Source organism: Hevea brasiliensis, chromosome 7 (assembly GCF_030052815.1).
Source record: "Hevea brasiliensis isolate MT/VB/25A 57/8 chromosome 7, ASM3005281v1, whole genome shotgun sequence".
Taxonomy (NCBI): domain Eukaryota; kingdom Viridiplantae; phylum Streptophyta; class Magnoliopsida; order Malpighiales; family Euphorbiaceae; genus Hevea; species Hevea brasiliensis.
In genome coordinates this window covers 98,224,130-98,296,218 of record NC_079499.1, presented here as the reverse complement: position 1 = coordinate 98,296,218, position 72,089 = coordinate 98,224,130, and the positions used below count along the sequence as shown (strand labels likewise).

The window sequence follows — 72,089 nt, the reverse complement described above, 5'->3', positions numbered from 1 at the left end:
TCATTTCATTATTATTGCATTGGTTATTTTTCGATCTCTAATGTGTTCATCCGATCCGATTTCTAACTGAATAGCCCTTAGCTGATCTGTAATTCTAAACATCTAACTTAATCCGCCGATCTTTAACCAGCCGATCTTCCCTTATTTAATTATGGAGCTTCTGGAAATTTTGTGGGACGTGTTAGAAAAGCTAGCGAATCCCACTAACCGATGCGCCGCTTGGGACACTGTGAGCATTAAATGCTCAGATGGGTATAAATAGGGGATGGGTCAATCAGTTGCTCCCTTATGTCATTTTCAGCATCTCGCGAGCGATTCCAAAATTCTCTCATTTTTTAAGTTCTTCCGACACCGATCATACTCCGGTAAGGGTTTTGATCTTTCTTTTAGTTTAAATTTTCTCTTTTCTTTGAAAATGAGTGGCGCTGAGGGTCAGAGAGTGGCGAGCCCCCCTTCATTTCATGTCTCGTGGTCGTCAGACGAAGTCAAAGTGGTCGGACCGAGCAGGTGATCTGGACCTCCTACGACCTCTGTTTCAGCCAGGGGTCAAGTGGCACCCTTAAGGCAAACGCATACTTCAGGGAGAGAAAACCTTTCCATGGACGAACTGCCGTCAATCCTTCAAGAAACTGATCTGCAGTCGTTTAGCCAAGAATATAACCTTCGGACTGATTCATACGAACTTATCAGGTGTCATGGCGATCTCCGAGCTGATCACTTCTTCCAAGAAAATGATATGATCATGGTATACGAAGAGCAATTAAAAGTCGGGCTGCGGTTACCTCTTAATGACTTCTTCAAGGAAGTTCTGAAATTCCACCAAGTATGCATAGCCCAAGTACACCCAAACTCATGGCGGATCCTAGTAGCCTTCAGAGGCCTCTGTCGAGCTAAGGGACTCAGTCCTACAGCGAAGGTGTTCGCCGAGCTATATAGGCTAACTCATTGAAAGGACGATGAGTACTGGTTCTTTCAGGCGAAACCGCATTGTGGGCTCTTTACCGACCTACCCTCCTCCCTGAAGAATTGGAAGAATCGCTTCTTTATTCTGAGGAGCAAGATTCCGAATGATTTTGAGGGTTTCCCACGTAGCTGGCTGCATCTGGGCCCCTCACTTCTGAAGCGCATCACCTTGAATAGGGAAGAGGGCATAATGGTGATGGAGCTGAAAGATCAGGCAGCCACTCAGAAGTTCTCCTGTTTAGATGCAGTGACGGCTGAACTGCATCGTTGGACAATGTAGCTGATTACCGGCGAAGAACGCGGGCTTCAGCTCTCTGACCTCGGCCTCGGTACTTTCTATATCTCTGATCTCTGGGCCTTAGCAAACTCACTAACTTTTCCTTTGTACAGGTATGGAGAGCGGCGAGGCTTCCAAGGAGAGCCGAAAGCGAAAGAGAGAGGTCTCCAGAAAGGTGCGGGAGATGAAACGCGCTGAGGCTTCTCAGATGCCCAGGCATGATTCAGTGGAGATGCAAGGAGGCTCGTCTCGGCCCTCAGGACAGCCGGTTCTTGAAATAGAAGTGGTTCGGTCTCCTCCTCGACATGAAGAGCCGCCACCACCTCCACCAGTTGCTTCAAATGCGGAAGGGGGTCCTTCCCAACCTCTTGTGAGGACCCTTTCCCGCGGCGCTCAAGTCCTGATCCACTCCATGGAGAAGAACTGCACTGTTCGAGAGAATCCGGGCTTGGCTAAGGTTTTGGGGGCCTCCATCTGCCTTCAGGAGGATCGGGATAGGCTGCCCCCGAACAGTCTCGATGATATCCTAACACGGACTATGAGCCTGAGCATGGAGAGCTTGGTGAACCAACACATCATCCGGGAAAAGGCTCACCATTTGAGGCAAGAGATCCAGAAGGTGGGTCAGGAAGTGGCTTCAGCCCGAGCCCAACTTTCATCCGCCTAAAACTACAAAGCTGAAATTGAGGGGTGGATGAAGTTCTAAGAGGATAAATTGGCCGAGCAAGCTCATGTTCTTGAAGAAGCTCGGGCACTCCGAGCCGCTGATGTCGCACGCCTCACTGAAGAGCTCAGAGTAAAAGAAGAAGAGGCAGTGACGAGGAAGGCCGGTGCTTATGTGAACGCCCATAGGGATCTTTTGGCCGAGCTCAAGAAGCGTTATCCCAAGGAGGACTTTTCCTGGATGGTGGATCAGGCTCCCCAAGACGAAGAGGATAGCGAGGAGGAGGCTGAGGGTGATAGAGAGGGTGAGCAAAATGTAGAACAGGCTGGGGGTGATCCTCCAGCCGAATGACTTGTATATATTCTTACTTTGAAATGAAGTTCTTTCTTTTGTTCAATGACTTGATGAGATCGGAAAGTATCTAAGTTGCATAAGCTCCTGATTATCTGAACATATTAGAACAACTTGAAAGCAATTATTAATCTATGTAAGAGAGATCGGTAAAACATTATAAACATCAGATCGGCCTAAACCGAGAACAAACACTGAACGGAACTTAAGATTATTAAAATTGAAAACCTGATTTGAACACTTAAGATCGGAAGCACCATTAAGCCGAATTAAAACCTTAACTTTATTGAACAACTATCTACAATATTTATGAAAGGGGGATCGGATGGCATGAAGACCTAATGTTGGTTCGATTTCACTTGACAAGAGATCAGAAATGTGATTGACTAGCTAGGAAACTTGGTAATTGATTTGAGAGATCGGTAAGGATTTAAATGATATGGAGACTTAGCATTGGTTCGATTCCTTTTGAAGAGAGATCGAAAATGTGATTGACTGGCAAAGAGAGATTGGAAATGAATTGAACGACATGGAGACTTGGTGTTGGGGATCGACTTCAAAGTCTATTGATTTTCGCGCCGGGGGGGGGGGGGGGGGTGTCGGCCAAAATATGGTGTCGACAATCGCTATTAAATTCAACACTTCCAACATATGCTGTTGCACCTCCTTCATAGATTATGCTCGTGTCACGGGTGTCGAAGCGTGTTTTTTGAAAGGAGATTGAAGAAGCAGGAGGAAGAATTATAACAAGGAGGTGGAGTACAAGCTTTGCAAGTTCCAGAAAGAGGCCATGGTGAGTGTATCTCTACAAAGAGACAGGATCAATTAACAGAGGTAAAGCACCAAAAATGTTATATAATGGTGCCAGAATTAATCATTTCCAGGATTGTGAAGTTACAAGTTCCAATCCTAATCAAAATTCAATAAAAAATAAAATAAAAAATTAAAGGGTGCCAGAATTAGTAAAAAAACTTGACGCTTACTTTTCAACTACCGATTACCTAGTGTATGTTTGACAGAAGCACCATTGAAAGGGATCTAAATGCTATAAAAATTAAAAAAAGGATATTTAATTAGCATAGGGAAGTAGAAAAGGGAAGGAGAGGAAGCAGAGAGGTAAACGTTGTCTCTGTACATGGTAGAAAGAAGTAATCATACTGACACTCAGAGATTGAGAGGAAATTGAATCACAAAAAAAGACGCATGAAGCGGAAGAAGCGGTTGATCATGCAACATTGGTCATTCATCTTTTTAAATCTATCGAAGCATAACAGGATATAATTCCAATATCCCTCGATATTAACCATAGAATTCACCGTTTCTAATCTGTCATTATCACCAATACATCCACATGAGAAATGGAAGATACATTCGTTCCCTTACAAACTACGCCAAATTGCTGCTAGTGCTATGTTTCAGCAATAACTTGCCAAAAAAAAAGGACAAATAATCCATTGATAGCCCATCTGGCTTGACAATATAACGCCATCATCTTGCTTGACTTGATAATTTGTGAAGAAAACTAGGACTGAGCAATAAGTAGTTATTTTAAATAGTTTAATTCCATACCTACATATATCTCACTTGATAAACCCATATTCAACTGAGTTCTTATTTTATATATATATATATATTTCCATTAGTTGGGCAAAACTGGGGAACAACAAGCCTTTCACAATGCCACAGACAATTGTAGTCCTAAAAATATTTGATAAACAATATATATTTTTAAACGGATTCGTTGCAGTATCCATAATTTTTTTTGTTGTTGCTTCGCAATTGACATAAATTCCTATGTTGAATCATTGTTTTTTCAAAAAAATAATAATAAATCAAATAAAAAAGAGATCCATAATAAGAAGTGAATAAACCTAAGGTGACAACTCAAATTAATATTTGATAAATAATTAAGTTCGTTAATTTCAATAATTAGATTTTTAGGTTCAATAACACAAAAATCATATGGCAAAAATAAAAAGATGAAAAATACATAACGGCCAACCTTAACCGTTACTTCCGTCTGTAATTCTTCCCAATAAAAAAAATGCATTTTTGGTCCATTAAAACGTGGGTCTAACCCATTCAAATTGTTCATATATGAAGTAAAAGTTTCCCTCAAAGCCCATTTAATATCAAGGGGCCCAATCGAAAATCGACCAGTAGATAGATGATTTGCACTCGTATTTGTAAAATCAGCAAATTATTGAATACAACAAAAGTATTAAAATAATATTTTTTTAACTATAAAAAATTAATTATTCTTAAAATGAGACTCATGTTTTTCAGAGAAAGGTGTATATGCACCTAATGATCTCCTCTTAAAGTGTAAATAACGTATGTAACACAACACTCCTCTTTGATACTGACACAAGCACTCAGCAAATTATACAATGTATTGATATGCTGATTATTGAAAGAAAATAATTGCTCCTTAAATTTAAAAATGTAAGATTGATAACTTTATAAATTAAGATGCATAAGTACAAGCAACGTATAATAATTTATCCACTGCACATTAGTTCTGCAATGTGTAAAAAATTAATTTTACAAAAATTACATAATATTGATATTATAAAGGTGAATTGTAATATTTTACTATATATTTTGCATTTAAATTTACGGTTGAATGAGGCTTTGACAAAAGATTTTGGCATGACAATTTTATTAATCCATACTTCCATAAGCACATAGAAAAATCATTTAATCACCCTATTTTGTACAGTTATTATTAAACTAATTTTCTTATATTGCTTTATATATGCTCAACGCGTTTTAGATCATAGGTAAGTTGGACCTAATTTCCTCAATTGTTGGCAGACAATTTGTTGTGGTCCTTTATTAGTAGAGTCATCTTGAACCTAAAGTATCAACTAAATATATTGATGATGACAACGATTTATATTTTGATTTGGTAGCAATAAGTTACATCTCCAACCGTTTTAAAGGAACTCGTCTCAGAAAGACAATAAAATGTGCCCCACCAGCAGCAAATTGATAATTAATTTAACATTGAAATGGAATATATATATATTAAAGACCAATTACGTTGTTGAAGGCTTCACATGATGACATCTGAAATTATTGGAAACATTAATTGCTCTATTGTTCTCTTCTATCCATGACAGGAACACTGTGAAAGACAAACTGGGGTTGTAGCGACACCCTGAGAAACTGAAACATGTTTAATTGAGTTGGTTTGCTAGAGACTACAGAAGCCATAAATGTTCAGGGATCCAATCCTAGGCTGGAATCAGTTAGGAAGTGATCACCTGAGCTCACAGATGGGGACGGTGCACGAAACATAGGCACAGGCATCTTAGCAGGTAGATTTGGGAGTGGAGCCTCGAAATTCAAAACTTGAATTGCTTGTCTCATTGATGGCCTTAAATTCTGATCGGGGCGAGCAAACCATAATCCAACAATTATCAAACACTCCACCTGTTTCTCTTCATAATCCATGTGAAGTTTCTTGTCAGCAGCCAAATGAAGCTTCCCATGTCCATAAAGTTCCCCAATCCACTCTACCGAATTCATTTCGTTCTCTTGTTCAGTATGATCAATTGCCCTTCTTCCACTGGCAATCTCTAACGCAACCACTCCAAAGCTGTACACATCAGATTCCTTGCTAGCTCTTCTTGTGCTTTTATATTCTGGAGCTAAGTAACCTAGAGTTCCTCCTAATCCAGTTGTTTGGGGACCAATTTCATGGTCTGTGAACCGAGCTAACCCAAAGTCACCCAGCTTAGCATTAAAATTAGAGTCTAGCATTACATTGCTGGATTTGACATCTCGGTGAACCACACACTGCTCCCACTCTTCATGAAGGTAGAGCAATGTTGAGGCCAACCCAAGAGATATCTTGTATCTCACAGGCCATTTAAGAGGAGTCCTCTTGCCAAAGAGGTGAAAAACTAGACTACCATTTGTCATGAATTCATAAACAAGTAGAAACTCACCTCTATCATGGCACCAACCCAAGAGTTGAGCCAGATTCCGGTGTCTCAATTGGCCAATGGTTTTCACCTCACTAATATGCTCCTTTTTACCTTGTCTAGATTCTCTTGAAACTTTCTTCACAGCAATTGCCAAATCCATATCAATTAAGTATCCCTTGGAAACAGCACCCTCCTTTCCCCAGCATCCTTTCTTCCGAGAAGTTATTGGTAGCTGAAACGAGATCTTCATAAGAAAACCTTCTTGGTCCAGCTCTTCTTTCAAGGTCTTCATTGATTGACGTCAAGTTCCTTTCCTCCCCTTTTTTCCTTGCCATCATCTGTTTCTTCCTCCGACTCCTGAAAGAAATCAAAATTCCTACGATCGTCCCACCAACTAGAACACATGCTGAAACTCCAACACCAACTATTATTCTGGTCCTCTTTGAACTGTTTCCATTTTTTCCCTGGAAATTCAAACTAGAATTGATTTCCCAGGATTGAAGTTGGTGTGTTCTCCGTATTGACCTGTAGCAGCTGAAAACCCAATATTAACCCATTCCGGCAAAACCTCCTTCAGATCAATTATGTAAAACAAACTAGTATTCTCCTGAGGATTGGAGGTTTTCTTATAAGTCCAAAATACGCTCATTTTTAGTTGTTGCATTGTAAGTAACCCATACATCAGCGGTATCTCCACTGTGAAAGCTTGCGTTTCCAGGCAGTATGCACAGCTGAAGCAAGAGAGTTGTTGTTGATCCCTACATGCTCAACCAGAGGCTTGGGATCCTATTCTTCATTTCCAAATGAATCGAGCTCCACTATAACGATTTGGTTCTGAGACGAATCCATAGTGGAGGTGTTAAACAAGTGATGTGTCCCAACCGCAAGTTCACGAGGAGGGTCGTCAAGTAGTATAGAAAAAGATATCGTTCCCATGGAGAGTTGTGTTTTCAATTGAATTTTTGATGTAAAATAAAATATGTAAAAATTGTATTTTAATCAAATTAATAAAAGAAATTTAGGAATTTGAAGCATAAGGTATGAAAATGAAAAAAACTAAATTCAAACAATAACTAATTTAATAATTTGCAAAATAAAGAAATTGATAATATTAATAATGAAAATTAATAAAATGAGATTAAACTAAATACTCAAAAGTAAAATTCCAAGCAATAATTGATAAAAGACAATTCTAGAATTAAGGGTTCATATTTAAGTCATTTTGGGATTTTCCCTAGCTATCCCAATCTATGAAATTTATGGGTTTAAAGGAGATTAATTCTAAAATTCTTTGAAAACTCTTTCGAGTGAGACAAAGAGTGTCTTAATTAACTTAATCCTACTTTCGTGTAATTAAAATTAACCAAGACTCATTAGGCTCTTTAATCAATATATTAAAACCCTCTTAACCCTTAGTCTATTTCTATATCTAAGTTAATTAAATCCAATTGCTTGATTAACTATCACTTGGTTTTCTCCTTTCGGTGCTTCAACCAAAGATTAATAACATAACTTAATGGGGCCCTTCATTAAGCATGTGAATAAGCACACAAGAAATGAATTAAACCTCATAAATTTCATTAAATTGGGACTAACCCAGTTCAAATCCACAAAAATAACTAAAATATTACATCCCTTATTCCAGAATCAAAGAAAACTACTCACAATCCATGTTTAACACAAGAAATTCTAAGTAAAAGAGGAAATAAATCATAAAAATAAACTAAAACTAAAGAAACCCGATAGGAGAAATGTAGAAAATGGTGAAGAAGAGAAGAAGAAGCTGGATTCTTCTCCCCAAGAATGGAAGTCGACTGCTCCTCTGTTTTTCTGTCCCTTTTTCTGTCTTTCTCCCCTTCTTAAATGAGAATAAGGGCCTATTTATATCTTTTTCTGACAAGTAGCCCTAAAATGGTGTGTTTGAGGTGTGTTTTTCATGTAGGAATCTTCTGCCAGCTCATTATGAAGGCTCTATAAAACTGCATAAGTGGACTGCATAAGTTATGCAGTTTTCGGCAGGTTTCTGGGCCCTCTGTGTGAAGCTGCATAAGCAGGGTGTGAGACTGCATAAGTTATACAGTTTTCCGTGAAGTTGCATAAGCAGGGCATGAATCTGCATAAGTTATGCGGCAACTTATGCAGATTTCGGCAGGTTTGGAAAATTGCTTCTTCTCCCTGTGCAAAACTGCACAACTTATGCGGCAAGTTATACGCAATTTGGTTAATGCATACTTCAACTTTGAAACTTGTTTTTGACATCTTTGGCTGTAGAAATCACTCCTCATTGGTAAAATTTCTTTTTTAGTCCCTCAAAAATACCATTTTTCCTACAAAACAAAGTAAAATTACAAATTAATCCAAAAATTGACAATCATGAAAAACTATCTAAATAACTAATAAAATTGGCTAAAAGTGACTAACAATTAAATAAAATGGCCATGAAATTAAACCTAAATGACTATGCAAAATACATGTATCAAATACCCCCAAACTCAAGTCTTTGCTTGTCCTCAAGCAAAATTTAAAATATAATGCAATTTTTAGGGGTGCCTTGTCCAAAGAGCTATGAAAATCACCTATTAAAGTAACTTAACATACCTTTAGCCATACCAACAATCCATATACCTATCCTTCAAGATGCAAAGAATTTAATGCTTATCCAAGCTTTCACCGCTTAGCCATCAAGTCAAATATCGTCCAAAATTCCCAAACCAACCAATCAAAAGAGAGAGTCATGCTCAAAAAGAATTCTAGATCAATCAATAGCCAAAGTGTCTCTATATAGAATGATGAAATTTAATGAATGAATTTCCAATCCCATAGGCAAACTCCCTACTCCTATCTCCACCAATGTAGCAAGTATTATCAAGAGATCAAAGGTCTTTTTAGGGATGTAATAGGGTTATGGGGTTCAAAATGAGGCTAAGAAGAAAAAGGGTAAAAAGGATTCAAAGCATGAGAATATTTTCAATATTGAAAACATATGGTACACGTCTTATTACCCTTTTTTTTCTCTCTTTTTTTCTTTTTTTTCTCTTTTTTTTATATAATTTTTCTTTTTCTTTCTTTTTTCTTTCTTTCCTTTTTTTATATATAAAGAGGAGAGAAATACACAATGAGAATTTTCAATTGCTAGCATATTTAACAAAATACATAAAATGGAGAGACACTTTGATACTTTAAGCTTGTATCTTGTATCTTCTCTTGATGATTCTCCCTAAAAATACCACCCGTAAACTCATTTCCTTTAATTACTTTGGGTGTATTTCTTTTAATTTGAATGATAATAATGAAAAGTACATACATACTAGCATTTTTACATCATGATAAGCATTTCTTCTCCCTTTTATTATTTTTTTTCTTTTTTTTTATAGTGTACCTAATATTATAAATAATTATTCTCATGAAAAGGGTTGGAGTGTTTGGTTCATTGGCTAGGTAGCAACAAGGGTTTCAAGAAAAATTAGGAATATAAAGGCTCAAAAGGGTTTGCAAGGGTTAATTTTAATTAGGAAAAAGGCCAAAGGTTTAAAATGAGAAGGTTTAAATCAAAGAATGCCTAATCATCTCTCTTTTCAAGTACAAGCTGGTATTTCGCCTCGAAAGGTTTAGAAAATTTATTCTAGGATTGGTGAGACATCACTTGACTACCTTTTATCCTATAGCTCTCTCTAAACACTTTCATCTCCAAATGACTAGTTGGGTAGCTTTTTGGCTAAGAAGATATAGGCAAACGACAAACACTTCAAAACTTTGTACCTCTTAGGAAACTTTCAATCCACAAACCCAACTAAAGATAGGTCAAATCACTCTCATAAGCAACTTCCTATAACTCAAAGGACTTGGCAAAAATTTTATTTTATAAATGCATGATTCCTTAAAAAAAAAAATTGAGCAATACATTAACTAAATAAAACAAATCTATTTGTAATATCTATATGGTATGATTCCTAGATAATGTGTAATGTATGTATATATGTACAACATAATGTATGCAATCTATTTACAATGTATATGTATGCTAATGAAATGGAATGAAATGTTTTTTTTTTTTTTTACTATTTCCTATATTAAAATGTGAAAACTTTTTGCAAAAATCAAAATTAAAACATTAATGCATACCCCCAAACTCAAAATTGGACATTGTCCTCAATGTCTAAGGTAGTGCATGGTGAAATTCAAGTTAAAAATGAATAACCAGGTATTAGTGAAATGAAAAGAAAATGTGAAAGGTTACCTGGCACAGGACAGTGATTTAGTAGCTTAAAGTGCATAATGCATGTTGCATAAGCAGATTGCATAAATTATGAAATAAGAGTGTTCTGTAAAATAAGTGCATAAGTAGGCTGCACAAGTTATGCAGCATACAAAACCTTGAAATGAGTTGCATAAACAACTGCACAAGTTGTGCAGCGAACTAAAAACTGCAGCAGAATTATATAATAGAAAAAATGAAAAGAATTGTGGGTCAAGAAGGAATATACACTAGTATGCAAAATTGGAGCTCACAATCGTAAAGCAACAATGAAAAGCCAAAGTTACCATCCATTCAATTTGTTCAGCAAACTAAATCAAAGCAAGTTAAATGTGTTCCAGCAACTATAAAAATGTAAACACTGTATATAAAGGGAAACTACTAGAAGCTAAACAAGAATAGATCAAGAATCAATCTATTTTTATGGCTTTGCCCTTGTCTAAAGAGTCTGCTGTTGAACTAGATGGGGGTGCTACTGTTGAGGTGGTGACTAGGATGGAGGTGATGGTGCACAAGTTATGCAGGTCCTTATGCAAGTTTCGGTAAAAATGAAATAACAGGAAGTTTGGTTATGCAAAAGTGCATAAGCTGTGCACTTGGTCTTGCAGATTTCGGCAGAAATGAAATGCAGGATTTGAAGTTATGCAAGAGTGCATAAGTTATGCACATACTTATGCAAGTTTCGGCAAAAATTGAAAATTGACAAAAAAGTGGCAGTGCAGAATTGCATAAGTTATGCACACCCTTATGCAGATTTCGGTAAGAAATGAAATGGCAAAAATTTGGTTATGCAGGATTGCATAAGTTATGCAAGAGCTTATGCAGGTTTTGGCAGAAAAGAAAAATGGCAAAAAATGAGACCTGAAAGCTGCATAAGTTATGCAGTTACTTATGCACATTTCAACAAGATTCAGATTACAATAAAAATGCTTTGCAAGTTTGAAAAATACACAAGAATGAAGAAATGTAACCCTGTGAAGTATAAATCATGAGAAATTATCATCAAAAACACATTAATGTATGCAGAATCCATCACAATTGCACCATGCAAGCTTGTAGAAGAAAGTTCTGCATAAGAGACATATGTGAGTTATGCCATTTCAACTCAAACCTGCAAATTAACATTCTAGCACATTAAAGCTCAATAAAAATCTGCACAAAATTGCACTTATCCATAAAAGAAAATAGACTGTCCAAGTTATGCCAAGAAAATGCAGCATGTGCACATTGAATCACATAACCCAATTAAGTTCAGAACTACTAAAATGACCCACTTACCATCATATTAACATGATAAGCACAAATACATAAAAGATATACACCCAACCTCAATAAAGAAGCAGATAGCATATGCTGCAGACCTTTTTGCTGAAAAATTTTTTTCTGCATAAGCCAAAAGAATTTGCAACAAAGGCAACTAAAACAAATCAGTTTTGGGGAAGTAAACAATTAAAACATCAAGTAAGAATAACTTCCCAATAGTGCAATAGCCTCTAGTCCTTCAAAATGCATCTACAAAAGAAAAAATTCAACAATGAAAATTGAATTTGAGGGATATTTAAAATAAAACAAAAATAATGCAACTAGAATAAACTTAATAAAAACATAATAAAGAAACTTTGGGTGCCTCCCAAGAGCGCTAATTTATGGTCCTTAGCTTGACCCTTGTCATGTTTCATGGTGGCTGGAATTGGAATTTATTGCCTCTATTTTCAATAGGTGCTTCAATGAATCTATACTTCATTTTCTTTCCATCACATGAGAAGATCCTTGTTGCTTTGTCTAAAAATCCAACCATTTCTTTCTTGACGACCTTTGGTGCATCTTTTCTTTGAGAGATGATTGCTTGACCTCACTTTTCTCCACTTGCTCAAGTTGAAAGATTGGTGCCATATAACAAGGTGGATTACTCTTCAAATATTGTGCAAATACAGCCTCTTTTGGATTTTCATCATTGATAGTCCCTTCATGGGCAAGACAACTTTCAAGAGAATCCTTTGGATAGCTCTTTCTAAAGTGCTCTTTTGCTAACTCATCAACTATATCAATTCTCAAACAAGAGTCTACATCTTCATGTTGCTTCTTCTTGTCATTGCCAATGTTGAAGACTAACTGATCCTCTCCGACTCTAAGAGTAAGCTTTTCACCTTTTACGTCAATCAAAGCACCAGCTGTAGCCAAGAAAGGCCTCCCCAAAATGATTGGCATATGAGAATCCTCTTCCATGTCCAAAATGACAAAGTCAACTGGGATGTAAAATTTTCTAACCTTCAGTGGTATATTTTCTAAGATCCCTTCTGGATACTTAATTGATCTGTCTGCCAACTAAAGAGAAATATAGGTTGGCTTAAGATCTCCCATGTTAAGCTTCTCATAGATGGAGAGGGGCATAAGGCTTACACTAGCCCTTAAATCACATAAAGCTTTTATAGAACATGATTCCCCAATGTGGCATGGAATTTAAAAACTCCCTGGATCCTTGAGCTTTGGAGGAAGTTTCCTTTGAAGGATAGCACTGCATTCCTCAGTTAAGGCTGCAGTCTCATAATCTTCAAGTCTTCTTTTGTTTGAGAGAATTTCTTTCAAAAACTTAGCATAAGAAGGCATTTGGGAAAGAGCATCAATAAAAGGCACATTTATATATAGCTTATTCAAAACCTCTAAGAACTTTCCAAATTGCTTATCAAGCTTGGCTTTTTGAAATCTCTGTGGAAAGGGAAGCTGTGGCTTGTAAGGCTCTTGAGGTATGTATTTCTCTTCTTTCTCTCCAACCTCCTCTTTACCTTTTCTTGCACTCCCTTTTTCACTCTTTTGTTTTTCATCTCTCTCAACATCTTTCTCATTTTCTCTCTTTCTCAACTTTTTCACTCTTCTCAGTATGCACTATTTTACCACTTCTCAGTGTGATGGCATGACATTGCTCCCTTGGATTTTCTATCTGACTAGAAAGTCTTCCCATTGATTTGGTACCTGAAGAGCTTGCTTGTTGTGCAATCTGATTTTCCAGCATCCTATTGTGTGTTTGCATTTGTTCCAGTCTTGCTTTCATCTCTCTCATCTCTTCATCATGGTTAGTTTGATTGGTAAGAATTTGTTGTAATAAAGCCTTTGTGGTAGAACTTTGTTCTTGCTGTTTTGATAGAGGTGCAGGATTTGCATTCTTTTGCTGAAAACTAGGTGGTGGTTGCCTAGGTTGTTGGTATTGATGCCCTTGCTGTTGTGGTGGAAAGTTCTGAGTTGAAGCTTGATTTTGCTGATTCTCCCATGAAAAATTAGGATGATTCCTCCAAGCATATGAAGGATAATCTACTCCACAGCTCATTGTTCCTTCTGCACAAGTAACTTGTTGAGAACTTCCAGAGCATGATGATGAACTGACTAGCATACTTAAATCCTCCATTTTCTTAGTAAGGACATTAGTGAGTGCATCAAATTTGGCATTGATCATGTTGAATGGATCAAGCTCATACATTCCAGCAACTTGCCTTTTTTGAGTTAGAGTTGACCCTCTTGGACTAGTCCATAGATGACTGTTCTTTGCTATTTTCTCTAATAACTCATAAGCTTCATCTTCATGCTTAATGATGAATTCCCCTCTAGTTTGAGCATCAATGATTCCTCTGATAGCAGGAGTGACATTTGTGTAAAAATTATGGTTTATCATCCATTTAGGAATGGCATGACGTGGACATTGTCTCTCCAACTCCTTCCATCTCATCCATGACTCATAAAGAGTCTCATCTTCTCTTGATCTAAAAGCAATCATTTGATTCCTCAACTCTTGAGTTTTTCCGGGTGGAAAGTATTGGGCAAGAAATGCATCAGTGAGCTGCTCCCAATTTGTAATTGAGTTGTGAGGTAAAAAATCAAGCCAATCCAATGCTCTATCTTTCAAAGAGAATGGAAACAATTTTAGCCTTGCTACATCATCAGACACTCCTGGTTCCTTTTGCATGTCACAGATCATAACAAACTTCTTAAGATGAGTATGAGGATTTTCTGAAGGATGACCTCCGAATTGAGAATTCTGAATCATTTGTAGTACTTCAAAATCCATCTTATAACTATTTGCATCAATTCTTGGTCTTGCTATACTCTCTCTTAAGTCATCAAAATGAGGAAATGCATGATCCATCATACTTCCCTTAGGCACATTAGCATTTACAACTTCTTCACCATGAGCTGCATTTTCATTGTTTCGATCATTTTCAGCATTATCACCACTGATTCCAACTCTTTCTTCACCCATTTCTTGTTCAATTTTAGCTGCTCTCAATGCTTCTTTTCTTCTTCTAGTTTCTTTCTTGTTGGCTCTACAAAACTTCTCAATTTCAGGATTAAATAATAAGGATGTGTCACTTGTGCTTCTAGCTCTTCTCTTAAAAGATTAAGAGTACCTAAAAAAGAACAAACAAACACAAAATGAAAGATAACAAAAATAAAACTATAAACAACTAAAATAATCAAGAATTCAATCTTAAACTAACAACTCCCCGGCAACGGCGCCAAAAACTTGATGTGTCCCAACCGCAAGTGCACAGGTCATTCAAGTAGTATAGAAAAAGATATCGTTCTCACGGAGAGTTGTGTTTTCAATTGAATTTTTGATGTAAAATAAAATATGTAAAAATTTTATTTTAATCAAATTAATAAAAGAAATTTAGGAATTTGAAGCATAAGGTATGAAAATGAAAAAAACTAAATTCAAACAATGACTAATTTAATAATTCACAAAATAAAGAAATTGATAATATTAATATTGAAAATTAATAAAATGAGAATAAACTAAATACTCAAAAGTAAAATTCCAAGCAATAATTGATAAAAGACGATTCTGGAGTTAAGGGTTCATATTTAAGTCATTTTGGGATTTTCCCTAGCTAGCCCAATCCATGAAATTTATGGGTTTAAAGGAGATTAATTCGAAAATCCTTTGAAAACTCTTTCGAGTGAGACAAAGAGTACCTTAATTAACTTAATCTTACTTTCGTAGAGTTAAAATTAACCAAGACCCATTAGGCTCTTTAATCAATCTATTAAAACCCTCTTAACCCTTAGTCTATTTCTAGATCTAAGTTAATTAAGTCCAATTTCTTGATTAACTATCACTTGGTTTTCTCTTTTCGGTGCTTCAACCAAGGATTAAGAACATAACTTAATGGGGCCCTTCATTAAGCATGTGAATAAGCACATAAGAAATAGATTAAACCTCATAAATTTCATTAAATTGGGACTAACCCAGTTCAAATCCACAAAAATAACTAAAATATTACATCCCTTACTCCAGAATCAAAGAAAACTACTCACAATCCATGTTTAACACAAGAAATTCTAAGTAAAAGAGGAAACAAATCATGAAAATAAACTAAAACTAAAGAAACCCGATAGGAGAAATGTAGAAAATGGTGAAGAAGAGAAGAAGAAGCTGGATTCTTCTCCCCAAGAATGGAAGTCGACTACTCCTCTGTTTTTCTGCCCCTTTTTCTGTCTTCCTCCCCTTCTTAAATGAGAATAAGGGCCTATTTATATCTTTTTCTGACAAGTAGCCCTAAAATGGTGTGTTTGAGGTGTGTTTTTCATGTAGGAATCTTCTGCCAGCTCATTATGAAGGCTCTATAAAACTGCATAAGTGGACTGCATAAGTTATGCAGTTTTCGGCAGGTTTATGGGCCCTCTATGTGAAGCTGCATAAGCAGGGTGCGAGACTGCATAAGTTATGCAGTTTTTCGTGAAGTTGCATAAGCAGGGCATGAATCTGCATAAGTTATGCGGCAACTTATGCAGATTTCGGCAGGTTTGGAAAATTGCTTCTTCTCCCTGTGCAGAACTGCACAACTTATGCGGCAAGTTATGCGTAATTTGGCTAATGCATACTTCAACTTTGAAACTTGTTTTTGACATCTTTGGCTGTAGAAATCACTCCTCATTAGCAAAATTTCTTTTTTAGTCCCTCAAAAACACAATTTTTCCTACAAAACAAAATAAAATTACAAATTAATCCAAAAATTGATAATCATGAAAAATTATCTAAATAACTAATAAAATTGGCTAAAAGTGACTAACAATTAAATAAAATGGCCATGAAATTAAACCTAAATGACTATGCAAAATGCATGTATCAATAAGCCTAAAAAGGCACTGGCAAAATTCGGTGGGATTCCAAATCCAACCGGACCAAGGAAGAAGCAAGCCTATGGCCATATTTAGAAACACCTTGGGTGTCAATGTTGAAAGAAAAATGGGACATGAAATCAGAAAGTTTCCCTGTGGTGGAGTCCCAGAGCATGATCCTTTCAGCATAGGCGGCCCAACCAACACGGCATGTAAAGTCGTACTTGCTGATTAATTCAACGACACCACCAGATGAAGGCGCTGCATCACCGTGATAATGAACATTGTTTACCTCAGGACCAAAGCGAGGTATTTAGAAATGAACAGAAATAGCTAATGGAAGAAGTGAAAGGAAAAAAAAAAAAAAGCAAACGCATAGCGAGGAAGTACCACAGAACGAGATGGCCTGGCAAAAAGAATTAGAGAGGCATTCTGCTAATTATTAGGTACACAGGCAGTACTAAAAAATAGTATTCTCTCTCTCACAAAAAAGTAAATTATCCTTATAATATGGAGGGTGGGTCCATATAATTATGAGAGATGTTGCATGTACACCGGGTGCACCTAATAATTTCTCGAGACATTCAGCTGAGCCACTATTTGTATATTGATGCCAGAAATGATCGTAAGTAAATTAAACCAATAAGATGATGTTATGTTAATATAAATATAATTTATTCATAATTATCTTTCAATTATGACTGATAATACTTTAAATATTGTATCTAGATAAAAAAGAATATGGTTAAGTTTAATGCTTTCAATATAATCAAGTATTTGGATATTGCAAGGTATTCCAACATAATAGATTATGATTAATTCTATTCGTATTAGGTCGTGGATGATTAAACACTTTACCTCATTTAAAAAATAAGAGTACTAAACTACTTAGAGCAAATATCCTTTAGTGTATAAATTAAAATGAAAACCAAAGAGAAATAATGAAATAGATAAAAATGTACTCATATATTTAATATAATTTTTATTATAAATCTTTTACATTTATTTATAATATTAAAATAAAATTCAATTCGTAATCTTATTATAATTCTTATTTAAAAATAACTTAACTTAGTCCTATCCACATATTAATTTTAATTGTATTTATTTATATTATTTATAATTATAATTAGGATTTTAAAATTTTATTTTCAAAAAATTTTAACGCGCTGAATATAGAATTAAAATGATGTTAAATTATGTAGAATTCTAATTACCATAAATAATAAAATTATTTGTATATAATATGTAATAAGAAATTTAAAACATCATAATATATTTATTAATATATTACAGAAAACAATTTCATATATATTAATAAAACTATTATTATCTACATATAAAAAAGTTATAAATTTATTATTATTAGATACGGAGAAATTATATGTTTCACAAAAATTATAATTATAAATTTAGAATATATGATTAAGTTTGAAAATATATTAACATATATTTTGGATAGAGATAAAAATAACTTACGTAATTATATTGCATAATAAAATTTTTATTTAATAATAATAATAATAATAATATTTTGGCATCTAGCAAATAACAAGTGCCGGCTGAAGACTTGACTTGGCAGTGGCACTTCAAGTAGAGGACAAGACTATTGAGACCCAACTAGGGATGACAAAAGTTTCTGAACTCGACTCATCCTGCTCCACTCGTACTCGGTCAATTTTTCTCAACTCATCTTGCTCCACCTCATACTCGGTCAATTTTTCTCGATTTTATCTTTATTGTGATTTGTGGGGGCAGTACAGAAAAACCATCTCCCCGCTCTCAAAACCTTGTAACTCGTCCTATATAATAATATATTATTATTTTTTTTTATTAAAAATTAATTTATTTTTATATATTTATATATTTAAATATTATAATTTTAACAACATATATAAATATCTTGTTAAAATAATGTGTAAAACATGCATTTCTAATTATATTTTTTTTAATAAGTAAACTTATATTATATATTAGTAAATTAAAATAAAAAAAAAAATTTCTGCAGGGAAACTCGCCTCGCCCCTCGCACTCCGGCATGGAATGCCCGCCCTGACTCTAAACTCCTGTGGGGCAGGACGGAGGGAGCAATCACCACCCTCGACCGGCACCGTTTGCCATTTCTAGACCCAAGTGGTCCATTAATAGCTTAATTTTCCGTAACTATATGAATTTCCATGACCCAAATTCAAAGGATGTTTATCTTTAACTTATAAATAGGTTAAGTTTAAGTTAACTTATAAGTTTTAAACACAAGCTAACCTATTTATCTATAATAATTTGTGGGCTTATAAATTGAGCTAATGAGTTGAAAAAAATAAATTGAGAAAACTCAATTTTTTATTTTAGTACTTACAAGTTATGTGCTTATAAGTTAGTTTAACCAAGTATATTACTATATTACTCTCCTTTAATTTTTAAAATTTCATCATAAATTTCATTGGATGTCCTTTTAGTTATTTTATTAATAAATATACTTACAAGTTATTTTTTACTAAATACATCAATAGTTTATTAGGCACTTATAAACTATTTAACCCAACACATAATTACTTAAAATTATAAATGCATATAAGCTCAAATTAACTTATAAGCACTAAGTTGATTTTAATAAGTTAGCCAAATACTCTCTCAATGAACACGAACTCTTGCGCTAGTGATGTTGTGAGTAATATATATATATATATATATATATATATATATATATATATATATATATATATATTCTATTTTATACTAGTAAAATATTTTATATTTCATAAATAAAATTATTATATATCAATAATTATTAAAATCATTCAATTAATGTAATTAAAATAAAATTTTAATTATTTATTATATTGCATAATAGTTATATATATATATATATATATAGTTTAGTTTAAGATCAATTGGTATTTATATATATATAATATAATTTGATAACAAAAATATTTAATCATAGAGTCTTGTTATAAAAGATGATGACAATGATAATGATTAGAAAAAGTAAATTAATCAACCCATCTACGAAAAAATCTAACACTATTCTTTTTATATATAAAAATAATGTATATGCATATTTTAAAAATATTTTTAATTATAAAAAATAAATTAAATATGTTGGAAATTGCATAAAAATTTAAGAGCAAAACAAATTTAATTATTTAATACTTATAAACCAAATTTACACATTAACAGATCATTGGCTTTAAATAGATATTAGAAAAATAGTCTACAGACATTAGTATTAAAATAAAAAAATAATAATGCCAACCAAAATTTTAATATTTTAAAATAGTGTTTATGGGAAAAAAAAATTAAAAAGGCACAAAAAATATTGCTAAAATAGATGAATAAATTTATTGTTATTATATTTTCCCTGTATTGACATGAAAATATGATATTTCATTAATATAATGTCAAATTTATAAAGTAAAAAAAAATATCTTTAAATAAAGTCATTTTAAAATTTGTTTAATAAAAACAATAATATATCATTATAACAAATTTAATAATTAAATAATGAAAATGATATTAACAGAAAAATAAAATAGTAAAAAAGTAATTTAAATTTCATATATGAATACTGGTTCAAAAATTAAAATAAATAAATAAAAATTTAATTAATAAAATAAAACATATAAATAAAAATTTTAAAGGACTCAAGCATTTCTTCATAAAAGTAAAGTGTTTGTTTCAATAATAAAGTAAAAAATTAAAAAAAATAAAGACACCCGTTTTTTTTTTTTTTTTCATAAACAATGGTGCTGTCTGTTTATATAAAAATGTGACATCAATGTTGATGATTCTTTTCTTCTCCATTATACTTCAAGGCAAAGACATTTTTATGCTCGTAATGCTGCAAATCCTCTCTTATATTATGAATATTATGAAAATTTAGTATTTTTTTTTATTATTATCGGCTATCAGATTTTGATAAGACATTAGGTTTTTTTTTTATATATTTTAAACCTTTTAAAGAGAGGTGTAGTGGTAATTTATAAAAAAATAAGTATTTTTACTATTATTTATTAAATTTTGATGGCACTGAATCTCACTATTTAAAATTTTTTTAATAATATATTAATAATTTTACATTAAAAAACCTCCAAAATTCTTTGTTTCTCTATATTCAAAGAATAATATCAATGGTGAAACAAATATGTTTTTTCTTTTTTTAAATTCCGAACATCATTGTTTCTTATCATTTATTATCTATCAATTATATTTTATCATTTTACTCTTTAAATAAATTCACAAAAACCAACTTTTATTCTTTGAATTTTAAATTATTGGAAAAAATCATTAAAGAGAAGTCCAGCACAATTCTCTTATCATTTTTTTTATCAATTTGAAATTTTAATGGTTTTTTTTTTCTCACAGTCTCAATTGTTGAAATCTCTCAAATTTCAATATATTCAGACTATAATTTTTTTTTTCATAAATTAGAACATATCATTTATTTTATTTAATCTATAATTTTAACTGAACTTATTTTTCATTATTATATTAAAAAAATAAATTTGATAGATAAATTTTTAATTTTAAGCCACAATATATTTTAAGTTTAGAAACTCATAATATTAAAGATTCATTATATTTTGAATTAATAAGAATTCCATTTAATTTTTAAGTTAAATAATTTTATTTAAAAAAATTATCTTGTCAAATTTTATAAATAATTTTATTTAAAAAAATTATCTTGTCAAATTTTATTTATTTTATGTTTTATAAATAATAAATTTTAATTATAACCCTTAAGATTATTTTATCCATTCAAACTCCCAATTTTTATTATGACATTAAAGTGGTGAAATTCAATGAGAGGAAAAAAAATCTATGAGCATTTATCGAATTAAATTATATAATATGTCTAATGATCTCATTATGGCTTTATTTGTTTAGAAAAAATAATACTGTATTATTATTATTATAAGATTTTAATTTAACCTTAAATATATAGATATAGAGAGAAAGTCAACAATTTTATTTTTCTAGATTTTGAAGTCTCAAAATTAGCAAGTTAACCAATCTAATAATTATTTAAACATTTTTTAGAATTTAATAATTTAATTTAACCTCTTTCAAGCAACTAAGAGAATAGTGATCAGTACGAAAAGCGATAAATTATCACTGAGCATTTGTAGTGCAAAGCAAAGTCTTTGGACACAATGGTGGTCACTCGGTTTCGAGTGCCAATAATGGAGGAATACTGCCTTTGCGTGTTTGGGTGATTTTAAAAAGGGAAATTATTATTTAATTTTTATATTTTAATAAATTTATTATATAATTTATTTATTTTAAAAAATAGACTATGCAATTTTTTATTTTTAGTTTAGTGAAATTCTTATTTAATTTTTATTTTAATAAAATTAATGACTTAATTTTTATATTTTAAAAAATTTTACTATTTAATTTTTCTATTTTAATAAAATTAATTAATTAGTTCCTATATTTTTAAAAAATATATTAATAGAAAAACTAAGTATGAATTTATATAATTTTGTAAATTGTTCAAGGATTTTAGTTTAATTTGTTGGGTATTATTTTTGTATTTTCTCTATTGATAAATAATACTTAATTAAATATTATTTAATCTAGATCTCTAAGTAATCAAGGCGATAATTTAAAAAAATTAATTTTTAATAGAGAAAATATAAAAATAATACCTAAAAATTAAATAAAATTATACTTGAACAATTAAAAAAAATGTAATTCAAATTTATTCTCCACACAAAATAAAATTTTAATATATTTTTTAAAATATAGAGACTAATTAATTGGTTTTATTAAAATAGAGAGACTAAATAGTAGTGTAGTTCAAAATATAGTAGCCAACTAATTAATTTCACTAAAATAAAAAAAAAAAAACTAAATAGCAGTTTGACTAGTATTGACTAACAGAAAATTTGACAAAGAAACTAAATAATTTTACGAAAATAAAATATAGAGATTAAATAGTATATTTTTTAAAATACAAGTACCAAATAATTAATTTCGTTAAAATATATAAACTAAATAGTAATTTTCTAAAAAAAAAAAAGAATTTGAATGAATACCCAAAATGACTGGCTAGACTTTCTAAATTTTTATGTAAAGATACCTTTAAATTCACAGATGCCATCTTATTTTAGGATTTTATGAGTTTTAATATTTATGTTGATGTATTCGGAAATTAAAGAGTTTTAATTTACGAAGAAAGAATACAATGAATCACTGCAGAGATAAATTTTCAAAGAGATTAGAGTGATTAATTTCCTAGATAAATTGTGTCAAATTAATGAAATTTGATATGAAATTGGTTTCTATAGAGCCACTCTTAGTCTTTGCAAGAGAATTAAGGATTGGTTAAAACTTACAACCGTAATACTTATCTTAATTTTTTTAATTTTATACCAAACGTATTCAAGTAAAGAATGCGGACATGTTGAGCTAAGGCAAGTATTTTGGATTAGTCAGGAGGAACAAGTGGCATAGAAGTCAAAATCAGTTTATATTTTTCAGCCATTGTGATACTATAAATAGTTGATTTAACTAAAATTAAACGGACATTGATGTCAAAAGAAAAGTAAGAAAACAGTGTTTAATTTATAGAATACAAGGATTTTTGTATGCCAGTCACGTGTGAATAAAGAAACACTGTATTATTAATCAAAGTTTTAGTGGGTCCCTATAAAAAAGTTAATTAAATTATTTGTAGAGTCTACAGACTATTTATATTGAACTGAAAAAGATATTTTGTCCGGTCAGGGCACCAAATTTCTTTTATCATTCCTTCCTCGATGGGCCCAGCCCACCATGACTCCACTTGCGCGGGACTCTGATGTTTCAGGCCCACTATGATATTTGCTAATTTAATTCAAACTTATTCAATTCAAAGTGGTTTATAGTCCATTTTAATTTATATAAATTTTAATTGATTTAAACTCAAATAATTCATAAAATTGAGGGTTAACTATTCATATGATTTTATATTGACTCATTGATTCTATATTGATTGATCATTTAATTTAGATTTATCTAATTAAATTAAATTTTAACTTAAAAATAAATTAAGCAAAATATTTTTTTAAAAAATAACATTTTAATTTTAATTAATTTACAGCATTTTCTACACAACAATTTAATAGACAGTTGTAAATTTGGGGTAACCTGATTTATTTTTTTTTTTAACATCTTTAGAGTGTAGGAAATGGGGGACCTCAAATTCGAGATTCCCCATCTACCTATTCTAAGGTCATATTTAGTATGACATACTTAAAATTATAATATAATCATAATTACATTATATATTTAATTACGTTATTTAATAATAAAAAAAAATTAATGCAATGGAATGATAATTATATAATTTAATCAATTACTCTTAAAATAAAAAGTAACATAATTATCATTATATAGAAAATGAATATAATTATAATGATTTTTTTAATTTATTGTTAATACTATCAACATCACTGCTCGACTACTATTGTTACTACCTCCATAACTCATCTTGCCACCATCATCCTGTCACCACTATTACTGTCACCACCTCAACTTAGTCATTGCTATTGCCATCGCAACCCCCAACCTCACCTTGCCACGTCCATCTAACCATTGTTGTCGCCCTCATCACTACTACTTAGCTACTACTAACACTCTACCACTAAACACTACTACTCGACCGTTAAACACTATAACCATTATCACTTATTATTAATATCATAAGTAAATTAAATATTAATATTAAAAATTACCATTATATTGCATTACTTATACTTTTATTTTGCAAATTAATATTAAAAATTACCATTATATTGCATTATTTATATTTTTATTTTGCAAACAAAAATAGTAATGTAATAATAATTATATTACATTACATTACAACTTTGATTCTATTATATAATTGATTACATTGCATTACATAGCCTAAGATTATTAATCTTTATGGTGAAAAGAGAGATAACTATCTCTTATTATGTAGCTCATCAATTATTATCCGGTCCATGGAACCTCCATAGTATTTAAAAAAAATAAAATTAACATACAAGTTGAACAATCCAAGATTAAAAATAAAAAAATGAAAAAACAACTTTGAACCCACAATCTATCCGTTTAACTCCTCTAAATGAAAATGATTTCCAGATCTCATAGTTCTTCTAGTTAAGATACGGATCCTTAATTGGTGGCAGAATAATTTTCCATCTTTCTTGACAATTATGTTATTTGAACAAAAATAAGTGGTGGACTTAACTTTCCTTGAATTCTAAGGAGAAAAGTTTTGGTTGAGTTAATAATAATGATTCTCAAAGATTTTCTTTTCAATTATTAATTATTAAATCAATGAAAATAGACCTTAAGGCTCAACAATATACATTCTTAATCATTCATTTATCAGAAAACTAGTTTTTTTTTTCCCTACATTAACACGTTATTATTCTTATTATACATATGTGATTTAAGTTTTTATATATAATTTTTTAAAATTTTTTTATACATAATATAATATTATCATAGTATTATAAATATTATATTTAATTATTTAAATTAAAATATTTATTTTAATATTATTTTAATTAATTATATAAATAAAAATATTTGTTAATTTAAAACTATTATTTTTTTATTGGATTATATTTTTATGAAAAATATGGATTATATATAATACTAACTAGGGGTGGCAATTTTAAACACGACTCGCGAACACGACATGAACACAACACAAAAATATAGGGTTTGGGTTAGGCTTATACGTGTTCGTGTCGAATTCGTGTCGATCCATTTATGACACAGTTATAATCGTGTCGCGTCACGGGTTAATCCGCTAACCCGACTTGACACGTTTATGACACGATTTAATATTCATGTCACGTATTGACCCGTGACTCAGTAACCTATTTGACCCACTATGACCCATGAACCCACTTATATAGCATATTAAATGGGTTAAGTCGTGTCAAATCATATTAAATAAGTTATTTTGTATTAAATAGGTCGTGTCATATTAAATACACCTAATACAATTTAATATTAATTATGTCATGTCGTGTAACCCGTATAATAGAAGAGTTGTGTTCGTGTTTAAATTTTTGACACGATTTGTTAATCGTGTCGTGTTCTTGTCGACCTTAATCATATTCGTGTCGCATGTTGACACGACATAAACACGACCAATCAACCCGAATTGCCACCCCTAATGCTAACATAGTTAGAAATTTAAATGTAATATAATAAAAAAAATTATATAATAATAAAATTCAAAAATATAAATGAGTGAAAATATTTAAAAATTAAAAAAATTTAAAAAGATTAATAAAAAATGGTAAGTTACCTCATTGAATTAAATTTATTCAAATTTTGCTATTCCATTTTTTTTAAAGCAAGATTGATTTGCTCATATTATATTTCTTTTATAATTTAAAATAATATTAATTTGCATAATGAGTTTACATAATTAGATTAATGTGAAAGAAAATTATTTATAAAATTAGAAAATATGACAATTTTTAAAATGTATAACACTCTAAATTTTTAAATAATTATTTTATGTGTAAATTATAATATTTTATTGTATTAAATATTATGAAAATTAAATTGAAATTTTCTGAATTTTCAAAATTGGGTTCTGATTTTGGAGATAATTAATTTTATGGATTTTTAAAAAAAATTAATTTAAAAACCAGTGGAAAGTTTAAAATTACATTTGGACTCCACAAATTTTTCTAGACTTTTCATAATTTTTTTGAAATTTTTAGGCCTCGTTTTTTATCCCAAGGCAGAGTAAAAATCGATTTCCAAGTAATTTGAATCGAACCGACTGAATTAGACTGGATCGATCGAATTGGATTGGTCCCCATTTTCTTTCCCTCCCCTCCTCCTGCGCCCGTCTGATGGCTGTCGAATCCACCAAAAATTAAATTAACTAAAATCACCAATTATAAAATATTTTTTGCAGTAAGTGGTAAATTCAGGTCGAACCCTAGAGACTGAATTATTAAATTTCGTGCACTTGTGTAATAGAAAAAGAAACAAAGGTTGGGGGGGGGGGAGGGTTAATTCGCAATCCAAAGAAGAAATCAAAAATCCAAAATTAAGATCTAAAATTAAATAAGAAACTCTCGAATTAAACAAACTTCAGTCCAAGGTAATTTGCATTCCAATGCATTGATTTGATCATAGACAAAAGAAATACAATTCTCTCTTATTGAATACTTAACGTAGATTTACCAAACAACTAGGCAAACCCCTGACTTTCCTATACTCATCAATTCGAGCCCAGCACTCTTGTTGACTCTAATTATTAACTGAATTGGTATTAAACAATGCTCATCAAATTAATAACTACTTTAAGAATAGGAAGTAGTTAAGCTGAACAACAATTTATGAAGTATAAATAATTTAATTCACCCTATTGTTTCCTTAGGTTATTATCGAAAACTAGGATCATAATCAATAAAACCTAATTGCTACTCATGTTCAATCTTACACAACAATTACGGATTATGAAGATGAACTAGCAATTGATCACATCAAACAATTAACTAATAGGCCCTTTTAGCAAATTATTAAATAGATCAAAGATAATGAAATCAAAAAACAATAGATATTCAAAAAGACATAAATTAAATTAAGAACTTGGTCTCACAAATCAAGTAAAAGAACTTGAATCCCTTGAACTAAATTAAAAACTTAGCCACTCATGTTCATGGCTTACAGAAAAATTAAAGAAGAAAATTGAAGAAATCTAGAATGTGAATGGAGAACAAAAGTCTAATTCTCTCTTTTCGACAGGCTGCTGAATGGTGTCTTGTGTCGGCTGCTGCCTCTTCTATTTATAATAAATGGTTTAGGGTTAGGTTTTTTAGAGTCTCTGTTAAAAACTGCAATTGAAGCAAAATCAGGAAACTGATTGTCGATGGATACACGGCCCGTGTATCATTACTTACTGGAGTTGAATGAGTATGTCTTGCATTGGCATAGAAGGTTGGGTCTCCAGGATTTACACGGGTCAAGTTATACGGCCTGTGTACTTTGTTTCTTCCTCGTTTCTCTGGATTTCTTCTGGCAGAATGTTACATGGGTCTGTGGTTGTGCTTACATGACCCGTGTACTTTGTATCAACAATACTTCTTAATCCTTTGACCTTTCCAAGTTTCCTTCCACACTTCTATGTTCAGGGACTTCACCAAAACCCTGAAAAATACAGCAAGAGTCAAATTAATGCAAATGCTGAAAATTTCTCCATTTAAAACAATTATTTCAACAACTCTCTAATCATATGTCTAATAGATAATTATACTTTAATCAACTAAATTAGGTATAAAGATACCCTATAAAAATTAAATGTGATGGAAATAAAATTAATAAATTATGCACTTATCACCGTCCCTCTCCTCCCCTTCTCTCCCTTTTTCCTCTCTTTCCTCTCTCCCCCACACGTTGGGGCACCCCTAGCAGCCTTCCCCGTCGTCGGGTGTCCCTCCAGTGATTGAAAAAATGACCCAAAACTCCCTCCCTTTGCCGTGCGCCATTTCAACTTTTAGGCCTAATTTCGGTTGGCCCTGCCATCAATCGGATTAGGTCTTGTGTCCATTTTGTTTTACTCCTCGAGAGCTTTCTATAGACACCTAAAACACCAATTTTTATTGGGTGGTTTGTGCGAATCAGGCCCAGAAAGTTTTACCCCATTCGATTTTTGGGCTAGATTTCTCCCAAATTGAGAACCCCTCGGGAATTTTGAAACCACCAGCACGCTCCACTCGGCGAGAGCTTTGCAATGACGTAAATTTCAAATTTTTTTGACACCAAAATTTTGGTGGGTCCTACAAACTTTGTAGTGATTTTTCGGGCCTTTAATGAGTCTGTTTAATTAAATAAAAATTATTTTATAACTCCTGGTATTAGGCTTTGTGTATGTGTTCTTATTTTACGGAAATTTCACTACTGCCTGGATCCGCATTTCCAAGCCGGACAGGTGAGCTGCCGAACTCACTTTAGAAGTGGATCAATATTACAGTGCTTTCCACCATTTTTAGACTCCCTGGACGCATTCTAGGTGTCAGAATTAACGTAGGTAAACCCGAACTCCAAATTGTCATTTTTGTCTAATGCTAAGTTTAGAATAAAAATTTATAAAATTATTCGTGGATAGCAGAAAAATTATAATTCTTTTTGCAGTAATACTAGAGCATAGTTAAGGAATGCGTGGCATGATTATAAAATTTTCAGAGTTAGTTTGGATGGTTTTTGCAGAATATTAGTTTTAAGCTTTATAACTAAATTGTCTGATTACCTGAGTTTTGTCTAGTTTGGCAAGCCTAGAAGGGGCCATGTGATATTGTTGAGATATGGGCTTTAGGCCTTTGGTTATAGAAGTGTTGTTTGAATTACTTTGCAGGTTGGGTAAGTCTTAGATACAGGAAAAACTCTATCAGATTTCTAGCATATATTAGGATAGCTTTTAACTCTTTAAATTCTTATTTTGTATTAGTGCTGATAAATTCATTAATATAATTGTTTAGGTGATCAGAATCAACCTTCTTTTTTCGCCCAACAGCCATAGTAATTTTTAGTGTATTGTTAGTCGATATTGATTTTATTTATAATTTCAATATTATCATATATTCAAGGCATACCTGTGCATTCACTTATAAATATATGTATATAATTAATCATTAGGCACGCCTTGTATTGCATATTTAATTGATGATATTGTTGTGGAGGTCGCCTTAAAATGATTTGGAGTTGTGTGCATGTGTCGGCATGCGTATAGTGTGTTTATGGATATGAGCAAGATGGGTAGTCACAGCTAGAGCTTGATCTGCTGGGATCCGATCCTTTTTGTGGATAAGTCGGGGTGAGTACGGCTTTGAGTTGATCTCGTTAACACTCACGTTTGGATTATTAAACGAAAGTCCAGTTTGAGTTGATCTCGCTCGTAGGTATTAGAATTAAGAGAGCTGTATAGGGAATCAGCTCCTATATGTATATACACATTGATGTAATACACAGGTGTGTGAGTGCTTCAAATTATCTTTTGTACAAATATTATTTGACTTATTTGGAAATATGTGTGTATATTATATTTCATACATAGGAATATATTAGGTTTTGATAGTTGTAGAAATTGTATTTAAAATCAATATCTTACTCTATGAGTCGAATGCTCACTCATATTCAATTGTTTTTCCCTAGGTGACAGAAGGGCTCTTTGAGATTAACCTGCTTTCTTTCTCATTGGATTACCAAAAGCAGTTTATTGAGTTTATATTTCCTTATTTTATATTCTAGAACTCCGTATGTACTAGTAGTGTATTGGACTTTTCTAGAATTGTAATAACGTATTCAGCTGGGTGTTGTAAAATTTATTACATGATTGTGCTTGTATGGGCGAGCTGAGCTCCCATTGGATTATATTTATTTGTTTTGAGGATTGTGAGGGTGAGCTGAGCTTTTCAGATTTGGATAAATTGTGCTTATAGATCGGGTGAGCTAAAAAACTCCCCATTTGATAGTTCAATTTATGGCCGAACTTTGTCCATTTATTATTTTGAAATTGGAATATAATTATGGGCCTTATAGTTGGGCTAGGAATAGTTAGGCTTACTACGGGTTTGAAAGCCTTATGCTGACCCAAGTTCTAATGCCGATCTAGCCCAAAATTTGGGTCGTGACAAAATGTATTTTGTAGTTTAATGCATTATCAATATAAAATTTTCATTTTCATTATATTGATATCTTAAAATTTTATATTATCATATTGTTTAATATAAATAATTTTAAAACTTATTTAATATATTTAATAAGTTTTTTTTTTAATTATAAATTATATTATATATATTATAAATACATTATAGATTAAAATATAAATTTAATCATACATTTTTAATTCATATTAATATATAATTAATACTCTCAAATAGTCAAATTATTTTTTCTTTTCCTTTTCATATCTTCTTCTCATTTTTATTATTTTAAAAATATAAAATATAACAACTTAAAATTAATATTGAGAGGAGCATAACTTTTCACTTAAATATATTCAAAAATATATAATTAGGCTTTCTTATAATCTTATAGGCCAACAATATGAGGATAATAAGTAATTGACGTGTAAACTATATAGGCCCCAAAAATTAAAATCTCATACAATTAGATGTAAAATTCACTTTTTTTTAATGTAAAAGATATATTTTATCATCCCAAATATTATAGAACACATCAATATTAATAGTGAAAAAAATAGAAAAATCTATCTATTTTAATCTATATAAATATTATTAAATTTACAAGAATATTGATTTTATTTGATATTGTCAATAATAACAAAATTTAAAAATAAGGGAGACATACAGAGTTGCTCGAACTATAGGGCAATTAAACTCATGAGCCATACTATGAATTTGTGGGAGAGAGTTGTGGAGCATCGACTACGTCATGATACTTCTATCTCTCTCAATCAATTTGGCTTTATGCTCGGCCGTTCAATTATGGAAGTGATCTCTCTCATTAAAAGCTTGATGGAGAAATATAGAGATGTGACGAAAGATCTACACATGGTTTTTATTGATTTGGAGAAGGCTTATGATAGGGTTCCAAGAGATGTCCTATGGAGTGTGTTAGAACAAAAGAGGGTATCTATTAGGTACATACAAGTGTTGAAAGATATGTATGAAGGAGCAAGTACTATTGTGCGCACAGTGGGAGGGGACACAAGAGATTTTCCGATCTCAATTGGATTACACCAAGGATCAGCTATAAGCCCTTACCTTTTTACATTAGTTTTAGATGAATTGACAAAACATATATAAGAGAGTATTCCTTGGTGCATGATGTTTGCGGATGATATTGTTCTGATAGATGAGACGCGAGAAGGAGTCAATAGAAAGCTAGAGCTTTGGAGAAGTATTCTAGAGTCAAAAGGCTTTAAGTCAAGTAGAACGAAGATAGAATACATGCATTGCAAGTTCAGTGAAGGCCAAATTGGTGATAGGGAAGGAGTTAGTTTGGATGGAGTGGTACTATCCCAAAGTAATCACTTTAAATATCTTGGCTCAGTCCTTCAAGTAGATGGAGGATGTGAGGAGGATGTTAGTCATAGGATTAAAGCTGGATGGTTGAAGTGGAGATGTGCCACGGGAGTTTTATGTGATCGCAAGATTCCCAATAAGTTAAAAAGAAAATTTTATCATACAGCCATACGACCGGCTATGTTATATGGTAGTGAGTGTTGGACATTGAAGGAGTCGTATGCGTCTAAGATAATAGTTGCAGAGATGAGAATGTTAAGGTGGATGAGTGGCTATACTAGACTAGATAAAGTCCGTAATGAGAGTATTAGAGAAAAGGTAGGAGTGGTACCATTTGAGGATAAGTTGAGAGAAGGAAGATTGAGGTAGTTTGGTCATGTGAAGCGTAGACATACAGAGGCTTCAGTTAGACAAGTAGAGCACATTAAGTTAAATGATAGAGAAAGAAAAAAAGGGGTAGACCTAAATTGACTTGGAGGAGAGTAGTACAACATGATCTAGAAGCATTACAAATTTCTGAGGATTTAACCCAAAATAGTTTAGAGTGGAGAAAGCGAATCCATATAGCCAACCCCAAATTTTTGGGATAAAGGCTTAGTTGAGTTAAGTTGAGTATTGTCAATAATAACAAAATCTTATTGATTACATTAATATGCAACTATTCTCATAAGAATAATACCTATGATATATAAAAACTAAAAAAATTAAAGACTTATAAATAAATTTTGCCCGTCCTAAAAAAATAAAATTACACAAAAATGCAATGAAGAAAAAAAGAATTATATTATAAGTTAAAGTTTATTAAGTTTAAGTCTTATTATACAAAAATAGAATATATATATATATATATATATATATATATATATATATATATAAAAGCTAGCTGTTACTAATAGGTTAAAAAAAAAAGTTACAAATTTATAACAAATAAAATATTTATCATTGAATAGTATTAGAATTTTATATCTATGGATATAAATACAAAATTTTTATTTAATTAAGTAGTTAATTTTTAATAATAAATTTATAATTATATTAATTAAATAGCTATTTTTTAATAGCAATTTTATAATTTAATATTTTAAGTTTGTAAATATTTAGAATAATTAAAAAAATAAATTAATATAAGTGAGATTTGTGTTTAATGTTGTTTATTAATTTTATTGTCATAAATTAAATAATTTTTAATAAATTAATAATACTTATATAATTAAAAATATAGAATTATAATATGATTTTTAGTACAAGTACAATTACTAATAAAATTTTAATTTACATCACTTAATAATATTAAAAATTAAAATTATTCATAAATTATTCATCACTAAATTATTAGCGATAAATTTATATTAAATAGCTTCTCATTGCGAAAAGTATGAGCAATGAATAACTTGTCATTAAAAACTATCAACAACGAATTTGTATCACTGCAAGTAAATAGTGACAACTTTGTTGAAAGTATTAGCAACGGGTTCAAAAGCTCTAAAGGTAATTAACAATAAATTTTCACCACAAATTTATGTTATTAGTGGCAAATATATGCGGTTGTCGTTGTAGATTTTTTTTATTGATATTTTATAAATAATATAAATTATAAAGGGTGGTAATGCCAATGTTGCTCTCTTTCATATGCCAACGTTGCTCTCTTTCGTATATTTATATATTATATAAATAGATAACTAATCAATATATATAAACTCAACCTTTCAGTTTAATTTTGATTTATTTTTAATATTTTAATTTAAACTTTATTTTTTTTTAAATTTCAGTTTAAGTTTGATTTTAGAAAGATTTTGTACAATTTTTTATATGAAAAGTTAAAATTAATTCCCATTTGAGTTTTTTTTTTTTTTTTTTTTTTTTTTTTTAAATAAGAGAAACTTTCGAATGATCTATTAAGATAATATCATAAAGGAAATCAAGAGGGACAGGACCATTCCCAAAGATTAAACTGAGAATAGTCTTCGTTGCCAAGCAATGGGTGAAAGAGTCTGCTGATCATTAAAAATATGCCAAGACTACACACACACACACACACACACATATATATATATATATATATAAAATCAAGAATATATATTAAGTCAGCTTTTGCATATTAAAATTAAATTTCGTCTCCAGACGATTTTGAGGGCACACTCACTTATGTCAAATGCATTCAGAATATATTATTTTAGATTACTTTAAAATAGAGTTAATCCTAATTGATAAGTGGAATTCCATTCTTATTTATATGTATCTTTGAGAAGTAAAATCTTAAACACTGATCATAAAAATCAAACTTAGCATGATAAATTAGACAATAAACTTAACTATCACTTGAATTAACCCTCATTTTTTTTAAACCAAAAACTACCACTTTCTTGAGGAACATCACTAGCAAGTTCGTGGAGATCATAACACAAGAGACTGCTTCAAGTAATTATATATATAAACTACCACTTTCTTGAGGAACATCACTAGCAAGTTCGTGGAGATCATAACACAAGAGACTGCTTCAAGTAATTATATATATATCTTTAGACTTAATAATCTGTGAAGAAAAAAAAAATTTACTTGGACATTTTCAAAGTCGACGGATTCCAGCTATCCTCCATCGTTTTACAATTTAAAATGTTCTCATCTCTTGCCCATGATAAGTACTAACAAAAATAAAATAACATAAGAAACGTTTCCTTGGAGAGAGAGAAACTAGAATACTCTATTAATCAACATATAGTCAATTATTACAATAAAGTATTTCAATTTAAGTTCATTGATTTCAATGCACGCCTTCCTGCAAAGAAAGTGATTTCTCACACAGATTCTTTGATTTTTCCAGGTGTGTGCGTATGTGTTTGTTCAGCAGGAACTAACGACCTGCCTCGATGCTTGAATATGATATTAAGGGTTCACCAGAGCTAACTAATGGCATGGGCACATGATTCAAAGGAACTGGCATTTTTGTAGGAAGATTTGGTAATTCAGCTTCGAAATTAAGAACATGAATTGCTTGCCTTATTGTGGGCCTCAGATTATAATCAGGATGGGCACACCATAGTCCAACCATCATTAAACACTCTGCTTCTTTTTTATCAAAATCCTGATGAAGTCTTTCATCAACAGCTATGCTCAGTTTGCCGCTTCCATAAAGATCCCAAATCCACTCTACCAATTTCTTTCCTGAATTTTCATCCAAAGGACCAACTGCCTTCTTTCCAGTAGCAATCTCTAATGCAACTACCCCAAAGCTATAAATATCTGACTCTTTACTTGCCCTGCCTGTGCTTATATATTCTGGAGCCAAGTAGCCTAGAATTCCAGCCAAACCTGTTGTTTGCGGACCTAGCTCGTGGTCCATGAGTCGAGCTAACCCAAAATCCCCAAGCTTCACACTAAAACTTGAGTCTAGCATTATATTGCTTGATTTGACATCGCGGTGCACCACGCATTGTTCCCACTCTTCGTGAAGATAGAGCAGAGCAGAGGCCAATCCAAGAGCTATTCTGTATCTGACAGCCCAAATGAGTGGAGCCTTCTTCCCAAAAAGGTGAGAATCAAGACTACCATTTGGCATAAACTCATAGACAAGCAGGAACTCACCTGCTTCATGGCACCAACCTATAAGTTGCACCAGATTTCTATGTCTCAACGGGCTGATGACCCTTACCTCGGTTATGTACTCCTTTTTCTCCTGTTTTGAACCCCTTGAAATTTTCTTCACAGCTACTGCCACATCTAAATAAGCAAGGTACCCCTTGTAAATAGCACCAAACCCTCCTTCTCCCAACTTTCTCTCATTTGAAAAGCTGTTGGTAGCTGAAACAAGGTCAGTATAAGAACATCTTCTTGGAATTGCTCCCCTTTCAAGGTCTTCATTAATTGATGTTAGGTTCACTGTCTCGTATTTCTCTCCTCTTCTGTTTCCTTCTCCATAAAATTCCAAATGCAAGAACCTCAGCAACTATCAGAACGCTTGTTAGGACTGATAGACCAACTATCAGTCCTACGTTCTTAGAACTTTGCCCGTTGTTGACAAGTGGATCATGACCTGTTCTGCAGTGGTCCTGGTCTTTAGTTTGTCCTAGTCTTTAGCTGTTTTTCAGCAAAATATTTTATATTTCTGTTAAGCAAATAGTGGCAGTAGAGGTCACGATTTTTTAGCTATGATAGCAGTATTTTTAGCTATTTTCAGTTCTGCTGTAACTCTATATATTTGCAATTTGAAGTTCAATAAAAATATAACTTTTCCAATTAAATAATTGTAACATTGGTATCAGAGCCCTATTTTCTTAAGGGACCTGTGAGAGACTTGTGAGTTTTTTGACTGAGTGTTTACCCAAAACATTAACCAATCCTGCTTCTGTAAAACACCTTTGAAAATGGAAGGTGAGAGTTCTTTTTCAGTAGTGGCTCCACCAGTGTTTGATGGAGAAGACTACCAAGTGTGGGCAGTGAGAATGGAAGCTTTTTTGGATGCGTGTGATTTGTGGGAAGCTGTAGAGGAAGATTATGAGGTACCTCCTTTACCAGGAAATCCAACAATGGCTCAGATCAAAACACACAAGGAGAAAAAGACCAAAAAATCCAAAGCAAAGAATTGTCTCTTTGCTGCAGTTTCTCCTACCATCTTCAGCAAGATCATGTCGCTTGGCTCAGCTAAAGCTATCTGGGATTTTCTCAAGAATGAGTATAAAGGAGATGAAAGAATTAGAGGAATGAAGGTGCTGAATCTGGTTAGAGAATTTGAAATGCAGCATATGAAGGAATCAGAAACCATCAAGGTGTATGTAGAAAGGCTATCTGGCATTGCAAATAAGGTAAGGATACTTGGAGCTGAACTTACTGACAATAGAATTGTTCAAAAAATACTTGTATCCTTGCCTGAAAGATATGAGGCAACCATTGCTTCTTTGGAAAACACTAAAGATCTGTCAAAGATCAGTTTGGCAGAATTAGTAAGTGCACCGCACGGGAACAAAAGAAGAATGATGAGGCAAGAAGGAACTCTCGAGGAGCCTTGCAAGCCAAATGGCAGCAAAATTCGGAGACAAAAACAAGAAGTGGAAAGGAAAGAAAGGAGCGTGACGGTTCAGAAAATGCGACATCGAAAGCAACTCCAACACTAGCAGCAAAGGAGGAAAATATTCTCCTTGTCAATATTGTGGCAGAAAAAATCATCCTCACTACAAGTGTTGGAGAAAACCTGACATGAGATGTAGAAAATGCAAGAAACTTGGGCATGCAGAGATAATTTGCAAAGAGAAGGAGACACAGCAGCAGGGTGAGGCTCAAGTTGCAACTCAACAAGAGCCAGAACAACTTTTTGTTGCTTTATGTTTCATGTCAAAGACATCAAGCAAAAACTGGCTTGTTGATAGTGGTTGTACAAACCATATGACCAATAATGAGGAGCTATTCAGAGAGCTCGACAAATCTGCAAGTTCAAGGGTCAGAATTGGAAATGGAGAATACATCACAGTAGAAGGAGAGGGGACGGTAGCCATTGAAAGTCTTTCAAGTATAAAAATAATCTCTGAAGTTTTGTATGTTCCTGAAATTGATCAGAATTTGCTGAGTGTGGGACAGTTACTGGAGAAAGGATTCAAACTTTTGTTTGAAGATAAAATGTGTTTGATCTTTGATCCAAGCGGTCAAGAATTATTCAGAATTAAGATGCGGCAAAGAAGTTTTTCTCTGAATCCTTTGGAGGAGGAGCAAGTGGCATTTTCATGTCAACTCACTTCCACAGACACTTGGCACAAACGGATGGGGCATTTTCATCATCAAGCTTTGTTGTTCATGCAAAGAAATAATCTTGTAAGAGGTCTACCAAACCTGGAGGAGCATCTCACAAGCTCCAAGGCTTGTATGCTTGGGAAGCAAATTAGACTTCCATTCAGAACGTCTACATGGAGAGCTACAGAGAGATTGCAGCTAATCCATACTGATCTATGTGGTCATGATCCAACTCCTTCACTAAATGGCAGCAGGTATTACATAGTTTTTATTGATGATTTAACAAGAATGTGCTGGATATACTTTATGAAGTTTAAATCGGAAGTTGCTGGAATTTTCATGAAGTTCAAAAATTGGATTGAAAACCAAAGTGGCTGCAGGATTCAGGTCATTAAATCAGATAATGGCACTGAATATACATCAGAAAGATTCAATTTATTTTGCGAAGAGGCTGGAATTGAGCACCAGCTCACTGTCCCTTACTCTCCACAGCAAAATGGGGTTAGTGAGAGGAAGAACAGAACCATTATGGAGATGAATAGGTGCTTGTTACATGAGAAGAATCTTCAAAAAAGGTTTTGGGTAGAAGCAGCAAATACTGCCGTTTTCTTGCTGAATAGGCTGCCTACAAGAGCAGTGGGAAAGAAGAATCCATTTGAAGCTTGGCATTGTCAAACCTAACCTAAACAATCTTAAAATTTTTGGTTGTTTATGTTTTTCACATGTTCCACAGGTGAAGAGAGAAAAACTTGATGAGAAGGCTGAGCAAGGAATTTTTATTGGTTATAGTTCAGTTTCGAAAGCCTATAGGATTTTTCAACCTTAGACAGGGAAGATTATAACCAGCAGAGATGTTCAATTTCTTGAACATGAACAGTGGGACTGGAATGAGGAGTCTCAAACCAAAAAGCAGATTGTGTCTCTTGTTCCTGATGAATCTGTAGATGATCAACCTGTCAGGGGAACGAGGACACTCTCAGATATTTATCAAAGATGCAATGTTGCTGTTTTTGAACCAGCTGGATATGAGGAAGTGAAAACAGACCAAAATTGGATAGAGGCAATGAAGGAGGAGCGGGCCATGATTGAAAAGAATCAGACATGGGAGCTAGTAGAAAGACCTCAAGACAGAAAAGTAATTGGAGTGAAATGGGTTTTCAGGACAAAGCTCAATCCTGATGGCTCAGTGAACAAACACAAAGCGAGGTTAGTAGTGAAAGGCTACGCACAAGTGTGGGGAGTGGATTTCTCCGAAACCTTTGCTCCAGTAGCAAGGTTGGACACAATCAGAATGTTGTTGGCATTGGCAGCACAACAAGGATGGAAGATTTTTCAGCTGGATTTGAAATCGGCCTTCTTGAATGGTTCATTGCAGGAAGAAATTTTTGTTGAGCAGCCAGAAGGTTTCAGTGTGCCAGGACATGAAGAAAAGGTTTGCTTGTTAAAGAAAGCTCTTTATGGGCTAAAACAAGCTCCAAGAGCTTGGTACAGCAGGATAGATGATCATTTGCTAAAGCTAGGCTTTGAAAAAAGCTTAAGTGAATCAACTCTGTATGTCAAGAAAGCTGGCTCTAACATTGTGATTATCTCTCTTTATGTAGATGATTTACTCGTCACAGGAAATAGTGTTGTAAAGATTGAAGAATTCAAGAAGGAGATGATGAAGGTCTTTAACATGACAGATCTTGGAGAAATGAATTACTTTCTTGGTATGGAGATCAAGCAAGCTCAGAATGAAGTTTTTATATGCCAAAAGAAGTACTTGAAGGAAATTCTGAAAAGATTCAGAATGGATGAATGCAAGAGTGTAAGCACTCCGATGAATCAAAAGGAGAAGTTGCAGAAAGAAGATGGAGCTGAACGAGTTGATGAAGGAGTGTATAGAAGCCTAATTGGATGCTTAATGTATCTTACAGCAACAAGACCTGACATCTTGTATCCTGTAAGTGTCTTATCCAGGTTTCTAAATTGTGCTAGCAAATTGCACATGATGGCAGCCAAACGTGTTGTTAGATATCTCAAAGGAGCTCAAACCTATGGCATCAAGTTCAGCAAAAGTCAGAATTTCAAGCTTCATGGATATTCTGACAGTGATTGGGCAGGGTCCTTTGATGATATGAAAAGCACTTCTGGTTATTGTTTTACTTTTGGATCAGGGTGTTTTTCATCGTGCTCAAAGAAATAAGAAATAGTGGCACAGTCAACAGCTGAAGCAGAATTTGTAGCAGCAACAGCTGCTGCTAATCAAGCACTATGGCTCAGGAAGATTATGGTGGATTTACAGCTGAAACAAGATGACAGCACTGTGATATTTGTTGATAATCAAGCTGCCATAGCTATATCTCAAAATCCAGTGTTCCATGGAAGGACTAAGCATTTCAATATTAAGTTTTATTACTTAAGAGAAGTCCAGAAGAATGGTGAAGTGATGTTAGTGTACTGCAAAACAGAAAATTAGATCGCAAACATATTTACAAAGTCACTTCATGTTAGCAGATTTGAATTTCTCAGGGAGAAGCTAGGAGTATGCAGTTCCTGATCCAGGAGGAGAATGTTGACAAGTGGATCATGACTTGTTCTGCAGTGGTCCTGGTCTTTAGTTTGTCTTAGTCTTTAGCTATTTTTCAGCAAGATATTTTATATTTCTGTTAAGCAAATAGTGGCAGTAGAGGTCACGATTTTTTAGCTATGATAGTAGTATTTTTGGCTATTTTCAGTTCTGCTGTAACTCTATATATTTGCAATTTGAAGTTCAATAAAAATATAAATTTTCCAATTAAACAATTGTAACAGTTTCCTTCATGTCCAAACTCGAGCTAAACTCCCAGGACTGTAGAACATGTCGTTCTATCAGATCACTTGTAGCAGCTGTAAATCCAATCTGTACCCACTCAGGCAGCATCTCCCTGAGATCAATATCATAGGAAAGGCTGGTGTTCTCATTAGAAGCATGAGTTGTTTGATATTTCCAAGAAACGTTCATATTTCTGGTTGTAGCATTATAAGTGATCCAAACATCAGCATTATCTCCAGTGTGCAAACTAGTATTCCAATAGGTGTATACAGCTGAATGAATTGAGTTGTTGTTAATCCCCACATGCTGAACTTGAGGATCCCATTCAGGATTTGGGAAGGAGTCAATTTCAATGTGAACAATTTGATTTTGAGGAGAATCACTAGTTGTGATATTAAATAGGCCTAAAAATCCACCAGCTGAATTGGGTGGTATGTGGAATCCAACGGGAGAGAGGAAGAAAGCAAACCCAGCTGCATAAGAAGTTCGACCTTGGACATCAACATAAAAAGAGAAATGGTTAGTGAAATCAGTGAGTTTTCTGGTTTGGGGATCCCAGAGAGGCACCTTCTCAGCATAAGTGATTCGACCAACTTGACACATGTAAGTGTCACTGTTAAATTCAACACTTCCAACAGATGCTGTTGCACCACCTTCATAGATTATACTGGTGTCAAGGGAATCGAGGCGTGTTTTCTGAAAGGAGATTGAATTAGAATGAGGAAGAACAAGAAGGAGAAGAAAAAGAAGAATAAAAAGAAGGTGGAGTAGCAAACTTTGCAAGTTCCCGAAAGAGGCCATGGTGAGTGTATCTCTGCAAAAGAGACAGGATCAATTAGCAGAGGTCAAGCACCAAAACTGTTATATAATGGTGCCAGAATTAACCATTTCTGGGATTGTGAAGTTACAAGTTCCAATCCTAATCAAAATTCAATAAAAAATAAAATAAAAAATTATAAGGGTGCTAGAATTAGTCTAAAAACTTCATACTCGCGTTACGTTTCAACTACCAATTACTTTAGTATATGTTTGAAAGCAATAACATTGAAAGGGATCTTGAAAAAAAAAAAAAAAAACAAACAAACTATAACGAAAGAAGCAATTAAGAAAAGCTTATCTGAATATTATATATCGTTTATTATTATTATTGTATAATAAAGCCACAAGAAGGTCAACTCCTTTTTTTTTGGAGAAAATAAGAAGGAAATTTCATTCCAAGACTAAGGAGGAACAAAAGAGTCAGAAGGAACAATGTGAGCACCATAATGGGGAACTTCCTCCATCCAGATAGCTAAATCCCCAGGAACAGAACTAAGCTTTGCTAAAGGCATTTCGTCGTATTGATGTCATCTCTCTTCTTTCTTTTCTTTTCCTCATTTTTATTTTTCACAGCAAAATGTAGTGGTTTTCTTATAATTTTGTTAGAAGAGGTTTCCTTATAATTTGATATATGTTACCAACAAGAGTTGATTGTTGTGAGATCTTGTTATTCTTATATCAATTTATAAAAATTAAAAAAACACAAATGCAAAAAAAGAAATAATTTTCTAGACAAGCATGGATGCTGAGATACAAATTAGAACTTGGAGCAAAGTTTCATAGAGATGGACTTACATGATGCATCGTATGGGAGCTTTTAAAAATAATTGTAAATAGGTACTTGAAGCCCCTCAGGAGCTGGAACACAATGTTATTTGCAAATAACTGAAAGTAAATCTAGAGTGACATGATAAGAAATGGGAGTGAAAATAAATTCTGTTCTGATGAACCAAACTGAAATCAAATATTTACGGGTGAGCTGGCATTCTTTTCATTGCTTGAATAAGGTATCAAGGGCTCCCCAGATGTGGGATTTGATATAATGGAACATGCATTTTGGTAGGAAGTTTTGGCAGTGTGGCTTCAAAATCAAGAACATGAATTGCTTGTCTTATGGAGGGCCTCAGACTTCGATCAGGGTGGGCACGCCATAATCCAATAATCATCAAACATTCCATTTGTTTCTCATCAAAATCTGTATCATGACCCTCATCAATAGCCAACTTCAGTTTCCCAGTGCCATAGAGATCTCAAACTGTTGTGCACTACAGAAGCATGTAAACTGTAAAGAAACAAAGTAAATATACAAAATACTCATATTTAAGTGGTTTACTGAATATATTAGTTAGTCCCTCTCAGTCTCCTCTAAACATAACCCAATATATTTATTATTACAACACTACACCACAAAGGGTGCCTTCTCACCAATGGACAAGAATCCCTTCCTCTTGAATTTTATGTCCTTACTTCACCTTAGGCTAAAGCCCCTCTCCACTGCAATGAGCAAATGCCAGGCAGAGCCAAATCCTCAGCAATTGACAAAGTCTCTCTCTATAATGAGTGACAGCCTCACTTTATGAGCTAATAGCCCAATAACCTTTTCTACTATTCTCCTATTTATAGTGTTAATTTTCTCAATCCTAATTTGATTAGGAGTCTCACTCAATTTAGAAATAACACTAAAATAAGAGTTCTACTCTATATAGAAAAATGTCTCTCTCCAAATTCCATTAGGATTTTGAGTCAAAATTCTAACAATCTCCACCTTAACTCAAAATCCATAAATCATTACATACCTCGAATTCTTGGGTGTCATAAAATCATCAGATCTCTATGCTTGAGCTTAAGCCCTTTAAATCTCTATTCTTTAATCTTCATCTTGGGTATAACTTGCTTCTTTCTTTAAAAAATCTTAGCGTCATCAATCTTCTTGATTTTGCATCAAGAGCTCAACTTCAATTTCAACTCTACATCATCACCATTATTGCATATGCGACTATCTACCTGTCGCAGTAGCTCCACCTTCAACCAAACTTACCAAGATCATCTCTATTCTCTAATACCAATTGTTGTGCATCGCGAAAGCGTATAAACTACAAAAAAAAAATAAAGCAAACATACAAAATAATAATATTTATGTGGTTCACCCTTTCCACATAGGACTACATCCACGGGCATGCCATCTTCCACTATCATCAATAAATAAATCAATCATCATTATAAGCTCAAAGCTAGACTGCTCATCAACCCAATTACATCCAAGAGAACCCATAATACATAACTGTTCATAGTAGATATATTAATTAGTCCTTCTCAGTCTCTTTTAGATATAATCTAATATATTTACTATTACAACACTACACCACAAAGGGTGTCTTCAACTACATGGGCAAGAGCCCTCTCACCAATGGACAAGAATCCCTTCCTTTTGAATTCTATGCTCTTACTCCACCTTAGGCCAAAGTCTCTCTCCACTGTAATAGGCAAATGCCCCTCATTAATGGGTAGAGCCAAATCCTCAGTAATTGGCAAAGTCCCTCTCTGCAATGGGTAACAGCATCACTCCATGAGCTGAAAGCCAAAAAACCTTTTCTACCATTCTTTTTTTATAGTGCTAATTTCTACAATCCTAATCTGATTAGGAGTCCCACTCAATTAAAAAATAATACTAAAATAAGAGGTCCCACTCAATTAAAAAATAATACTAAAATAAGAGGTCCCACTCAATTAAAAAATAATACTAAAATAAAAGTTCTACTCTATATAGGAAAAGTCTCTCTTTAAGTCATAATTCTAACACAAACCCATTCCACTAGACTCATTTCTAATTCTAGTTCAATAGGATCATCCACCTTTCTTCCAGTGGCAATCTCTAAGGCAACCACCCCAAAGTTATAAACATCTGATTCTTTACTAGCCTTGCCTGTGATTACATATTTTAGAGCTAAGTAGCCTAGAGTTCCAACCAACCTTGTTGTTTGTGAACCAAGCTCATAGTCCATGAGTCTAGCTAATCCAAAATCACCCAGCTTGACATTAAAACTTGAATCTAGCATTACATTGCTTGATTTCACATCGTGATGCACAACACATTATTCCCACTCTTCATGATGGTAGCAGAGGCCAATCCAATAGCTATTATGCTTCTCACAGCCCAATTGAGAGGAGTATTGTTGCCAAATATGTGAGAAGCAAGGCTACCATTTGGCATAAACTCATTGACCAGCAGAAAATTGCCTCTTTCATGGCATCAACCTATGAGTTGCACCAGATTTTGATGCCTCAATCTGCTAATGATCTTTACCTCAGTTGTGTACTCCTTTTTCCCATGTTTTTAACCCCTGAAAATTTTCTTCACAGCAATTGCCATATTTAAATTTTTTAGGTACCTACTGTAAATAGCACCAAACCCTCCTTCCCCCAATTTTCTATCATTTGAGAAGTTATTGGTAGCTGAAACAAGCTCACTATAAGAAAATCTTCTTGTAGCAGCCCCTCTTTCAAGGTCTTCATTAATTGACATTAAGTTTGTTGTCCATGATGTTTCTCCCTTTTTCAGCTTCTGTCTCCACCAAATACCAAGTGTTATAACCACCACAATCATCGGAACACCTACTGAAATTGCTAGACCTACCCCTAGTTTTGTCTTTTTACTTTTCGTTTCATTGGTTTCACCCATCTCCAGACTTGAATTGAACTCCCAGGACTGAATTGCATGCCCCTCTATAAAATCTCTAGAAGCAGTAGAAAACCCAACTGTGACCCACATAGGAAGAACATCCCTGAGATCAATAATGTAGGAAATGCTGGTATTCTCTTGGGCAGTAGAAGTTGTTTGATATTTCCAGGACACAATAAGATTCTTGGTAGTAGCATTGTAAGTGATCCACACATCAATAGGATCTCCACTGTGCGAGCTTACATTCCATCTGGTGTATGTAGTTGAAGAAAGCGAGTTAATGTTGATCCCCACATGTTCAACTGGAGGATCCCATCTAGGGTTTGGGAAAGAGTCAAATTCAATATGAACAATTTGGTTGTTTTTGGAGTTCTTGGTTGTAATGTTGTATAAGCCTAGAAAACCACAGGTAGAATTTTTTGGTATAAGGAATTGAAAATGACCAATGAAAAAAGCAAGCCCATATCCATATGAGGGACTAGCTAGGACATCAATGAAAAAGGTGAAATGGGTATTGGAGTCAGAAAGTGTTATAACATGAACGCAAATCTAAGGCACACACACAAATTGTACAATCACAAATTGCATAATCACACAGTATAGAAAAGAAAAGAAGAATAACACATGATTTAATGTGATTTAATCATAAGATCTACGTTCATGGGCAAGACAAGAGAAAAAGTTCCACTATAATGAAAAGAAAAAGATACAATCACTCAGAACTCTAAAACCCTAACCCCAGCATATTTCCAAAATGTCTCATAACTCTACTGCAAATGGTAGAATATTACAATATCTATATTGGACCATGCCATCCGCTACCACCACATGTAGATCTCACTTTTTATCCCAATTGGGTTGCAGCACAAAACTTTCAGATCGAGTCACATTCGAGTCAATAAATATATATCCAAAATTCGAGATAATAATAATTAAAAGAAAATAAATATATAAAAACTATTAATTATAAAATAATTAATTTTTTATGATAAACATCATGTCATGTGACAATATCAAAAATAAATTTTACATGAGAATTTTTAAAAAAAAATTATCTACTTTATAATAATAATAATAATAATAATAATAATAATAATAATAATAATAATAATAATAATAATAATAATAATAAATTTTAAAAATAAATATTGAAAATCTAATTGGAAAAAAGAAAGTCTACTCATATACAACACAAACCACCTAGCATCATCTTATGCGTTAAAATTTTTGCAACTTTCGTTAACCTTTAGTTTGAGCATATGTAGCTTGACCAACCTAGCACATATAAGAGGCACTATTAAGTTCAATTGCTCCAACATAAAATTATGTACCTCCCTCACAGATTTGGTTGGTGTCGCTGGGATCAAACCTTGCCATATAACAAACATGATAAGCACTTATAAATGATAAGTAGGTCGAACCAGTGACACTTATGACAAGCACATGGAGTTTACTCTTGTCAATGTTTTGTCATAAATCATATCAGTACATATAATCTTTAGACCTGAGATAGCACAGTTATCTTGTATATAGGTAGTTTGAGTTTGATACTGCTTTCATACTTGTACTGTGTATGGGTATATGGGCATGTGTTGGCTCCTACTAGTTATATATGGAGGTAGGTGTTGATCAAGATGGAATCTGTTCCTCTAAGTAAATAGAGATAAAATCCTATGTTCATTTAATTGTTCTTGATGTTTCAAGTTCCTGGCCAGGACAGATAGATTTATTCAGAAAAGAGTTTCTGATGAGAAAATCTTTTTAATCAAGAACTGGAATTAAAAGAGAACATAATATTCATAGCAAATGGAGTTTGACATAAACCATGACTCCAGCTTGAGTTGGGATTTTGTAACAGAGAGATTCTAGTGCATGGTAACATATGATTATAGGTTCATTTAAGGTAAACCTTATTACTAATTGGGTGGCCATGGCATGCTATGCTAGGTGTTAACCATGGTCTATGAGGTTCATAAAATGATTTAGAGAAATCATTTATGGTAAGAAAGAGTTCTGATGATATTAAGAGTTGATATCATGTCTCATTGCCAATTAGTGATGAGCCTAGTAAGTCACACACATACACAAGTTATCACCTATTTAAATATGATTTAATTAATTAATTAAAGAGTTTAATTGATTAATTAAATAGGTTTGGTTTGCAATTAAATTGCAAAGTCCCTAGCATGACTTGAAACCAAATCTAGATTATTGGATGTATAATATAAGTTAAATTTATATTTAAAGTGTTTAAATATGAATTTAATTAATGAGAAATTAATTAATAGAGATTAATTAATTAATTTATATTTGATATAAATTAATTAGAAGAAGAAAAATAATTATTTTGGGTTAAGAACTCAAAATTAAGATACAGGGGCATTTTGGTCATTTCACAGTGTGACACGTGGCACCATGAGATAGTGACACATGGGATTACACATAAGCTTGCCAAATGTTTTTTATAATCATGTAAGATGATTAAAATCAAGATTAAATATAGGTTTGACACTTGGCACAATGTGATTGGGTCACTTAAACCTAGAGCTAATCAAAGGGTGACATGTGGCAAGGGTTTAATGTGTTAACCCAGCTATTTAAGTGTTGTTATGAAAAAGAAAAGCAACCAGCAACCACTCCTCTCCTTTGTCACGCCACTTTGAGGCTTTTCATCTATTCTTCTTCATCTCTCATCAATTCAAAGAGATTAGCCATCAATCTCTTGAATTAAGAACTCTAGAAATTGTTTCTAGTGTCCTGTTTACACCTCTAATCTCTTAAAAGGCAGAACTTGAATTTCTAATTAATAGAAAAGGCTTTAGAAGCTGTTTAAGGGCTGCCATAGATGTTCTTGGTGTGGACAAGCTAGAGGGACAACATCTAGTGTCCTGAAGATGAATCTCAAAGGCGCAGACACGCTGCAGTGCATCAAGAGGTTAGTGTAATCGTTCTTGATTTAATCTAGGGTTCTAAAATTAATCTGATTAATTTTAAAATCTTAAATGGCAAATACAGATCCAAAAACATTTTAAAAGAGTTTTAATATGTTGTTTATCATTGAAATCAAATAGATAAAAATAAATCTTGCATGATGCATGTGACCCTAGGTAAAAATTTTTGAATTTAATGGTATAAACTTGTATTTTTCATGCTTCCGTTCCTTCAATTGGTATCAGAGCCACTATATTTGCCATTTAGATTGTTGATTATATGATTTAATTGTGTGTTTGATCATGAGATCAAAAGATCATTGTTGGTTGCAAAGCAAAGTGGCGGCATATTTAAAAAAACACCATCAATGGTGCGCATGGTTTGGCTACCATGGGTGGTTCAAGGTTTGGCTTTTAATTCTGCAATTGTTGTATGATCTAAGGCCTATTCTTTGACTAATTAAAGTGTTTAATTAGTAATTTTAATCACATAATTAAATTATGATTCAAATCAGAATTTTAAAAATTGTTTGAATGTGATTCAAATCTAAATTTTAAAAGTTATTTGAATGTGATTCAAATCTGAATTTTTAAAGTTGTTTGAATCATATTTAAATCTGATTTTTTAAAATTGATTGAATAAAATTCAGATCTGATTTTTTAAAAAATGTTTGAATGTGATTCAAATCTGATTTTTTAAAAAATGTTTGAATGTGATTCAAATCTGAATTTTTAAAGTTGTTTGAATGTGATTCAAATCAGAATTTTTAAATTTGTTTGAATGAGATTCAAATCTGAATTTTTAAATTTATTTGAATCATATTCAAATCTGGATTTTTAAGTTGAATATGAGATATTCAATTTAATTTAAGTATGTATGTTTTATTTAATTGTTAAATAGTGATATGCATGATGGATGATCATGGACTATAAAAGACCAATGTGATTGAATTTATTTCTTTTATGTTTCTTTGGGATTGTAAATTAATTAATTTATTTTAATTTATTTTGGGCATGTATTATTAAGTTTGTAATAATTTTTGGGTTGTAATTTCATTTATTTAAGTTCTTGTAAATTCGCCTTGGTATGCCAAGGATTACCATGTAATATTGGATTGCAAGAAGTTCAAGGAGGTCAAGAGCATTGGTGGGACCAGTGGGAGGAATTCAAGATCAAGTGTTGATTATGTACTCCTTCAGCAACTCTAGTAAAATAAATGAATGAATGAAATGCACCTAGGAATGCCCTGATTCAATTCTTGGTGGCTCAGAATTGAATCCCTTAGAAAGTCCATGATCATACCATATTTATTGCTTATCCATGAATGCATGAGATGTATGGGAATGTATGCTATTATATGATATATGCATGCTAATTGGATAATGTGCAAAGTGAGACCTTAATAGTAATTAGAATGACCATAAAATCTTCCAAACAAATGATTAAGTTGGAAATGCTATAATTAAAGTAATTATAACATAGGCCCTCCATTGGGGCAATTATTTTAAGAAATTTTAAATAGTTGCATAAGATGCAATTAATTTAAGAGATTTTCTTAAGAATAATTGTTAAGCATGAGATGTTGTAAATATGTAAATGATTTAGTGGCCAATATTGAATGTACCTGAGGACATTAAAATTATTTGCATAATTACTGGCTCAATAGGATCAACTTAACTAATGCAAGATAAGTCAATAATGGATGTACCTGAGATTTTGAGCATTATGGGCTAGGTAAAGGATTGAACCTCACATGAGATGTGATGAGCAAGGAGTTGCTCACTTATAGTTTATTGTAATTCCAATAATGGATGTACGTGAGGATGATCAATAGAATTATAAGAATTCAATCACCCACTAGAAATCCATCCAACTAGGATTTCTGTTTTCTACTTTGGAAGTGTAGGATTCGCTAAGTTAGTGGGAGGACCAATTTGATTAAAAGACCATAATCATTTTGGTTAATTACATGATACATTTACTAATTAATCTGGTTATTTTCTGCAGTTAATTTTCTGATAAAAATGAGCACAAAACAACCACCACCATCCAATATCCTTGCAAGCATACTTGATCACAATAGGTTGACAAGACCTAATCTGTCTGATTGGCTAAGAAATTTGAAACTTGTCCTGAACCTTGAACATATAGGATATGTTCTATATTCAAATGTTCCTGGTCCCTTACCTCCAGAGGCCACACAAGAGGAACATGAAACTTTGGACAAGTGGAAGGAGCATGATATGAGAGCTAAGTGTTACATGCTTGTTTCCATGAGTAATGAGTTACAGAAGCAACATGAGAACATGCAGAGTGCGAGTGAGATCCTCCTTCACCTATAAGAGTTGTATGGTGAGCACAGCAGGAATGCTAGGTATGAGATATCTAGACAGCTATTCCGTATGAGGATGTCTGAGGGACAGAATGTTGGGGATCATATCCACAAGATGATTCGGCTGATTGAGCAGTTGGAACATCTTGACTTTAACATGGATTTCCAACTACAGACGGATTTGATCCTTCAGTCCCTTCCAGAGTCTTTTGGGAATTTTGTGACAAATTTCCATATGACTAAACAGGAATGCACCTTAGCTGGTTTACTCAACACGCTGGTTATTGCCCAAAAGAATATGCCAGGCAATAAAGGAAAAGAGGTAGCTTTGGTTGCATCTTCTTCTGCTGGAAAGTCCAATAAGAAGAAGGGCAATAAGAAAAAGAAACCTCAGATTCCTGGTCCTTCCAAGAAAATAGCTAAATAGAAAAGGAAGACTAAAGCTGATGGAGGCAAAGGAAAGTGTTTCCACTGCCAAAAGGATGGGCACTGGAAAAGGAACTGCCCAGAGTATCTTGCTTCTCTGAAGGACAAGAAGGATACACCTTTGGAAGGTATGTCCATATCTTGTTATTTAGATTCTGATGATATTCATAGTTCATCTACAGCTTGGGTTTTAGATATCGTGCGCTTCTCACATTTCTAATGATATGCAGGAACTAGCAAACAGTAGCAGCTTGCGTTCTCAAGATATTAGAGTCCGGATTGGCAATGGCTCAACTGTTGAAGCTTTAGCCATAGGATCTAAATCTTTTTATATGTTTGGACATGTTTTGTGTTTGGATAATATTTTATATGTACCTGATGCTTTTAAGAACATCATTTCTATATCTAGTTTGACTAGAAATGGCTATGAATTTCAGTTCACAGATGATGTTTGCAATATTTATTTTGGAAATAAATATGTTGGTTCGGGTTATATGAATGATGGTCTTTATTATTTGGATAATAATGACAAACACAAATTGAATGCAAGTGATCTAAAAGAATGCAATGCCATGGTGAAAACCAACTCAAGTTCAAAATATATTTGGCATTTAAGGTTATGTCATGTTGCAGAAGATAGGATTGCAAAACTGGAGAAAATGGGGATTTTATCCTCATTGGGCTCTGAGCCTACTCCAACTTGTGAATCTTGCCTTCAGGGCAAAATGACTAGATCACCCTTTGTTGGTCAAGGGCTATGAGCTGAAAATATTTTGGAGCTAATACATAGTGATGTATGTGGTCCATTTAAAGAAATGGCTAGAGGGGGTTTTCATTATTTTATTACCCTTACTGATGATAAATCAAGGTTTGGGTATTTGTATTTGATGAAATACAAACATGAATCTTTTGAAAAGTTCAAAGAATTTAAATCTGAAGTAGAAAATCAAACAGGAAAGAGTATTAAAGCTCTTCGATCAGATCGTGGAGGTGAATATTTGAGTCGAATTTGATGAATACTTGAGAGAGCATGGCATTGTTTCTCGGTGACTCTCCAGAACGCATACAACTAAATGGTGTATCTGAAAGGAGAAATCGTACCCTATTGGATATGGTACGTAGTATGATGAGCTATACTGATATGCCAATCTTCTTTTGGGGATTTGCATTAGAATCAGCTTTGTATATTCTGAATAGGATTCCATCAAAATTAGTTTCTTTCACACCTTATGAGATATGGCATGGAAGAAAACCAAGTCTTAAGCATGTTAAGATTTGGGGTTGTCCAGCTTATATCAAAAAGCTGAACACTGATAAATTGGAGACCAGATCAGAAAAAGGTCGATTTTTTGGATATCCAAAAGATAGTTTTGGATATTAATTTTATTTGCCTACTTCACAAAAGGTTGTGATAAGTAGAGATGTCATATTTCTTGAATAACAGTTTGTTCAAGAAGGAGGCAAAGGAAGGCAAATAGAGTTAGAATTGGAGAATTCTGACCAACCAACAGATCAGATGGATATAGATCCATCTAGTCAACCTATACCCGTTGATGAAACATCTACAGCTGTTCCTCGTAGAACAACTAGGGTATCTCACCCACCAGTGAGATATGGTTTTCTTCATGAAGAAGAACAAGAGTTGTCTACTCATGAAGAAGTAGATCATGGAGATGATCCACTTACTTATGAAGAAGCTATATCAGATATAGACTCTTCAAAATGGATTGATGCTATGAAATCCGAGATTGATTCCATGTATAAGAATCAAGTTTGGGATCTTGTTGACCCACCTGAAGGTATTGTACCTATAGGGAACAAATGGGTTTTCAAGAAAGAAATTGGTTCTGATGGAAAGGTAGAGACCTATAAGGCAAGGCTAGTAGCGAAAGGGTTTCGCCAAAAGCAAGGAATCGACTATGAGGAGACTTTCTCGCCTGTTGCCATGCTTACATCAATTAGGATTTTATTAGCAATAGCTGCATACTATGATTATGAGATTTGGCAGATGGATGTCAAAACAGCTTTTCTCAATGGATACATTGAAGAAAACATTTTCATGGAACAACCTAGGGGTTTTGAATCCCAAGATGGTTCCAAGTTATGCAAGCTAAAGTGATCCATTTATGGGTTGAAACAAGCTTCGAGGAGTTGGAACATCCGTTTTGATGAAGCCATTAAATCCTTTGGTTTTATCAAAAATGAGGATGAGCCATGTGTATATAAGAAGGTTAGTGACAGTGCTATCACTTTCCTTGTCTTATATGTGGATGACATACTGTTGATGGGTAATGACACAGGTATGTTGACGACTATAAAGGTATGGTTGTCAAATACATTCTCCATGAAAGACTTAGGGAAGGTAACCTATATTCTTGGGATTCGCATCTATAGAGATAGAGCGAAAAGAATAATTGGTTTATCCCAAAGTCTATACTTGGAAAAGGTGTTAAAGAGGTTTAACATGCTTGATTCTAAGAGAGGATTGTTACCAGTGAGACATGGTATCCACCTTTCTAAAGAGATGTCTCCAAAGACACCTGAAGAAAGAGATAAGATGGCCAGGATTCCATATGCTTCGGCTGTTGGAAGTTTAATATATGCAATGTTATGTACTAGGTCAGATATCGCATATGCTGTTAGTTTGACTAGCAGGTATCAATCTAATCCAGGTTTGGAACACTGGATAGCTGTCAAGAATATCCTTAAGTACTTGAAAAGAACTAAGGATTTATTCTTGATTTATGGAGGTGGAGACTTGCAATTGGATGGTTATACTGATTCTGATTTTCAATCAGATATCGATAATAGAAAGTCTACCTCTGGATATGTGTTTATTTGTAATGGAGGTGCAGTCAGTTGGAAGAGTTCCAAACAGAGCACGACTGCAGATTCCACTACAGAGGCTGAGTATATTCTCGCATCGAATCTTGCAAAGGAAGTCGTTTGGATAAAAAGTTCGTGACAGAACTTTCATGAGTTACTTCCATTGTGTCAGCATTTCCACTACACTGTGACAATAATGGAGCAGTCATACAGGCTAAGGAACCAAGGTCTCACCAAAAATCCAAACACATAGAAAGGCGCTACCACATTATCAGAGAAATAGTTGGGCGAGGCGATGTAGCCATGCAGAAAATAGCATCAGCTGAAAATCCAGCTGATCCATTCACTAAGCCTATGTCACAGACTCAATTAGACGGACATCTTGAGAAGATAGGTCTAAGATATTGTAATGAATGGCTCTAGTGCTAGTGGGAGATTGTTAGTAGTATGCCCTAGAGCATATCATTTAGTATGTATCTTGTACATATTTTTATTAATAAAAGGCATTTCCACTTTTCCGTTTACATAATATATTTATGTGTAATAGAAAAGGTCCATTGATATTTTGTTAGAAATATTACTCTTAAGTTGTTAAGAATATGAGAGACAATATTTCTAGCACAAAGTATCATAAATAGGTTCACAATCGAGGATACTTCATAATAAGGACATGACTTATCCAGAAAGATTGTATTCATGTTTGTTCCCAAGTTGTTTATATGAGATATAAATAAGATGGAATGGTGAGTCTCATGCCATATAACAAACATGATAAGCACTTATAAATGATAAGTAGGCCGAACCAGTGACACTTATGACAAGCACATGGAGTTTACTCTTGTCAATGTTTTGTCATAAATCATATCAGTACATATAATCTTTAGACCTAAGATAGCACAGTTATCTTGTATATAGGTAGTTTGAGTTTGATACTGCTTTCATACTTGTACTATGTATGGGTATATGGGCATGTGTTGGCTCCTACTAGTTATATATGGAGGTAGGTGTTGATCAAGATGGAATATGTTCCTCTAAGTAAATAGAGATAAAATCCTATGTTCATTTAATTGTTCTTGATGTTTCAAGTTCCTGGCCAGGACAGATAGATTTATTTAGAAAAGAGTTTCTGATGAGAAAATCTTTTTAATCAAGAACTGGAATTAAAAGAGAACATAATATTCATAGCAAATGGAGTTTGACATAAACCATGACTCCAGCTTGAGTTGGGATTTTGTAACAGAGAGATTCTAGTGCATAGTAACATATGATTATAGGTTCATTTAAGGTAAACCTTATTACTAATTGGGTGGCCATGGCATGCTATGCTAGGTGTTAACCATGGTCTATGAGGTTCATAAAATGATTTAGAGAAATCATTTATGGTACGAAAGAGTTCTGGTGATATTAAGAGTTGATATCATGTCTCATTGCCAATTAGTGATGAGCCTAGTAAGTCACACACATACACAAGTTATCACCTATTTAAATATGATTTAATTAATTAATTAAAGAGTTTAATTGATTAATTAAATAGGTTTGGTTTGCAATTAAATTGCAAAGTCCCTAGCATGAATTGAAACCAAATCTAGATTATTGGATGTATAATATAAGTTAAATTTATATTTAAAGTGTTTAAATATGAATTTAATTAATGAGAAATTAATTAATAGAGATTAATTAATTAATTTATATTTGATATAAATTAATTAGAAGAAGAAAAATAATTATTTTGGGTTAAGAACTCAAAATTAAGACACAGGGGCATTTTAGTCATTTCACAGTGTGACACGTGGCACCATGAGATTGTGACACATGGGATTACACATAAGCTTGCCAAATGTTTTTTATAATCATGTAAGATGATTAAAATCAAGATTAAATATAGGTTTGACACTTGGCACAATGTGATTGGGTCACTTAAACCTAGAGCTAATCAAAGGGTGACATGTGGCAAGGGTTTAATGTGTTAACCCAGCTATTTAAGTGTTGTTATGAAAAAGAAAAGCAACCAGCAACCACTCCTCTCCTTTGTCACGCCACTTTGAGGCTTTTCATCTATTCTTCTTCATCTCTCATCAATTCAAAGAGATTAGCCATCAATCTCTTGAATTAAGAACTCTAGAAATTGTTTCTAGTGTCCTGTTTACACCTCTAATCTCTTAAAAGGCAGAACTTGAATTTCTAATTAATAGAAAAGGCTTTAGAAGCTGTTAAAGGGCTGCCATAAGTGTTCTTGGTGTGGACAAGCTAGAGGGACAACATCTGGTGTCCTAAAGACGAATCTCAAAGGCGCAGACACGCTGCAGTGCATAAAGAGGTTAGTGTAATCGTTCTTGATTTAATCTAGGGTTCTAAAATTAATCTGATTAATTTTAAAATCTTAAATGGCAAATACAGATCCAAAAACATATTAAAAGAGTTTTAATATGTTGTTTATCATTGAAATCAAATAGACAAAAATAAATCTTGCATGATGCATGTGACCCTAGGTGAAAATTTTTGAATTTAATGGTATAAACTTGTGTTTTTCACACTTTCGTTCCTTCAGCCTTTCGTGAACAAGTCTGCAGCTTGGTCTTCTATCTTAACATGCTCTAATCCAATTTCTTCTTGCAACACTTTTTCCTTGACAAAATGATAATGCACTTCCACATGTTTTGTTCTTGCATGAAAGACTGGATTTTCTACTAAGCGTATTGCTAACAAATTGTCACAATACAAAGGAATGGTATACTCTGTTGGTTGATGCAATTCCTTCAACAGTTGCATAAGCCAAGTGCTTTTTTAAGCTGCCATTGCTACCGCCAAATACTCCACCTCTGTTGTTGACAAAGACACAGTTGGTTGCTTTTTGCTGCACCAAGAATTTGCTCCAGACCCAAGCATAAAAACATACCCAGTGGTTGAACGATGGGTATCATGATCTCCTGCATAGTCAGCATCATAGTAGCCAACTAGCTTGCAATCTCCACCTCTTTTATACATAATTCCATAGCCAAGCATACTTTTCACATATCTCATAACCCGCTAGATTGCTTCCAACTGAGGCTTCTTTGGACTTTACATATGCCGGCTCATCACACCAACTGCATAAGAAATATTGAGTCTTGTCAAAGTTAAGTAGATCAAACTATCCACCACTTGATGATACATTATTGTATCTTCCAAATCTTTTCCTTCATGAACACACATTTTGGCATTTGGCTTTATTGGCATTGATGTGGCCCAACCGCAAGTGCACGGGTCGTACAAGTAATATAGAAAAGATATCGTTCCCACGAGGAGTTGTGTTCATGATTGAATTTTTTATATAAAAAGTTGACTAAATTGAACTATTTTTGAAATTAAAGCAATAAATTGATGGGTATTGGAGTATGAAGTTTATATGTGCAAAATTAATAATCTATTCAACTATGTAGATATTTAACTAAATTTGCATCAAATTAAAATAAGCAAATTCAAATATGGCAAGATTTAAAAATGGCAAGTGATTAAATTTAATTAGAAATTAAAAATGATGAAAAAGCGATTCCGGAGTTCGGGATTTCATATTCAAGCTATTTTGGGATTTTAAATTGGTTATCCAATCTTGCGGAACTTACAGTTTTAAGGAGATTAATTCTTAAATCCTTTGAATACCCTTTTGAGTGGGACAAAGAGTGCCTTAATCAATCTAATCCTACTTTCATGGAGTTAAAGTTAATTAAGACCCATTAAGTTCTTTAATTAATCTGTGAATCCTCTTAATCCTTAGTCTATTTCTAGATCTAAGTTAATTAAGTCCAATTTCTTGATTATCTATCACAAGGCCTTCTCCTTTCGGTGCCTCAACCATGGATTAAGAACATCACTTAATCGGATCCTACACTAAGCATGTCATTGAGCACACAAGAAATGAATAAAACTCATTAAGACCACAAAATATGGATTACCCAATCAAAATCTACAAAATATCTCAAATATTATATCCCTTACTCCAGAATCAAAGTAAAGCTACTCACTATCCATAATATTTACAAGATATTCTGATTTAATATGGAATTAAAGCTTTAATCTAAGCTAAGAAACAAGAAGCTCAACACTAGAAATGTAGGAAAAATGTAAGAAAAGAAAAAAATCTCCAAATCTGGTTGGAAATGGTGTGGGAGGTGATTGTGACTCTTCAGCTGCTGCCTCTCCTTTCCCTTTTCTTCTTCTCTTTCTTCCTTTCTTCTAAAATGGGAAATGGGGCTATTTATAACATTTTTTGACATGGAGCCCTAAAATGGTGTGTTTGAGGAGAGATTTTCTGAGGGAATCTTCTGCCAGCTCATTAATGAAATCTTTGTGGGACTGCATAAGTGGACTGCATAAGTCATGCAGTCCCTTATGCAGTTTTCGGCTGGTTTCTGGCTCACTTATGCGAAATTGCATGACCAAGCGCATAGGTTATGCACAATTCCGTGAGATTGCATAAGGGAGGCGTGAATCTGCATAAGCTATGCACTCTCCTTATGCACAATTCGGTAGGTATTGGAACAGTGTTTCTTCTCCTTATGCAGATCTGCATAACTTATGCGGCAAGTTATGCGCAATTTGGCCAATGCATATTTCAACTTTAAAATTGTTTTTGACATCTTTGCCTGCAGAAGTCACTCCTTAATGGCAAAATTTCTTTTTAAGTCCTTCAAAAACACCATTTTTCCTATAAAACAAAGTAAAAATTACAAATTAATCCAAAATTGTCAATTATGAAAAACTAACTAAATAACTAATGAAATTAGCTAAAAGTGACTAATAATCAAATAAAATGGCTATGAAATTAAACCTAAATGATTATGCAAAATGTATGCATCAAATACCCCCAAACTCAAGCTTTTCCTTGTCCTCAGGCAAACTTTAAAATGTGATGCAAAATTCTTTAGGGGTGCCTTATCCAAAGAGCTATAAAAATCACCTATTAAAGTAACTTAACACACCTTTAGCCATACCAACAATCCATATACCCATCCTTCAAAATGCAAAGAATCTAATGCTTATCCAAGCTTTCACTGCTTAGCCATCAAGTCAATTATCATTCAAAATTCCCAAACCAACTAATCAAAAGAGAGAGTTATGCTCAAAAGGAATTCTAGAACAATCAATAGTCAAAGTGTCTCTATATAAAATGATAGAATTAAATGAATGAATGGATAATTTTCCAATCCCATAGGCAAATTCCCTACTCCTATCTTCACTAATGTAGCAAGTACTATCAAGAGATCAAAGGTCTTTTTAGGGATGTAATGGCGCTATGGGGTTCAAAATGAGGCTAAGAAGAAAAATGGGTAAAAAGGATTCAAAGCATAAGAATATTTTCAATCTTGACAACATAAGGTACACTTCTTATTTTATTTTTTTTACATATATATATATATATATATATATATATATATATATATATATATATATATATATATATATATATATATATATGGAGGGGAGAAATACGCAATGAGAATTGTCAAGTGCTAGCATATTTTACAAAACACATAAAAATGGAGGGACATTTTGATACTTTAAACTTGTATCTTGTATTTTCTTTTGATGATTATCCCAAAAATTTGCCACCCCCAAACTCATTTCTTTTAATACTTTAGGTGGATTTCCTTGAATTTGAATGATAATAATGAAAAGCACATATACTAGCACTTTTACAAGATGACAAGCATTTCTTCTCCCTTTTATTGTATATTTTTTTCTTTTCTTTTCTTTTCTTTTTTTATGTACCTAATATTATAAATAATTATTCTCATGAAAAGGGTTGGAGTGTTTGGTTCATTGGCTAGGTAGCAATAAGGGATTCAAGAAAAATTAAGATTAAAAAGGCTCAAAGGGGTTTGCAAGGGTCAATTTTAATTAGGAAAAGGGCCAAAGGTTTAAAATGAGAAGATTTAAATCAAAGAATGCCTAATCATCTCTCTTTTCAAGTACAAGCTGGTATTTCGCCTTGAAAGGTTTAGAAAATTTGTTCTATGATTGGTGAGACATCATTTGACTACCTTATATCCAATAACTCCCTCTAAATACTCCAATCTCTAAAGGACTAGTTGGGTGGCTTTTTGGCTAAGAAGATATAAGCAAGGGATAGACACTTCAAAACCTTGCACCTCTTAGGAAACTTTTAATCCACAAACCCAACTAAAGGTAAGTCAAATCACTCTCATAGGTAACTTTTCAATACTCAAGGGATTTGACAAAAGATTTCAATGCATGATGCATGATTCCTAAAAATGGGCAATGCATTAACTAAATGGAGGAAATCTATTTGTCTATTTGTGTGCAATGAGTACAATTTCTAAGTGATGTATAATGTGTGTGTAAATGTGTTATGTATATGTATGTGTGGATGTATATGTAAAATATTTACAATATATGTAAATAGAATGGGATGAAATGTTCCTATACTCAAAATGTGAAAAATGTAGCAAAAATCAAAATGCACACCCCCAAACTCAAAATTGGACATTGTCCTCAATGTCTCAAGCAGTGCAATATCAAAACTCAAAGCAAATAGTAATTACCAGGAATTGTGAAATTTAAGAGCAAAAAGAAAGAGTTACCTGGTATAGAGCAGATGAGAATTCAAGAGATAATGGGGATGCATAAGAAGCTGCACAGGTTATGCAGAATAAAGTGCTATCCAGAACAGGTGCATAAGGAGGGTGCATAAGCTGTGCGGTTCTGCATGAGTAGCAATAAGGACTGTACAGGCTATGCACAACATTTTCATAAGGGGATTACAGCTTGTGCAGTTCTGCATGAGTGGCATAAAGGACTGTACAGGCTATGCAAAATATTTGCATAAGGGGATTCACAGCCTGTGCAGTATATTCAAAAGCTGCTGCATGATGATATAGCAAGGAAAAATGTGCAAACACCAGTAGAAGCATGCAAATATATACAATGTATGGACAAGTATGCACAAAAGGGCAGAAAAGGCAATGAAAATCAATGAAAATCAACGAAAAACTAATGTAATAGCCATCCAATAGAACTTCAAGAAAAACAGAATTCAAAACAAACTAAAATTGTTTCAACATATCTACAAAGAAAAACTCCTACAAGTTTGAACAAAAGTAAAACAGAAACTAATCTAATTCTATTATTTTGCCCTTGTCCAAAGATGCTGCTAAAGGACTGGTTGGAGCTGTTTGCTGTCGAAGTGATGGTTCTGGAGGAGGTGATGGAGGTGGAGGTGGCATTCCCAGAAAAACCATGAGCTGCTTCATCATCTCCTTTAATTCTTTCTGCTTATCTCTGGTTTCCATGACAAAATCAAAGAGTTGATCATGACTATCCTTGAGGGTATCAAGACCAGATTCAAGCTTTCTATCCACAAAATATATATCATCACTAAGCCTTTCAAGATAGGTGAATAAGGCTTTAGTGTTGAAGGCAGGAGGGGCTGTGGATGAAGAGGGTCCAGCTGCAGAAGGTGTAGGCTATGCAGAATCTGCTGGGATGTCCTGTGCAGGCTGAGTGGGTGGTGTAGGTTCAGTAGAATGCTGTTGGGCTGGTGGGACAGATTGTCCCTCTGGTTGTGCAGTGGGTTCAGTTTCTGTTGCTGGTTGTGCAGTGTCAGAAGGTGGCAAGCTGAATCCAGTTTTGGATAGGTGTGTAGCATCAAAATATAGGGTGTCTGAAAGTGCTGGTAGTGGATGCTCTTCCGGATTAAAACCAAAATGCTTGGCTATAACAGTTATGAGCCCACCCAAGACAATGTCACCTATGGATTTGGTGGCAATATGTAACACATATTCACAAAAGAAGTAACCAGGAGAAACTTTAACTTTGTGAAAAGTACACCATAGCATGAACAATTCAGATTTCCCAACAGCACCAGAACTAGTCCCTCTGCCCAAGATAGTGCTAGCAATAAGCCTATGGATAAATCTAAGTGCAGGGTCTAGTATTTGAGAGGTTTTGGATCTGCCAGCAGAAAAAGTCTGAGGTTGGTTTGTGATAATTCTCCAAAACTGAGCAGCATTCCAAATACCTTTGTTTGCTACCTCTACCCCTGTATATGGTACCCTAAATAGTCCATCAATTGCAAACCCAAAAATGCTATGAAATTGGTCTAATGATAGCTCTCTATTTTGCCCCAAACATCTAAATTTCATAGTTGGCTTGTAATCTATGTCATGCAATTTCAGGGTAGCAGAAAATGAGGAAATAAATTCCAAAACTAGAGCTGGATAAACTATTTCTTGCTTATGCACAAATTCCATCCAACCTAAACCATCAAGGTATGCAACCACATTATCAAATAAACCAACTGATTGGAGGGCATCTGTAGAAATGTACCTAGTGGGTTGTACCCTCCTTTCCTTAAGTCTCTTAAAGGCTGCCTTGTGAGCTGCATCAGGAAGAGGCCAAGGTAGTTTTGATACCTGTGATGCTGCTAACATTTGCTTTTTGCTGGAAAAGGGTGATTTGGCTTGTGTGGAGGCTGAAGTTTTGATGTTTTTGGGTGGAGGCTCTGACAGTGGGGTGGTGGGTGGTTCTTTGCGTTTTGAGAGAGGAGGTGCAGAAGCCATGGGTCGGGTGGATTTCGACCTGATTTTTCTCTTGTAAGTGGCTGTGGGAGGTGGTGAAGGGGTTTCTTGTGGAGGGGAATCGGGGTTAGGAGGCCGCATTGCCAAGGGCAAGACTTGGAGAGGGAAGGTTGGAGGGGAATGAGGAGGCGATTCCATTGGGTGTCGATGGTGAGAATGGAGGAGTTGAGGGAGAAAATAAAGAAGAGATGAGTGGAGAAGAAGGGGAGGGGTAATGTCAGAATAAAAGGACGTGGAGGGACAGTCGTGAACAGAAAAGACGGGAAGTGGAGGTGGGAAAAATGGATGCCGAAGAAAATTTTTTTGATTTGAACAGGACTTGTGTAAAACTGCATAAGGGGAAAAATGGGTGTGCATAACTTATGCACTCTCTTATGCAGGTTTCGGTGGAAGATAAACACTGTGAAAAACTAATTATGCAAGAGTGCATAGCTTATGCGCTGACTCATGCAAGCTTCGGCCGGTTTTGGGATTTAAGAGAAATAGGTCATACGGAAGTGCATAAGCTATGCACTCTCCTTATGCAGGTTTTGGCAAGTTCTGATTTTCAGAAAGTGTGGTCATGCAGAAGTGCATAAGCCGTGCACTCTCCTTATGCAGGTCTCGGCAAGTTTTGATTTTCAGAGAGTGTGGTCATGCAGAAGTGCATAAGTTATGCACTCTCCTTATGCAGGTCTCGGCAAGTTTTGGTTTTTGGAAAGTGTGGTCATGCGAAAGTGCATAAGTTATGCACTCTCCTTATGCAGGTCTCGGCAAGTTTTGGAATTCAGAGTTGGTGGTTATGCGGAAGTGCATAAGTTATGCACTCTCCTTATGCAAGTCTCGGCAAGTTTTGATTTTCAGGGAAATTGGTCATGCGGAAGTGCATAACTTATGCACTTCCTTATGCAGATTTTGGCAGAAAGAGAAAATGCAGGATTTGAAGTCATGCAAACGTGCATAAGTCATGCACACACTTATGCAAGTTTCGGCAGATATGAAATTTGACAAAAATGTGGCTATGCAGAATTGCATAAGCTATGCACATCCTTATGCAGTTTGCAACAGAGATGAAAAATGGCAAAAATTGTGGTTATGCAGGATTGCATAAGCTATGCACATTCTTATGCAGTTTTTAGCAAGATGAAAAAATGGCAAAATTTGTGATCTAAAAGCTGCATAAGCTATGCAGTTACTTATGCACAATTCAACAAGATTGAGATTACAATTGAAAATGAATTGCAAGTGTGAAAAATACCCTAGAATGAAGAAATATAATTCTATGAAGCATAAGTCATGAGAAATTGTCACCAAAAACACATCAATATATACAAAATCCATCAAAATTGCATCACACAAGCTTGTATAAGTGAATCCTGCATAAGAGGCATTTGTGAATCATGCCATTTCAACTTAAATTCTGCAAGTCAACATTTAGCACATTAAAACTCAATAAAATCTGCATAAAGTTGCATCTATCCACAAATGAGAATGGACTCCCCAAGTTATGCCAAGAAAATGCAGTATGTCCACCTTGAATCTCACAACCCAAATAAGCTCAAAACTACAAAAATGACCCACTTACCATCATATTAACATTATAAGCACAAATACTTAAAAGTTACACACCCAACCTCACAAAGAAACATAAGCCATATGCTGCAGACCCTTCTTTGCTGCAAATTTTATTTTTTTCTCTGCATAAACCAGGTAGCAAACCTGCACAAGTTATGCAGTAAAAATCAATCAATTTTGGGAGAGTTGAAGGACAAAATATCATATTAAGAGTTACTCCCCAGCAGTTCACCAACCTTCCTCCATTGAAATACATCTACAAGGGACAAGATTCAACAATGTCAAAAATTGAATTTGGGGAGATTTAAGATAAAAACAAAAGCAATGTAAATAAAAGTAAATCAACAAAAGCAAGATAAAATAACTTGGGATGCCTCCCAAGGGGGCTAATTTATAGTCCTTAGCTGGACTCTTCATGCATTTCACTTAAAAAGAGGTGAGGGATTGGAGAGCTTGTAACAGCTTGCTCCCTTTATTGGGTCTCCAGTTATGTAATGTTTCAATCTATGCCCATTGACCTTAAAATTCCCAGATTTTTCACTCCAAATTTCAATTGCTCCATAAGGGAAAACCTTAGAAACTCTATATGGACCAGTCCACCTTGATTTAAGTTTTCCAGGGAACAATTTTAATCTTGAGTTGAACAACAAAACTGAATCAACCTCTTTAAATTCCTTTTTCCTAAGATGCTTATCATGCCAAACTTTAGTTCTTTCTTTGTAAATACGGGCACTTTCATAGGCATCCATCCTCAATTCTTCAAGCTCATTAAGTTGCAATAGCCTTTTCTCACCAGCTTGCTTAAGATCAAAATTCAAGGTCTGAATGGCCCAATATGCTCTATGTTCTAGCTCCACAGGTAAATGACAAGACTTACCATACACCAACCTAAAGGGAGTAGTTCCTATAGGGTTTTTGTAAGCAGTCCTATATGCCCATAAAGCATCATCTAGTTTGACAGACTAATCTTTCCGAGAATTGCTTACTGTTTTCTCCAAGATATGTTTGAGTTCTCTGTTAGAAATTTCAACTTGTCCTGAAGTTTGAGGATGGTATGGGGTAGCTATCTTGTGCACTACACCATATTTTCTCATTAAGCTTTCAAATTGCTTATTACAAAAATGTGAACCCCCATCACTAATTACAGCCCTTGGAGCTCCGAATCTACTCAAGACAAATTTCTTCAAGAATTTCACTACCACTCTAGCATCATTAGTTGGAGTTGCAATAGCTTCCACCCACTTTGACACATAGTCAACTCCAACTAGAATGTATTTATTATCAAATGAAGGAGGAAATGGCCCCATAAAATCTATTCCCCAAACATCGATTAATTCCACTTTAAGAATATCATTTAGGGGCATTTGATCTCTTTTTGACAAATCTCTACTCCTTTGACATTTATCACATTCCAACACAAATTTCCTCACATCCTTAAAAAGATTTGGCCAAAAGAAACCAGCTTGCAAAATTTTACTAGGTGTTTTAGAGATTCCAAAATGTCGTCCATAATCAGAAGCATGGCAATGATGCATAACACTCTGTGTCTCCTCATCAGGAATACATCTTCTTATTAAACCATCACAGCATCTCCTAAAGAGTAAAGGATCATCCCATCTATAAAATTTTGCCTCATGCAAAAACTTTTTCTTTTGTTGCCATGTCATTCCTAGAGGTAAGACTCCACAAGATAGGTAATTAACCAAATATGCATATCAAGGTAGTTTAGCAACAAGAGAGAAAAGTTATTCATCCAAGAAAAACTCATCAATAGGGACTTCATCCATTTCTTCATCATCCAATTTCAACCTACTAAGATTATCCGCAACTACATTTTCAGCTCCCTTCTTATCTCTAATCTCCAAGTCAAACTCTTGTAGCATCAAAATCCACTTAATGAGCCTAGGTTTAGCCTCCTTTTTACGGAGTAAATACCTGATGGCTGCATGATCTGAAAATATAACCACCTTTGAGTCAATAATGTAAGGTCTGAACTTTTCCAATGCAAAGACAATTGCTAAGAATTCCTTTTCAGTTGTTGCATAATTTGTTTGAGCCTCATCCAGTGTTCTACTAGCATAATAAATAGCATAAGCCTTTTTGTCCTTTCTTTGACCAAGAACAGCTCTAATTGCATAGTTGCTAGCATCACACATAATTTCAAAAGGTAGGCTCCAATCGGGCGGTTGCATGATTGGTGCAGTGATAAGAGCTTGCTTCAACCTGCAAAAGGCATCCAAACACTCTTGGTCAAATACAAATGGTGTGTCATGACTTAATAAATTAGACAAAGGTTTGGCTATTTTAAAAAAATCCTTGATAAAGCGTCTGTAGAACCCGGCATGTCCTAGAAAACTTCGAATTCCCTTGACATTGGTAGGAGGAGCCAGCTTCTCTATCACTTCAACCTTGGCTTTATCAACCTCTATTCCTCTGTTAGACACCAAATGTCCAAGCACTATCCCTTCCTGAACCATGAAGTGACACTTTTCCCAGTTTAACACAAGGTCAGGATCCACACATCGCTCCATTATATCTTCAATGAAATCTGAGAAGATTGCCATCATGCACCTTTGAAAAGTGGCTGGTGCATTGCACAACCCAAATGGCATCCTCCTGAGCTGAGAAGGAAGTTGCTTAAGTTCTACCTTAGGTGTATTTTCTTCCTTGAATGATGGTTGCTTAGATTCGACTTTTTCCTTTTGTGTGAGTTGAAAAACTGGAGCAGAAATGAATGGTGGACTACCCTCTAGATGTTGAGCATATGCAGCCACATGAGGGTTGTCATAGTCTATGCCTCCTCCATGAACCAAACAATTTTCAAGTGGATCTTCTGGATATCTCTTTCTGAAGTGTTCTTCAACCAGCTCATCAATGATATCAATTCTCAAACAAGTATCAGCTTCAGAATGATGCTTCTTCATAGTGTTATTAATATTGAAAACCAATTGATCTTCACCAACTCTAAGAGTCAATTTTTCTCCCTTAACATCAATCAATGCTCCTGCTGTAGCTAGAAAGGGTCTTCCCAAGATGATTGGGATATTAGAATCCTCCTCCATGTCCAAGATGACAAAGTCAACAGGTATATAGAACTTCCCAACCTTCAGAGGCACATTCTCCAAAATCCCTTCAGGATACTTAATTGATCTGTCAGCTAACTGAAGAGAAATGTGGGTTGGCTTAAGATCTCCTATATTGAGCTTCTCATAAATGAAGAGGGGCATAAGGCTAACACTAGCCCCTAAATCACATAAAGCTTTTGTAGAACATGATTCCCCAATGTGGCATGGAATTGAAAAACTTCTTGGATCCTTGAGCTTTGGAGGAAGTTTCCTTTGGAGGATAGCACTACATTCTTCTGTCAAAGCTACAGTTTCATGGTCTTCAAGTTTCCTCTTGTTTGAGAGAATTTCTTTTAAGAATTTTGCATAAGAGGGCATTTGTGAAAGAGCATCAATAAAAGGCACATTTATGTATAGCTTCTTCAAAACCTCTAAAAACTTCCCAAATTGCTTATCAAGCTTGGCTTTTTGAAATCTTTGTGGAAAGGGGAGTTGTGGCTTGTAAGGCTCTGGAGGTATATACTTCTCTTCCTTCTTTTCAATTTTCTCTTTACACTTTTCTGCACACTCTTTCTCACTTTCTTGTTTTTCACTCTCATCAATTTCTTTCTCATTTTCTCTCTTCTCATTATTTTCACTCTTCTCATTATTTACAACCTTCCCACTTCTTAAAGTAATAGCTTGACACTGCTCTCTTGGGTTTTCTGGTTGACTTGGAAGTTTTCCAAAAGACTTGGTACCTGAGGAAGATGCTTGTTGTGCAATCTGATTTTCCAGCATTCTGTTATGTGTCTGCATCTGTTCTAGCCTTGCTTTCATCTCTCTCATCTCCTCATCATGCTTATTTTGGTTAGCAAGAATCTGTTGTAATAAAGCTTCTATGGTGGAACTTTGTTCTTGCTGTTTTGGTGGAGGATTCATAGTTTTCTGCTGAAAATTAGGCAATGGTTGCCTATTTTGCTGATATGGAATTCCTTGTTGCTGTTGTGATTGAAAATTCTGATTTGGAACTTGACTTTGCTGATTTCCCCATGAAAAGTTGGGATGATTCCTCCAAGTTGGATTATAAGTTTGAGAGTAAGGATTCCCCATTTGTTTGTTTCCATAATTACCAACATATGCAGCTTGCTCTCCATAATCTACTCCACAACTGGTTGTTCCTTCTGCATAAGCAACTTGTTGTGAACTTCCAGATGATGATGATGAACTAAACAACATACTCAAATCTTCCATCTTCTTAGCCAAAACATTTGTAAGTGCATCAAACTTTGCATTAATCATGTTGAATGGATCAAGGTCATACATTCCAGCAACTTGCCTCTTTTGAGTTGGAGCTGGTCCTCTTGGATTACTCCAAAGATGAGTGTTCTTTGCAATTTTCTCCAATAGCTCATAAGCTTCATCTTCATGCTTCATAATAAATTCTCCTCCTGTTTGAGCATCAATAATCCCTCTAATTGCAGGAGTAACATTAGTGTAAAAATTCTGATTTATCATCCATTTCGGAATGGCATGATGTGGGCATTGTCTCTCTAATTCCTTCCATCTCATCCATGATTCATAGAGAGTTTCATCTTCTCTTGGTCTAAAAGCTGTCATTTGATTCCGTAGTTCTTGAGTTTTTCCAGGTGGAAAATATTGAACAAGAAATGCATCAATGAGTTGCTCCCAATTTGTGATGGAGTTGTGAGGTAAAGAGTCAAGCCAATCAAGAGAACGGGAATAGCTTCAATCTTGCTGCATCATCAGATACTCCAGGTTGTTTTTGCATGTCGCAGATCATAGCAAACTTCTTTAGATGTGTGTGTGGATTTTCAGAAGGATGTCCTCCAAATTGAGAATTTTGAATCATTTGAAGAACTCCAAAATCCATCTTGTAGCTATTTGCATCAATTCTTGGTCTTGCTATGCTCTCTCTCAAATCATCAAAACGAGAAAAAGCATGATCCATCATACTTCCCCTAGGCACATTAGCATTTACAACTTCTTCACCTTGGGCTACATTTTCATTGTTTCGACCATTTCCAGCATTACCTCCACCAATTCTAATTCTTTCATCAGCCATGTCTGCTTCTAATTTAGTTTCTCTCAAAGCTTCTTTTCTTTTTCTGGTTTCTTTCTTGTTGGCTCTACAAAATTTCTTAATTTCAGGATTGAACAATAAGGATGTGTCACTTGTGCTTCTAGCTCTTCTCATAAAAGATTAAGAGTACCTGAAAAAGAACAAACACACACAAAATGAAAAGATAACAAAGATAAAACTAAAAACAACTAAAATAATCAAGAATTCAATCTTAAATAAACAACTCCCCGGCAACGGCGCCAAAAACTTGATGTGGCCCAACCGCAAGTGCACGGGTCGTACAAGTAATATAGAAAAGATATCGTTCCCACTAGGAGTTGTGTTAATGATTGAATTTTTGATATAAAAAGTTGACTAAATTGAACTATTTTTGAAATTAAAGCAATAAATTGATGGGTATTGGAGTATGAAGTTTATATGTGCAAAATTAATAATCTATTCAACTATGTAGAGATTTAACTAAATTTGCATCAAATTAAAATAAGCAAATTCAAATATGGCAAGATTTAAAAATGGCAAGTGATTAAATTTAATTAGAAATTAACAATGATGAAAAAGCGATTCCGGAGTTCGGGATTTTATTTTCAAGCTATTTTGGGATTTTAAATTGGTTATCCAATCTTGCGAAACTTACGGGTTTTAAGGAGATTAATTCTTAAATCCTTTGAATACCCTTTCGAGTGGGACAAAGAGTGCCTTAATCAATCTAATCCTACTTTCGTGGAGTTAGAGTTAATTAAGACCCATTAAGTTCTTTAATTAATCTGTGAATCCTCTTAATCCTTAGTCTATTTCTAGATCTAAGTTAATTAAGTCCAATTTCTTGATTATCTATCACAAGGCCTTCTCCTTTCGGTGCCTCAACCATGGATTAAGAACATCACTTAATGGGATCCTACACTAAGCATGTCATTGAGCACACAAGAAATGAATAAAACTCATTAAGACCACAAAATATGGATTACCCAATCAAAATCCATAAAATATCTTAAATATTACATCCCTTACTCCAGAATCAAAGTAAAACTACTCACTATCCATAATATTTACAAGATATTCTGATTTAATATGGAATTAAAGCTTTAATCTAAGCTAAGAAACAAGAAGCTCAACACTAGAAATGTAGAAAAAATGTAAGAAAAGAAAGAAATCTCCAAATCTGGTTGGAAATGGTGTGGGAGGTGATTGTGACTCTTCAGCTGCTGCCTCTCCTTTCCCTTTTCTTCTTCTCTTTCTTCCTCTCTTCTAAAATGGGAAATGGGGCTATTTATAACATTTTCTGACATGGAGCCCTAAAATGGTGTGTTTGAGGAGAGATTTTCTGAGGGAATCTTCTGCCAGCTCATTAATGAAATCTTTGTGGGACTGCATAAGTGGACTGCATAAGTCATGCAGTCCCTTATGCAGTTTTCGGCTGGTTTCTGGCTCACTTATGCAAAACTGCATGACCAAGCGCATAGGTTATGCATAATTCCGCGAGATTGCATAAGGGAGGCGTGAATCTGCATAAGCTATGCACACTCCTTATGCACAATTCGGCAGGTATTGGAACAGTGTTTCTTCTCCTTATGCAGATCTGCATAACTTATGCGGCAAGTTATGCGCAATTTGGCCAATGCATATTTCAACTTTGAAACTTGTTTTTGACATCTTTGGCTACAGAAGTCACTCCTCAATGGCAAAATTTCTTTTTAGTCCTTCAAAAACACCATTTTCCTACAAAACAAAGTAAAAATTACAAATTAATCCAAAATTGATAATTATGAAAAACTAACTAAATAACTAATAAAATTAGCTAAAAGTGACTAATAATCAAATAAAATAACTATGAAATTAAACCTAAATGATTATGCAAAATGTATGCATCAGGCATCAAAATTGTCTTGCACTTAAGCGTTCCAAACTTCTTCAATAAATCTTTGGAATACTTTTGCCGATGGAAAAAGAATCCTTATTCAGTACGATCGACCTCTAGACAAAGAAAGTGCTTCAGTTGTCCCAGTTCTTTCATTTGAAAACGGACTGATAAATTTTGTTTGCTTCGGAGAACTTCCTCCTCACAATCTCTTGTGATAATTAAATCATCCACATATACGAGCACGATAGCTAACTTCCCACCATTAGCTTTAACAAACAAGCTAGAATCTGCAGGTGTCATCAAATAACCACTATGGGTAAGAAATTCAGCAATCTTACCATACTAAGCCCTAGGTGCTTGCTTTAACCCATAGAGTGCCTTTCGAAGTTTACACACATACCTAGGATGATCTTGACTCTAAAAACCCATCGGTTGGTTCATGTAGATCTCATGATCCAATTCCCCATGAAGAAATGCATTCTTCACATCCAACTGCCACAACTTCCAATCCTTGCTAGCTGCAAGTGCAAGTAAGACTCGTATAGTTGTAAACTTTACAACTGGACTAAATGTTTCATCATAGTCTATTCCATATTGTTGAGAGAACCCTCGAGCTACGAGACGAACCTTGTGCCTCTCAGTTGATCTATCTGTGCTGCACTTTATCTTATAGACCCATTTGTAGGAAATAGGCTTCACATCTTTTGGCTTTGGCATGAGCTCCCAAGTTTGATTTCGTTCAAGTGCAGTGATTTCTTCTTCCGTTGCTTAAGTCCACTCCTTCTTCTTAACTGCTTCCTCAAACATCTCTGGTTCTTTTGTGTCTGCTTCTTCTACTATTGCCGCATTAGCATACTTGGGATTTGGCTTTGTGGTCCTTGTTGATCTTCTGAGTAGAGTTGATGCTTCTACTCCACTAGCCTCACCTTCTCCATTTGGTTGTTGATACACACCGGTCTGCCAAGGATTTTGGACTATGCCTTCTTCAATATCACCATTATCTGCATCTTCAGCTTTGCCTAACTTGATCTGGATTTGAGGAGATTCTAGCACATCCTTAAAAACATCTGATTCTGGCAGTACTTCCTTGTTTGACGACCACCACGAGGACGCTTCATCAAACACCACATTATAGGATGTATAACACTTCCCGATTATGGGATCACAACATCTCCACCCTTTTCTTTGACTGTCATATCCTACAAAAATACATCAAATATCCTTCTTGTCCATCTTACTGCATAAGTGATAAGGCATAAAAACATAGCAAACACATTCAAAAACCCGAAAATAGCCAACCGCAGGTTTCATGTTCCACAATTTTTCAAAGGGTGAAAGGAAAAATAACCTTTGTTGAGGAAGCCTATTGATCACGAAGGCTGCAGTCTTCATTGCTTCCACCCAAAAACATCTCGGAACATTCTTTGCATAAAGCATACTTCGACATATTTCTGCCAGATGCCTGTTCTTTCTTTTTGCTATGCCATTTTGCTGCGGAGTGCTGGAGCATGTAAACTGATGGCATATACAACACTTTCGAAGGAAGTCAGAAAACTCATCTGAGGTATACTCTCTTCCATTGTCAGTGCGTAGACAACAAACCCTTTTACTGACTTTTGCTTCTACAACCTCTTTGAACTTTAAAAGAGTTTTAGACTTTTTCTTCATAAAATAAATCCACACATAGCTCAAAAAATCATCAATGAATGTCAACATGTACTTCATTCCATCAAAGGAGGCTTGTGTTAGTAGTATGCCCTAGAGCATATCATTTAGTATGTATCTTGCACATGTTTTTATTAATAAAAGGAATTTTCACTTTTCTGTTTACACAATATATTTATGTGTAATAGAAAAGTTCCATTGATATTTTGTT

General features: G+C 33.9%; 1 non-coding gene and 3 pseudogenes across 1 annotated transcript; 1 reads left to right on the top strand and 3 right to left on the bottom strand.

Annotated features, from left to right (window-relative positions):
* Nucleotides 1-5,289: 5,289 nt before the first annotated feature.
* On the bottom strand, nucleotides 5,290-7,107 carry LOC110634802 (L-type lectin-domain containing receptor kinase IX.1-like; annotated as a pseudogene).
* A 27,116-nt stretch (nucleotides 7,108-34,223) lies between these two features.
* Nucleotides 34,224-40,928, bottom strand: LOC131181570 (L-type lectin-domain containing receptor kinase IX.1-like; annotated as a pseudogene).
* Nucleotides 40,929-41,893: 965 nt separating this feature from the next.
* On the bottom strand, nucleotides 41,894-56,098 carry LOC110634792 (L-type lectin-domain containing receptor kinase IX.1-like; annotated as a pseudogene).
* Nucleotides 56,099-67,779: 11,681 nt separating this feature from the next.
* LOC131181757 (small nucleolar RNA R71) lies at nucleotides 67,780-67,887 on the top strand. Its single transcript, XR_009150236.1, has one exon. It is a non-coding gene; the product is annotated as a small nucleolar RNA R71 (small nucleolar RNA).
* Nucleotides 67,888-72,089: the final 4,202 nt, after the last annotated feature.